Here is a 70,090-nt window from a genome sequence, read left to right on the forward strand (position 1 = left end):
TCCAGGGCTGAAATTATCCATTCTAGTGAAAGTATAAAGAGTGTAAAAGCACTGTGGAGCACTTCCTGTATTACCACATGACATCACAAGGTGGAACTGAGTGTTTTCTGTTTGAGAGAAGAACTCAGTCTAAATATGCAGTGTTTGTGTGTTAAACATGTGTGAATGAAACAAAACACAACTCCAGGTCCATTTTTGATGAGGAAACATTATAACAGAGGTCAGGAAATGGTGTAATATGGGCCCTTTAAAGCAAATATCACTTAATATACATATTAGTACATTTGAACTCCTCATTTGCAATAGATATATGTTGTATGTATGCAATAAATTATGTAATTAAAGATGCAAAATGTAACTTTTCTGGAGGAGAGCCTGTCACCTGTTTGGAGTTATTTCTTTGCTTGGGATGTTTCACAGTATGGCATTTGTTCAATTACAGGTGCTCTTGAAAACATGCGTACTTACTGTTACTCGGCTCACCTCTCCACAGATCTGACTTTTAACTGGGCCTGGTGGTGTAACTTGCTTGTTTCCATGGAGACAGATAAGTTGTCATATTGTGGAACATTCTAGGCAAAGCAATAACGTCAACCATTGAGATGAAGTTGGTGGTGGACCCTCCATCTGAAAAATATTGCACCTTTAAATGAAACAATAATGTGAAAAAACAGCTTTTTTTTTTCAAATTAAGTTTTATACTTATAGTTAATTATAACAAAAGTAAGTGTAAGATTTTTTCCTAAAACATTTAAGTAATGTGTAAACTGCAGTTCTTTAAACACATATGATACATTGATTGAAAGAGTCACATAGCCACACATCTTGAGTTTTGTCTTGACCAAAATGTATCCTTTAAAATACATATTGCTGAAATATGTAACAGAAACACATCTTCTATCCCATTGAATTACAGAAAAGAAATTGTTCAGGCAACCTTTCTCTATGGAGTTATAATATACATGCAGACTTCAGCCTTTGAAACCTTTAGATCCACTGTTTCACTCAGCTTCCCCAAACCCTGCACTGTTCACTCTATGGAAAAGTAGGTTGGCAGTCGCTCTGTCAGAAGAGAACAACACTCTATAGACTGTCTGAATATCTCACTAATATAAGATTTCATGATTATAAAAACTGTCCGCACCAGATCTGAAATGGGGAAAAAAAAGCTTTTGGTTACTTTGCTTCAGAAAAATGTGATAAATTTCAAGGACTTGCAAAACTGGATACATGGTGCCACAAATACTCATACTCTGGAGCCAAACATTTATACTCACACCTGCACCTGTTTTTAATGTTTTAAATTGACTTAGGTAAGTTATTATACAAATAAAGATATATAAATACTTAAATACATAAAAATATCCTCCAATACTGTTTACCCTCAAGATGTATGAATTATTGAAGCAGTTAACTCATCACTATTCTTGTCTTATACAGGTTGTCCATATAGTCTCTTTACAATTTTAAAATGTAGTTACAAAGGCAATTGATAAGATATATTAATTAGATTTGTGCTATTGTACTCAATGGTTATAAACGTTTTTAATCACATTGAATTTTCCTATTTCAGGCGTCCTGTTGAATAAACCCCTAAGAAATGGTTACTCCTCAAGTTTTATGGGGCTATGTTACAGATATCGTGCATCGAACAAAGATACGGGACATTACAGAACCAACGCAAAAAATAACAGATGTGATTGCAACCACTGATGAGGCTCTGCTATAGTGAACGTGGCAAGAAATCCAAAACCGTCTTGATGTGCTTCGTGCGACTAATGCTGCCCATATAAAGGAGTATTAAATGAGGTAAAAACTTGTGAAACCGCTGAGTACAATAGAACAAGTCTGACTAATATATCTTATCAATTGCTTTTGTAATAATTTGTTTAAATTGTAAAGAGATTTTATGAACACCCTGTATTTTCTTACATTGCGTAATCAAAGAGCCCTGGATAATTAGGAGGTTGGGACAAGGCGCAGCTGAAGTTTAAACCGGCAGTGCGACATGTGAGTGTACAGGCCCAGCTCTGAGAGGAGGCAGTGTGAAAGGCCCATTGTAGGACACACCTATCAGACTGAACCTGCGCTGACCCTGAGCGACTGGGTGTAAGATGACATCACTGCATGTACTGTTGTAGTGTTCCCGTGCTAATGTTGTGGCATAAGACAAACAGTTCAACAGTTTTATCATAGAATGACCCCGAGACTGTTCTTATCATTCGACCTCTACCTCAGGGATCTTGTGTACATTCTGCTTACATCACAGCAAACCAGTTTTCAAATATTTGGAAGACTCTCTGATGGCAAACATATAAACATGCTTTGCTCACGTGCTGAAGCCCACGGAGACACGGGGACAACACTACGGCTTTAGTCCTTTTATTCAGTTAATCGGTTGATGAAGACTTTGTTTTTTTTTTTATTAGGATTATAATGATTTATATGGACCGCAGCAGAAAGAGGAAGTAGGAGGTAGTAGGAAGTAGGAAGAAGGAGTAAGTTGGCTGGAGTTTTAGGAGTAACTGGACAGTTTAATCTACTTTTTTTTTTATTTCTCTGTGTGCAAGATCCTAAGAAAGCTTTTGCCAGAACTATGGGAGTTTTAGTCTACAACAAATCTAAGTACAAATCTAAGTACTTTAGATTTAGAGTCTAATTCTAACATAGTAGTACCATAGCAACTCATACTACTATTGCTACTGCTGTGTACACTACGCACAAGTAAGGTACTGTTCTCACGCCTATTGGGCCACTGCTCAGACTGTCCACAGGGTATTAATCCAACACACCTGGGGTTAGTTACAAAAGATGTGGAAACAGAGACTGGGAGGCAAATTCTAACTAGAACACTGTAGACAAAACAAGAGAAGTAGGTAGAGGAGCGAGAAATTGAACTCAAGTAGCAGCACAATTGTGTCAAAGTAACAATACACAGGTAGAAGTACAAAATAGTAAGCAAGTAAGACTAAAAAAAGTATTTGGGGGCATTAGTTTATGTAATTTGAAGGACAGTCAGTACTGCATGGACTTGTCATGTGTTAATTATACAGTTAGAATTTTGTGAGTAACTTAGGAGTAGTTTTATTGCAATAAGTTGACAATCTACTATAAAAAAGACTACAAGACAAAAAAGCCACTATTATAATCATTGCAGTTACTCCCACAAATACCACAGCCTATACGCTTTGCCTGTCTGTTCTGTGTCAGCTATGAAGGATAATGACACTGGTTGGATTCCTACCTGACTGAAATAGCTAAGTATGAGACACAAAACAAGATAATTACATAGGTAGAAAAGCCAAAAACTTTACTTCAAAATAATAGCATTCAGGTAGAAGTATAAAATAGTGGTCCAAGAAATGAACCAAGGGAGACTAAAAAAGTACAAAACTTTAAATAATGCACAAAATGTAATATTTGCAAAGGATTGACCAGAAAAAAACTAAATCATTTATGACAAAGTGGTGCCAGAAATGACCATTTAAAAAAATCTCTGCAAGATAAGAATGGATTTCAATGCTAACAACCTAATTCAGTTCTATGCATATTTATATTCCAATGAAAATATGATGTATATGTGTTGCTTTTTCAACTTCAGAATTGTTTTATGTGATTTTATTTGCACCTAATAAGTTTTGAATATGACTATTTTCTTTGTCCTTCTTTAGTGCGTTAATAGTATGTCTGTGTAATCCCTGAGTCGTCCAGGTATGATCTATTGTGAAAGGATAATTCGAATCTATCAACTGGACAAAAGGTTTTTTGAGTCTTCACTTAAGACTTTTTGTTCAGTTGACAGAATAGAATTTCATTTTACTATGCGCTAATAGTAGTGTACAGCTCTGTACTAATTATGTCCCATAGGAGCAGTGATAAGAGGCACTCCTGGTATAAGGTTATCCACAGAGAGGCAGTGCATTCTGAGCAAGTCACTGTGCCATGGAAAGATACTACAAATGCTCAGATAGGACAAAATAGGTGAAAGTATCCATTTCCCTAAATATTCCCAGGCAGCTAATCTGGGAAATCATCAAAAACTGCACCATTTATCACTGGATTTTCATATCTAGATCTTTGTACAAGGTCTACTGCATAACACCGCTTCCTTGTCTCCATAGAGCTTTATTTTTTATTTTTTGCTTCACTAAGAATGTTACGCAATATGGTGTTAAACTCTATGTCCATGGAGACTGTCATCTGGCCAAGTTACAGGTCAGATCTACGGACAGATCACAGTAGGCGTGGATGTTTCATAAAGTCTTTCCGAACCAAGAAAAAAAAACAAAAAAACAACAACACTTAAACACTTTACTAAATGGGTAAGAAATCCCACATTGCAGAACTTTCTAGACAAAGTAATAACACCTCAAAGGAGACAAGCAGGCAGCATAACCTGCAATCTTTAATCTCCACTGGAAAAGTTTCGCAGTGCACATTAATCCACTTTGCTTTTTGATTATGCGCACAACATTAGGTAATATTATCAGATAACAATAAAGATAAATATAATGTTATAAGTTCAGTGTGCCTGGTTATGAAGTCTGGTGGCTTGTTTTCTTTGTTGAATTAGTACTTTGAAATCACAAAGTCACAGGACCTGCAAACAACACCACACCACCACAAGCTTTTGCCACGTTCTTTTATTACATAACACTTCAATAATAATTTTCGAGAGGCAGAAGAGTGCTCGTTTAATTTAACATAAACACCAAATATATTCAAATCAATGTTCATACAGTCCTTGTTCAGTCTTTGTTCAGTTTGTTGTGCATAAACTTCATTGAGGTAACGGCAACAAGCAGGCAGGAAATTGCAAGAACCGGGAAAGACACACATGCCCACCAAATTTGACTTTCTCCAAAAATGTCAACTATGTTCTCTCTATTTCTGGCATATTCCTGGAAGAACGCCTCCAGCTGGGAAAGGGTGGTAAGTGACAGCAATACATGAAAAATCTGGTGTCCGTGACCAAAGATATCAAATTTTCCAGGAAAGAAGCATTCAGGAATCGGACAGGAGAAGAAGAGAGCAGAGCAGAGGAAAAACAATATTTGAAGGGCGTGCATGTTTAGGGATGGTTCTTCTTCCCATGATACAGTCAGCAGGCGATGTACCACTGGGCTAATTCCCAAAAAGTACGCAAGGCTAGACGGGATTATCTGGCAAATTTTACGTTGAAGCGGATATGGTTTGCGATATCTGGACTTTGCCAGGCAGCACCCAAGACTGGACATCAACCCCAAAAACGCAGTCCCGTGGAGAAAGTATTGTCCAAAGATGCTAGCTCTCCATCCAGGTGCAGAAGTATAGAAGTAGTGTCCTAGAGCGCAGCCATATTGGTAAACTGCAACTCCAACATAGTCCATAAAGAATACATAGTAATGTGCATGTTCGGAGTGCGATTGAAACAGGTGTGCCACCGAGCTACAGAAGTAACAAATCAGGGCGGAGACTATGAACAGGCAAAGAGGTAGCACTGAAATGTCCAAGTGGTAACCTAGGTTCCCAAAATGGCTCCACCAGCGAAGTAGCAAAAGGGGTGCAGCTAGCAGGTGACTCCACACATTGAGGCTTTCGTTGTGCTTTTGGAAGAGGCTGAGGAGGTAGCAGTACCAGTTTTGGTGGATGGGGCGGTACCCGGTGAGGATGTAAGGTTCACGAAAAAGGGAGGGGACCTGGGATGCGCTCACCGTGGGCTTAGGAGAGGGTAAGGAGGAGGGAAGGCGTTGAACAAGGTTTGGGATGCGGCCGAATTGTTTGACACTGACGGTTATCGTGGTCAGGCGCTGTAGCACGAAGCCCGACATGATGCAGAAGAGCCACAGGAGCACGGCAACCTACGAAGGAGACAAGAGACACAGTTGTTATAGTGTTGTCACGATACTGATACTTGATTTTTGATTCAAATTTGATTTCAAGACGAAGGAAAAAAGCTTGATACTCACTATTTTTTGACAATAGAATACATTTTTCAACACAAAATCATAGTAGGATCTTTAATATTACTGAGGTCTTATGATAGTTATAAAGGTCCAGTGTTGTCCTATTTATGTCATTTTTATTCGCCCTTGTTCAAATGAGTATCTGGTTTGGATATCTGCACATCAATACTTTGCCATAAATGCTTTCTAGTATCAGCGGAAACTTATTAATAGTATAATAATAGTAGTGGTAGTTGCGGCTTTTTCTTCTCAATATAATTACATTGAGTAACATTTGATTCATAACTGTTTTATTGTCTTCCACTGACCAGCCCATCCTTGGAGCAGTGTTCGCCTTAAGCACACACCCAGTTAATGTTAAACTCTGTCTGACAACCTTTCATTCTCCAACTGTTACTACATTTAATATGACGTTTTACTCAGGTAGTGCAAAATTATCCACAATATTGCCACACACCTCTGGATCAGCTGGTTTCTGTTGTAATTTCTGCAGAAAGAGAGTAGTTATTCTTCAGTTTGAGTATCATTTGGCTAATCTACTACAAAAAAGACTACAAGATAAAAAAAAGCCACTATTATAATTATTACTGTTACTCCTACAAGTACCACAGCCTATACACTTTGCATGTCTATTCTGCGTCACCTATTAATTATAATAACATGGTTTGGATTGCGACCTAAATGGAAATGTACAAGACAAGTTAACTACATAATCTTACACGTATATACATGAACCATGCATTCCTCTCCAGACAAGCCATCCACGCTAGACGCACATGTCGAGAGAATGTGGTCAGACTTGTACAAAACAAAACACGCGTCTCTCTCCATGGATGCTACCTTCGGGCGTGTTGACAACCAGATATGTAGAGAGTTGCACCCAAAAACTGTACGCATTATGTAACTTTTCTGGTTTCCCGCACCTGCTTGTCTCATGCAGATGGTATTTCTGTGCCTGGAATGTTCCATGTTATGGAATTAAGCTTGTCTATTTTGTAATTGTTCAATTATAGATTTTATTCCTCACAATAACATTGAAAAAGATGTATTATTTTTGTGAGTGGAGTCACCTCTCCACATATCTTACCTGGAATTTGGCAAGGTTGGATTACCTGTTTGCCTTCATAGTGATAGACAAGTTTAATGCCATACTGTGGAATATTCCAGAAAAGGTAAATGGTGCACCTTAATAGGCCACGCTGTAAGTATATTTCTTTATCTAAATGAGATTACTCAAGAGGAAATGATCAATGTAATGATTCCAGTACTGGATATTGTTTGGAGTGTGTAAATGTGCAAAATCTACAATTCTCGCAATTCAGACTTACTTCAAAATAATATTATTCAAGTGGAAGTAAAATGTACAAGTGTGATGAAAATATAACAAGTTGTTCCACTATGTGTGTGTGTAACTGAGGAATTAGTGTCTGTGTTGACAACCATAGGAAGCACATGGAGTTATGGGCCACCCTCCAAGGGATCACTGCCCAAGAGGGTGCGTCTGTTAAGCCCGAGACACTGCCTCACATCCTCCAGTTTTGGATGTTGTTTTAGAGCACAGTTTGAAACCCAAATGCCAAACCCTTATTGCACAATGGTTACAGCTAGAATCAAAGTTTGAACAGTAAACATAGACTCAGCTCAAGTTGAAATATTAAGCATGAATACAAGTTTAAAAATAACTTCAATCAAAACATCTATAGTTAGATACAAAGGATGTGTGCTTTAGGAAAAAACACGGGAAACTAACACTCAGCTCTATGATGTGATTTATGTCATACTATAATTGCTATAACAAACCTACTCATTTAAGTCCATTTCATTAATTCAAATAGCTTAAATGACTAGTCCCAACATGAGACTAGACTGCAATCTAGCCTTCACAACATATTTTAAAAGAACTTGTTTTTCTGAGTAAAATTATGCCTATATTACTTTACATGCCATAGCATTTACATTTTATGAGTAGACAGGCTATATATCAATTTAACTTGAGCCTAAACAAAACATGTGATAAAAATGCATGCTATAAACAACGTAACAGGCAGCAAAAAAGCTAGATTTGTGTTGTTCAAAATAATTAGGCTGTCAGATACAAAATGCACTGTTCCTTTAAGAATATAACTGAACTTGGTAGCACTGTGTTTTTATTAGTAGCCTACATGCAGGATTTACATGAAGCGTTGCTCTAATTAGGCTAAAACTAACACAAATGAGTCCTTAGTTTAGTAATTCATCCAGTTCCAAGTGTTACCGCTTCAATCCTGATTTCTCACCTGTTTACGTAGGCTGTGGCCCCTGAGGAACAGATCTTCTCAGAGAGAGGAAGTCCAGTGGTGCTCGGAGGATTGCGGTGAAATCCCACACGTTTCACTTGGGCCGCTTTATATTTGGAAGAAGAAAAAAGGGAGAGGAGAGCGGTCACATCCTTGCACCGGGGCTACCTGCAGAACTGGAAGTAAGTGGGCGTGTTCAGGTGCTTGGACACCCCCCCAAAACGCTGTCATTATAATCTCATGTAGAGGTTTCTGTGTATTTAAAAGGTAGTTTCTTGGCATGTCTATGTAAGCTTCTTGAAATAAAAATAAGTAGCCTACAGCATACAGAAAAATAATATATTAACCACACTTTCAATAATATATTAACCAAACTTTTAAACGAAAGCCTAGAAATCCACTCATAGGTTCATTGACTTTGTCTCCATCTGCTGTCCTGTTTAGGTAATGCAATAGTAGGGACATTTTTCCCCCCCCCTAATTGTTAGCCTGTCACTTTTACAATACATACAATACATGCTAGACTATCACTTTTAACAATTATGATGCAAAATCAAGTGGGAAAAACATTTTATACAAAAATGAACTGCATTGTGTGTATCCTAGAAAAGCTTACACATGTTATTTATATGGAGTTGGGGAAATTGAGGCCATTCACACGCACAATCAAGTTTAACCGGGAAATTTAGCATTTTCAAGAGACCCAAGGTAAAAATCTGCTGTAAAAGTGCACGTCTCTTCCATTGTGACGCAGGCCCTGTATTCTTACTGAAGACTTATCCTCATAGTCCGTTTAATTGCATACACGATCAATACACTGACAGACAGCCAAGTGCATGTAAAATAGTTGCAAAATTAGTTGTAAATAAGGTCTCATATGTTCTGTTTTTGACCTAATTTCGTTTTTGATAGACGGAGAATGAGAGAAGGAAGATAAAGAAAAGAAGAGGAGCTTCTTCCTCCTGTGGCATTTTCGCGGCATTTTCTCCAGGAGGCGGGTTCAACCGGCCCTTCTCGCCCTCCTATTGGCCAAAAACACAATTACGCACATGCTTAGCGAAACAACACGTGCCCTGCTCAACCAATCCTGAGTTACGTTTTAGCGCGAGCGGGCACGTCGTGGCGCGAAATCTCTTCAGTTTTCTGTAGAGGCTGAAGTAGGGCAGACAGCGGCTCAGATATTTGTCATTTTATGATCTTTTGGGATAAAAATTCCAATTACAAAAACAATGGCCACTGACGTACTGGACGACAGGGAGATGAGGGAGGCCCAGCGGGACTATTTGGACTTTCTGGATGATGAAGTAAGACTTTAAAATTACTTCAAAATCTCGGAATAAAGGAAGCCACGCGGTTCACAATATATATGAGTTATGTGTGGCTTACCTGACACTTGTTTTCGGTTGTTGCATTGTAATTTTGATCCAGAATCTGTAAAATATTAACCGTACTGAGTTAGAGGATTATAAGGATGTTTTACTAATGTATTACACTTAGGCTTATGCATATTGTTGCTCTTTCTAATCTGCAGCAAGACCAGGGCATCTACCAAAGCAAAGTACGGGACATGATCAGTGAGAACAAATCTCGACTGATTGTCAACGTGAACGACTTGAGGAGACGAAACGAGGCCAGAGCAGCGAAGTAAGTGCATTTTACTGAAGAAATAACATGTCTGACTGTGTGGACCAATGAGAAGCCATGTTGAGTCCCCGTGAGTTTGTCAGACTTGTTTGATTGCAAATCCCATACTATTCATCGTTCTGTTGAGCTTTAGCCTCTAATGTCCATATTCTTGAAAAAATATTAATTCAGATATCATTAATTGGACAACGTGAATGGAAACTTGTTGTTTTGCTATAACCTGTTGCAGTATATAGCCATTATATCTGCCCAGTGCACAGTAGTTGTACAGTAGAAGAATGTGGTATTGGTTTGTTTAAAGCTTATAGAAAAAAGATTATTTAAGAACTAGGGTAAATGTAAATTAAATTACAATTTTTAAGAAACCCAAAATGGTGACTAAAATGGGGGAAAAAAGCCAATTTTGATATCAACACTGAACAAACATATATAAATATATTCCCATGTACAATCTACTTAATTTAATTAACAACTCTAAGAAGTATAAACTAAAATGTACTTGTACCTCTTTGCTTGTTTTTAGGCTGATGAACAATGCATTTGAGGAGTTGTTGGCGTTCCAGCGCTCTCTGAAGGACCTGGTGGCTTCGGTTGATGCTACTTATGCCAAACAGCACGAGGAGTTCTTCGTGGGGCTGGAGGGCAGCTTTGGTGCCAAACACGTGAGCCCCCGCACTCTCACGTCCCGCCTGCTGGGGAGCATGGTGTGTGTGGAGGGCATCATTACCAAATGTGAGTGCTGCAGGTATCCAGGGGTTTCAGAATAAGGAAAAATGTATACCGTTGCCATGGTGATTAAAGGTTTCAAACCAAAATCTATATTTTTGAATGGGGGAAAAAAGTCCTCAAAATGTTTCATATAAAAGAAATATTACTGCCCCCCAGCAGACAGTGCAGGGCAATATTCTCATTGAAATTACATTTAATTTATCTAATAAGACTGGACTTTTCAGTGATGTTGTGATTAGATGATATTATATGGTTTCTTATAATTGAGGGAACATTGCTAAAGTGTTATGGTGCAACATAAAACTATGAACAATAATAATAGTAAATATAAGCTATTCTAAAATTTTAAAAAATGAGGGCATGCATTAAATATAAGGTAGATAAAAATGAAAATGACTAAGTATATATAAAATGTACAGTTTAAAACTAAATCTTACACCATTGAATGGGGAAAGTGTCTTAAAAATGTTGCATATATACACAACTCATTCTGCTCTTGCTTTAGTGGTATTCTTTATTGACTTGAGGTTTCATTTTAGGTTCTCTGGTGCGTCCCAAAGTGGTGCGCAGTGTCCATTACTGTCCTGCCACCAAGAAGACTCTGGAGCGCAAATACACAGACCTCACTTCACTGGATGCCTTCCCATCCAGCGCCGTCTACCCCACGAAGGTAAGAAACATACAATAGAATTGTACCACTACTGTGTTTGCCCCCTGTTAGTCAAGATTTGGGCTAATTTTAGTTGTCAAAATAATGGAAAGTAAATGTCATCAGTGGAGCCCAACTGGAATCTTAATTTAAGAAAAGTTGTTTAATGGCACAATGGAGGCTGGTCAGTTATGGCTCATCTAATGACCATTAAGTAACAATATATCGTAGGCTAGGATATAGCTAAATTATTTAATTTAAACTATAAAATTACTTTTAACCAAGTTTGTTAATTCTCCATAGGATGAGGAGAACAATCCTCTGGAGACAGAGTTTGGCCTCTCCATCTACAAAGACCACCAGACCATCACGGTTCAGGAGATGCCAGAGAAGGCACCTGCCGGACAGCTGCCCCGCTCCGTGGACATTATCCTGGACAATGACCTGGTGGACCTGGTCAAACCTGGGGACCGTGTGCAGGTGGTGGGCACCTACCGCTGTCTTCCTGGCAAGAAGGGGGGCTTCACCACAGGGACATTTAGGTGAGGTTATGGGGTGTAGTTTTAACTTGTTCAGTCTTATTTAGTAATTATAATAGTAATTGAATGTAACTTTATTTTATCAACAAGGTAGTGAAAAATATGATTTTGGCGTTATGACCATTTGTGGAAAAAAGAGAAATGGGTAGAATGGTTTTAAACAATTAACCAATTTATTCAATTTATTAATTGTTGTCAAAAATGGTACAAGGGTAACAAAACATGTGTAAATCCACTCTTTCCTCAGGACCATCATGATCGCGTGTCACGTCAAACAGATGAGTAAAGAGGTCTCTCCGACCTTCTCTGCCGACGATGTGGCCAAGATCAGGAAGTTCAGTCAGGCACGCTCCATTGTAAGTAAAAATATAAATGTTTCATTTATTTTATTCAGCCATAAAACAAATGAAACCTTTCCAATAACAGCAAAAAGACTGTTAAAAATGGGCATGTAATAATAAGACAAACAGGAAAAAAACAATCAATGAAATGGTCAGCCCTGACTCTGGCTGAATAGTGTCCATATGTTATGACAGTTAACCTTAATGTATAGATATCCTTCTGTGCACACATACCAACAATATCTTCATTAATGTTCCTCTATATCAATGTTTGTTTGGTTTTTTTGTTGTTTTTTTAATTCAACTGAACAATAGAACTACAGGCTTTTGTCGTTTATACAGACCTTTCTACAACCCAACACCAGGTCCAGGAAAACTGCAGAGTTTTTTTCTTCTGTTGTCATCAGTAATTAATGTAAAGCAATAACAGATGTTTTCTGGTATCAATATTTTTAGCAACATTCCAAGTTGTGCAAAGTTTTAGATCAACAAGGTCTTTAAATTTGAGGATTTTTGACATAATGGAGAATTCATTTGTGTGATTTCTATGACCGTGATTGAAAAATAACTTTGATTTGAACCAGATACAAGACGTTTGAATGACTAATGCAGGCATTACCACATACTTCAATGCAATGAGAAATATGGAACAAGTAATGTGTATAACAAATGTAAGGAGGTCCATTCTAAAATGCTCTTCCAAATCTTTTTTTTTTTTTTTTTTTAAACACCATGTAACCAGAATAGTTCTATCTTGTAATCCTACTCTGCTAAATACAATTATTTCACCTGATCTAATGTAACTGCACACCTCTAGAAGCCAATCTCTTTTGTTGCTGTGCTAGAACCCGTTTGACCAGCTGGCACACTCCCTGGCCCCCAGTATCCACGGACACGAGTATATAAAGAAGGCCATCCTGTGCATGCTGCTGGGAGGAGTGGAAAAGGTCCTGGAGAATGGGTCCCGCCTCAGAGGAGACATCAACGTCCTGCTCATTGGTACAAAAACTGACTTAAGACTGAACCAACTGCTGCTTTAGGAAAGTCAGGATTGTATTAATACTGATGATGAATAATCAAATACAGGTTCTTTCAGTCCTTGTTATAAGTTATAACGGTAATTCAGATTAATTAGCAAATATTTAAAGGGAAAAAAATGTAAATGTTTTTAATGTAATGCATATTATAGCATTGCTAACTTATTTTTAATAGTTGTCAGATCATCTTGAGTGGGTTGGGTTGAGTGAAGCACATTTTGGCTGCTGGTGCTCACTATGTCAGAAGACCTATTGTGCTTGTCTGCTCTATAGCTATAATCTGTGACACCCGTGGATCATGATGTTCTAATTTGCACATTTAAATTGTAATCGTCTAAAACAATTTGATAAAAGAAAGACGTCCACTGATTTTCACGTTAGAAAACTGTGGGGCCTAACGGGATCTGACGTCGCCATAAACTCTGTCATGGATAGCTATGGATCACATTAATGTGCAGTTTTTCTTGTTGCTCTAAAAAGACTACGCAATGCTGCCGATTCCTGTGGGTATTACAGGTTTAAGAAAATAAAATTGAAGAACTTGGGAAATGGAAAGCAATGGGTGGATGCCAGTGGTTGTGAAAACGTGGGTTGATCAGCAATATGACGTCTTGAAAATAAGATCAAAAATTGCTCAAACATGCATAAATCACTCCAAATACAACTTTGGGTGATTCAGTGGCGAGGGGAAATACCTATAACATGGTTAAAAGCTCAGAAAATCGATTTGTACAAAATGCCCTTTCAGTACATGTTTATTGTTGTATGGTGACCTTGAATGTCAAGAAAGGTGCCTAAAAGATGTAATGTATGAGTTGAAGATTCAAATCAGTTTTTTAGTCTTTAGATGATAAATGGATATCCATCTGTTTATCATCTAAATTGAAATGATATTTTTTCTTTCCAGGGGATCCATCAGTGGCCAAGTCCCAGCTGCTCCGGTATGTGCTGCACACAGCCCCCAGAGCCATCCCCACGACTGGCCGAGGCTCGTCTGGAGTGGGTCTGACCGCTGCAGTCACGACCGACCAGGAGACGGGTAATAGTATTTATGATTGTCCACATTGCGAAACAGGTGTCGGGCATAACAATTAGCTGTTCTAACTTTAGCAATAAAAACATGCTTTTATATTAGTCTATTTGGAATAATCTCCAAAGAGATAAGTTTTATTCCAAAGTGTGGTTTTAAGTTGAAATTTCCATGGAATCGAACAGGTGACATGCCACCCAACAAATCTGCCCTCCCCTTTTTTCATAGGCGAGCGGCGTCTGGAGGCAGGAGCCATGGTTCTGGCTGACCGTGGAGTTGTGTGCATCGATGAGTTTGACAAAATGTCCGATATGGACCGCACAGCCATCCATGAGGTGATGGAACAGGGCAGGGTCACCATCGCCAAAGCTGGGATCCACGCAAGACTCAATGCCCGCTGCTCTGTGCTGGCTGCTGCTAACCCAGTCTACGGCAGAGTAAGAAAGATTGCAAGATTTATACATATTTTAGATGTTCACTGTAGGGAGTAGTAACGCCTGAGGAAAAATGGCAAAATATTGGTAAATGTCGACAAAGTGTTTTAAAAAGTTATTTATTTAATTTGTACAATTACACAATGCTAAAGATTTTTCAAATAGATTCTATCTTGTATGTTGAATTCTGTGGTCCTTAAAGAACCTGTCCACACATCCTCTGATGTTGAACCACGATGGAGAATCAACGGTCTAGGATGGTCACTGGCAGTTCTCAGCCACTAAAGCCAAGAAATATAACTGTAGGATGGAGGATAACTGTAGCTATATTATTCAGTGCTCTCTATGTAAGACAAATGGTACCATCTTGGTATGTTATTTTTACTACAGAATTATCACAAAAATATCCATTCTCAATAGTGCAGCCCTAACACAGTATTATAGAGAATTTAAAATTGTGTTCATGTATGCAGTATGATCAATACAAGACTCCCATGGAGAACATCGGGCTGCAGGACTCACTACTGTCCCGTTTCGACCTGCTCTTCATCATGTTGGACCAGATGGACCCTGAGCAGGACCGTGAGATCTCAGACCACGTCCTGAGAATGCACCGCTACAGGGACCCCCGCGAGCAAGAGGGTGCAGGTATAAGACCTCGCAATTTATTCAAGGGGCTCTACCCCCCCCCCCCAAAAGTAAAGTTTGTTTTGCCTCAGTACTTATTATTTTATTACAGTATTGTCAAAGCAGTTCTATGGGTCATAATGAGGCCGCCTTGGGCTATCTGCATCTAATTACAGATGTTTTTCACTTCAGCAAACAAGGATGTAAAACTGATGCACTATTGGCATGCTAGTTGAGAAGTTGTGAAACATTTTTATGTTTGTAGTGTTAACCCTTTCCTCATTACATCTTCTTATTCACTGCAACAAACGGTTTAAACTAGTTCGTTCAATGTCGTAAGATCTTGGGCAAGATATTTCTACCGTCATGGCCTTTATTCGCCTACATTTTATGTATAACATCTTTGTTTTCTGTGTGCAGCCATGACTCTGGGCGGGACAGTGGACGTCCTGGCCACAGATGACCCTGATGCAGCGGCACAGGAGCAGGAGGAGCTTCAAGTTTATGAGAAACACAACAACCTGCTGCACGGAGCCAAGAAAAAGAAGTGAGTGCTTCATCCCAGTTTGTGGTTGTAAAATACTAATCTAAACTAATCAAGGAATAAAAATAATTGCCTAGATTAGGCTTTACTAAATAAAAGCTGGTTTTGTTCTCATCTTTTAATTTAGCAAGTAATACTGTGATCGGTATTGTAATATTAAACAATGTGTTTGACCTTGCTGTCATTATTGTTGCTCCACCTGTAGCTTTAGTTGATCTATAAAATATACATGTGTCATACAACAAACCCAGATCTAAACTTGCATGAACCAGACTAAACCAGATCTGTTTGTTTTCTCAGGGAGAAGATCGTGAGTAAGGAGTTCATGAGGAAGTACATCTGCATCGCTAAAGCCGTGACTCCAGTGCTGACGGAGGAAGCGGCCAATCACATTGCAGAGGAGTACTCTCGTCTCAGATCACAGGACCAGCTGGGCACTGACATCGCCAGGGTGAGGGGACTAGGCACAAAATGAAGTAACACTTGTAACACAATAGAAGTTGACACCATAAGTGCATTGTACCAAGTGATGATTAATGTGCAGTGTGTAAATAGACTAGCCAGTCTACAGATTGGGACCACAGGTAAGTGGTCGACAAGTGGGTGATTATATTTTTGTTTTGTAGACTAGTGAAAGGATTATTTCTATTGAATTTTTTATGTAAAATCTCAATAGATTTTTAGCCAAATAAAGCTTGAAATCTGATGAAGGCTTCTAGATAGAATATTTTCAAATGAAGTCTATTAATGGGAATAATCTGACAAGATTTATTTGTTGACATTGGAATTTAATAATGCTGTTAATAATGCTAATCCTGTCCCAATTATTCTGTTTAATCTTTGTAGCACTACTTCAGATTGTTAACAATTATAAACGGCTTCTACCACAGACCTCCCCAGTGACGGCTCGTACCCTGGAGACTCTGATCCGATTGTCCACGGCTCACGCCAAAGCCCGAATGAGCAAAGCCATCGAGCTAGAGGATGCCGAGGTGGCTGTGGAGCTTGTACAGTACGCTTACTTCAAAAAGGTATGTACAACTGATTAGAAAAGTAATGAAATATACAACATGATGTTAGCAGAGTTTTTATTTCCTTAAATTGGTCTATATGTCCACATACTTCACATGTTTCTATAACATCAACCTCCTCAACTAAGATATAGGGATGAACTAAGCAGATCTACGATATAGAGATGCTACAGCCTACAACAACATCTTTCATTGACCTGACAAATACCACATATTTATTGTAGAATGCTTCAAGTTAATATTTTTGGTGTCGTTCATGCACAATGGCAACTCGAGGTTCTTTCCCTTTAAAAAAAATTAAAGGAAAAAAATACATTTGAAAACCACATGTTATTAATTATGTGCAAAATTTAAGTTTTGTAAAAATACAGTCCCCCCTCAAAGGCTAAGTATCATGGTCTATATACTTCATGCAGCTCATTGGTGCGCCACTACAACATTGTATTCACCTTATTCCTGAAGTTGCCATGGGCGGTGCCGTTGTCATTTGGGTTGTATAATTTTGCATGGGGCTGATGGCAAATAAGTTCTATAGGGACTGCAAAGCAGTTTTAAAGCCTCCCAGAGAATCGGCGCAGCGTTGACTTGGTGGTGCACATTCAACATTTTACACAAATGAACATACTTTATATCATATTTTAGCAGCAAAAATTTTCCCAAATGTTCCATGGAAATGAATAAGATTCGTGCTTAACGGAAAGTACCACATTTACTACACAAGTAGACAGGGCAGAATAAGGTCCATAAAAAGAATAGACTGAAATGGGATTTTGTCTTGCTGCAGGTTCTGGAGAAAGAAAAGAAGCGTTCAAGAAAAGAGCATGACTCTGGTTCAGAGGAAGAAGAGGAGATGGGCACTCAGAGCTCACAGAGGACACAGAGGAAGAGGTAATAGTTGTTAATACTCATTTTATGATTTGAAGCTACAGATGCTAAAATGAATGGCATCTGGTGAAATTGGAGGAATGACAATTTTTGACACTTCCACTTCTGTCCTGCAGGGTGCGCCGTGGCTCTCAAGGCAGTGAGCCCTACAGCCCCTATGACTTCACTGAAGACCAGGATGTCCCTGAGAGTACTTATTACCCCTAATGGATATTTTATTAATTTAGCAATTATCATTTTTTTTGCTTTTGAAATTTGACTGCATGAAAGAAGTTGGATTTTGTGAGACAGAATATATTTGGTTTGCTAGTTTTGTCTTTCTGATAGTCTTTTTATGTCATGAACAGTTGCATAGGATTTCCTCTTTATTTTGCTTTTATTATTCAAAACATTATCATTATTCTGCTATTTTGTAGTTCAAGCACGGAGTCCTAAACCACCCAAAGCCAAAGAGCAGCAGGAGGAGCCCATGGATGCTACTGCAGAGGGAAAGGAACTATCAGCAGACAGGTATGCTACTTTGAATTCAAGTCTCCAGTTTAAAAAAAAAAAAAAACAGACTTCAGGTCATACCTGTAAGGTTAAAAAGATTTAATAAAAACCTGTAAAATAAGTTTCCTCCTTTCTACCATGAAATTTCACTGAAGAGACAGGGTCTCATTTTGAGATTTTACATTACGTCTGTACTGGAGCAAGACAATTTTTGCTCAAGTACATGGAGAAAATTTGGATACAATCACTAAATCATTGTTTGGGTCTTTCAACTTCTTTAGGCTGAAGGAGTTCAAGTCGTCGCTGTTTGCCGTGTTCCAGTCTGCTCACGCTCAGTCCATAAACATGAAGGAGCTGAAGACTGACGTAAACAAAGGGCGGGAGAAGCACTTTAGTGACGCTGAGATCCGTACCGCCCTCACACGTATGCAGGACGACAACCAGATCATGATGGCGGATGACATTGTCTTCCTCATCTAGAACTCTTGAATACAAAAATCAAGGTCAACTTGCAAATCTACCACTGCTTTTAGTCTCACCCACAGAGGATGGAGGTATTAAAGCTGTATTGTCACATCTTCATAGTGGAATGATATACAGTATGGTTTTAATCTTGTCTAACATGCGTTTGTTCAATTGCTGTTTTGCTGAAAATTGTCTTTAAAAGCATGCATTCTTGGAATGTGGTGGCCTCTTCACAAACCTGACCTGTAACTCGGCCTGGAGACGTCTTCTTCTTTTCTCTGGAGATCAATGCCATCCTGTGGAGCATTCTAGGCAAAGCAATAACTTCTCCATGGAGACTAGCAGGTGACAGGCCACCACCAGAAAATTTACATGGTGCACTCTTAGGGCAGGTTTCCATAAGAAGTAGGTAAGATGCTGGACTTTGGCCAACCCCCACATTTCCAAGTGATTTAACATTCGATTTGATTTGAGAACAGATGTTTGACAAAACTGGTATTGGATTAAATATAAAATATTCTAATTACAATTTCACAGCATTGTGCCACAATAATTAAAATTGTCCCTAAAAGGAAAATGTATTCTATTAATTTGCCCCAGTCTTTCAGTAATACTGAGACGACCTCTATACGGTAGGCTATAGCAGTGCATCACTTGAGTCGCCGTCTAGAAATTCAACATTCCTGCACAGGTGTCTGTCTGACATTTTGCCACTGACCTGCACAAAATTTCTTCCCCTCTCCTTTGTGGGTTGAACAAAAACATAGAAGCTGTTGTGTCTTTTGAAAAATCAGATTTGGCCTTTTTAATTTTTTTTCCCCTGAAGCTAAGTACCTTTCATATGCACCGAGAGCACACAAATGACTCCCAACTTAAAGTAATTCAAAAAAGGTGAGCAATTTCATAAAGTCTGTAATAATGATATGACAGTACTGGGTCTGGATTTGTACATAAACATGTTTTGAATTGTTTTGTGTTTAAAAAAAATAAATGCTTTGTTATTTGTACTTAAGCGTTTGGCCAATGTCTCAGGCAGATTTTTTACATGAAGTTAAGGCAGATGTTGAGAAGGATTTGTTATTCCAAGGAAATGCAAATCATCTGAGTTATAAAACGTGTCAGAAGTTTGCAATTAAGCATTTCTAAACATTTAACACTTATTTGAACTATAAACCTTATCTTCTCTCCTTCTCCCAGACTCTAAAGCAATGTGGCTATGGTGGAACACAGGCCACTAGAAGCATTCAAAAATCTGCCATTTCAGTTCAGTGGGAAGGAAAATGCACATTGAAGTGCATTTAAAATTACAATGGGAAAAAAAAAGAATTATTATAAAATTATACTTGGACTAAAAGCACATACCTCCAGCTATACCCTCAAGAAATTAGTAGAATTTGTTGGTTCTGAGTGTACCCCAATTGTTTTAAAATTGACTGTACTCAATATTGAATTACTTGGCCCCCTGGTGTAAATGTTAGCGAAGACCAAACATCAACCAGATGTGGAGAGGATGTTTACAACTAACGCTGCCATCTAGAGGTCAAAAGTGCAGCAGAGCATGTAATTGCGTGTGAAGATGGTGGTGTTTCATTCAATATCAAAGACAACTATTTTCATTTCGTAAATGTAAAAAGCACTGTATTTAATGACTCTTCTGAAGGCAGACACAAATGCTCATTATTTTAAACTAGGCCAATGCAATGAAATGTGCCGTGAGTGGCTTTCTTTTTCTAAACCACAACATTATGAAGTGGAAAAAGCAAGTGAAATGGAATGTAATGTGATTTCACTTGAGAAATTTGCTTTGGCCTCAGAATGTCATGAAATTCAAGATAGTTTTAGCAAATAAAAACACTTGGATACATATGAGCGATGTCAGAGCACTATAATTTATAAATGCATTTTAGGTTACATCAGTTATACACACTTGGTTATCGTTTTAGTTTTGTTATAGTTAAATATTTTCAGAAACGCTGACCCCACATGTTTTTTAATATACTTTACCACAGATGGTGCAGTTTTTCACAATAAAATACAAATTTGAGAGTGTAGAACTATTTTCCACTTTTAAAAAATGAATGGAAACTTGCAACCCTAGAAATTTTTATTGCATATAGAAAAATATATAGGCTATATATAATAATACAATGCACCTGTGCTAATTGCTAATCATGTTGATCATTAAAATGTGTTGTGGTTTACTTCGCTTTCCCTGCAGTCGCCTCCATTTCAGAATTATGAACTTCTAGCATAAACATAAACATGAGCATAAACCTTGAGCATTGTTCCACCTACAGCTTCCATCAGTGTAACAGTAAACTCTAACCCAGTGATGGGGCCGCGATCTCAGACTTTCAATACACCCACACCTGAGTCATTTCCTGAATTTGCTCATCTGTTTTTATTTGACTGTCTTTTCAGAGATGATAGTTTAGGCAAAAATGTCAAGCCTGCATTATAATTTTCTAATGGCTTCTGTTTGTCTGATTTATATGTAATAGGCATGCTTTAGGTTAAAACAAAGCATTATTTAGTTCAGCTGTATTTCTATTATGCCACTAATATACTGTGTTATTTACTGATAAATAGTATGAATGGGCTATATTTAAACTATATAAAAAATAAGTAAAATAATCCAAAAATAATAGGAAGGTAAAATGTGTATAGCATGTACATTTTAAAAGTAAATTCTGTGTTTTTTGTTGTTGTTTTTTGTGGATTTGAAAGAATGTGACTAATTCCACTGGTTTAACTGGGTGGAGTTGTCTTTTCCAATCATGTTCGTTTGATGAGCTTTAATGAAGTGTTGATAAGATTAATGTCTGTGGTGTCTACAGCTGCGGGAGAGGGAGCGGGCCAGAATCAACCTAAAAAAAAAGTCTTGAATTCTTTAATTTAAAGTACATAGCGAGTGGTTAATTTCTAAGACTTAAGAGTTGCCATCCTTTGTACTGTTGGTTTCTATGGTCATATTTGATTGTGTAAAAAAATCTCTGTAAAGTTGAGATTTCTTGAGAATCCTGATGTCAGGGGAGATTTTGTTTGCAGGTTCCCGACTTGAATGTGTACGTTTTGAAAGGTGATTCCCACATATTGATTCCCACCCGCTTCTGTCAATTACTGTCGTTTATCTCAATACAAGATCAGTGTGGTTTGATTATACCGGTATGTTCTGTGCTTTACAGTGAAAAGGCTCCAGATCTTATCATAGACTAAACAGTTGATGTTTAGTTACACAGGGCCATGTCAGCACCCTCCTGACCCACATTCATCCAAGGGTGACATAGGGTAAATAGACCTGTGATTCAGCACTTAACTCAGACATGACAGCGGCGAAACGTCTAGACCTACACACTGATATTTTGTGTAATTCTGCACATAGCCTAGAACCCAGATTTTGGCTGGATCAATTGAACATTTCATTTATTTGTATTATAAGCGTACTTACAAAATAATAATTTAAAAAAGTGTTTCATGTTTTTGTCCACAACTCGTTTAGTTCCACTTATCCTGGCTCATTGGTGTAATAGTCATCGCTATAGCCCTATAGTTTTGTTAATTTGTGTAATAATTATTTTGTAATTCTTATTTTAATTTGTTAAATAATATAGGTCAATTAGGATTACCAAAATTATTCCTATTTACTAAATGCCAGAATAATAAGAAAAGGATTTTCTTTTAGACAATTTTTCATTACTTTCTTCAAAGTCAGAAGTTTACATTTCATTAGTATTTGGTACCATTTGGTACCAAATACTAAAGAATGACTTGGGTCAAACATTTTGGATATCCTTCCACATGCTTCTCACAATAGTTTGCAGGAATTTTGATCCATTCCTTCTGACAGAACTGGTGTAACAGCCGAGTTTGTAGGCCACCTTACTCGCACGTGCCTTTTCAGGTCTGCCCGTACATATTTAATAGGATTGAGATCAGGGCTTTGTGACGGCCCCTCCAAAACACTAACTTCGTTATCCTTAAGTCACTTTGTAACCAGTTTGGCTGTATGCTTTTGGCCATTGTCCATCTGGACGACACATTTGTGCCCAAGCTTTAACTTCCTGATGTCTTGAGATGTTGTTTCAATATTTACACATAATGTTCTTTCCTCATGATGACATTTTGTGAAGTGCACAGTCCCCTGCAGCAAAACGACACCACAACATGATGCTGCCACCCCCGTATTTCACAGTTGGGATTGTGTTCTCAGGCTTGCAAGCTTCCCCCTTTTTCCTCCAAATGTAGCGATGCTCATTATGACCAAACAGCTCAATTTTAGTTTTGTCAGACCACAAGGAATTTCTCTAAAAATGAAGGTCTTTGTACCTGTGTTCATTTACAAACTGTAATTTGGCTTTTTTATGTTTCTTGGGGAGTGATGGCTTCTTTCTGGCAGAGTGGCGTTTCAGCCAGTGTCGGCACAGGCTCATTTCACTGTGGATAATGACCCACTGTTGACACTAATGACACCAGCTTCAGCAGCATCTTCACAAGGTCTTTTGCTTTTGTTCTTGGGTTGATCTGCACATTTCAGACCAAATCACGTTCATCTCTGGACAGAACCCATCTCATTCCTGAGCGGTGTGATGCTGGACATTCCCATGGTGTTCATACTTGTGTATAATTGTTTGAGCAGATGAATGTGGCACCTTTAGGGATCTGAAAGTTGCACCCAATGATGTACCAGACTTGTTTAAGTCCATAATTCTCTTTCTAGTATTTTGGCTAATTTCCTTTGAAATGATGATGTCACACACAGCAGTTTGTTTTCAGGTGTGCCTTCAAATTCATCCACAGGTGTGTCTCTAATTAACTCAAATGTTGTAAATAAACCTGTCAGAAGCTTCCACAGAGATGACATCATTTGGTTTTCCCCAAATTGCTTAAAAGAAGAGTAATCCTACCATATGTAAACATCTGACTGAAAAAATCTTTCTCATTATTCTGGCATTTAGCAAACAGAAGTAATTTTGGTAATCCTAATTGACCTAAAACAGGAAAAGTTTAATCAGATGGACACAATGATTCATCTGTGGGAGCTGGAATCACACTGCCAACCTGTGGTTAGTGGATCTGACCGCTAAACTAATGATGTTTTTATGTTCAGAGCGGGATTAGGACTACCACCCTTCAGTGGACACTTTACCAACTGAGCTACTGTGGCCTAACTGATACTTTACACAGTGCAGAGTATACAGTACCACTTAAGTGCTCCTATACCACATTTGGCATGATAAGATGGTGTCAACCACATTTCCAGAGCTGAATGTGTCAAATATTGTTCACTTTACTATTTTGTTTATTGACAATGCAAAATAAAACATATCAAAAGGTAATGTGAACAGGAAGTGGAAAAAAACCCACAACAAGCAACAGTATGTTATCTTTTTTTCCTTCTTTTTTTAAAGCTTGAAAAGCATTGAGCTTGTGTCAAATGAGAGACAGAACACACCCTCCCCATGCAGCGTATAAACCATGAGCACAGCCAGAGCAGAGGAGCAGAGGGAGTCACAATCAGAGAGACAACATGGTTTTGGTGAGTAGACAACTTCTTAAACAGTGATGCCAACATGCACACTATTTTTATGTAAGGAGTGACTTTGGTCCATTAGAATCCTCTACACATTGCAATAGAGAATAGACGTATTATGTGGGGCTCTGCAGGTGAATTATGTCCTCAAAATGTAAAACTAAAGTCTTATCAAACCTTACTTCATAGAGGGATGTTAATAGTATGCACGAACCTTTTGTGTGCTATGTACTATAAATGAAATGTGTTAAAAGTGAAAATGCAGAATGTAAAACTTCTCATGTTAAAAATTTGACTTATTTAGTTGAATATTTACTTTTAACCTTTTCTTCTTTCAACACTTTTGTTTATTTATTCAATTAGGGCTGCAACTAACAATGACTTTAGTTATTAATTACTCGAGTTGCTTATTACTATTTTACATTTTGGACCTTTTTTGTATATTTTTTTTACTGTATGACATAATAAGCTCTGAAGGCATATAATAAAAATCACAAAATGTTCTTTTATTCCCATTTTGATTTAAAACACATGCCTAAAGACCTTTAATACCAAGGAATCCACCATTAGAGTCGTTAAAGTTCAAGTAATTATTAACAATCATTAAACCAGTATTTTTCGTATTGTATTGTAGTATTACTTTGATCATTAACCTACATTTCTCTCCCCTGTTGTGTGTCTGCGTAGTTATTCAGGGCTGTATTGCTGCTGGCTCTGCTCGCTGCTCTTCACTGCACAAAATCTCAGAGCATCAAGACCAAAGTTAACAGACGAGGAAAAGGTCGCACCGTGAAGCTGATCCTGGACCCCTCCCTCTCCTCACATCTCTTCTCAGACCCCCCAGTGTCCTCCAGCAACACGGCCAACCTGTCAGTGTCTCCATGGGTCTACAGGTAGGACCCTTTGTGTATCCCACCCTCTACTGCAGGGTTTCAGATGCAGTGGTGGGAGGAAACAAAGTAAAAGTAGTAAAAACTGTACTTATTAAGTTATTTTATTTTATTTATTTTTTTCGTATCTTTACTTTCCTTAAGTAAATTTTACAATGGATACTTTTAACTTTTACTTCACTACATTTGAGAGCATCTGTAACAGGATTGAAAAATAAAAAGTACTTTTCATATGATTTGAGGGTTACCATGTACATAGTACCGTAACTTCTTGACTAAAGTTTTTGAGTTTAAGTTTGGCTTTGAGCAAACAAAAATAAATGCACAAAATTCAAACAAAAAATTTATAAATGAATTTGTATACTTGTACTTTTAGAGTAAGATGACATCACATCATTCTATATTAAATACAGATGGGGGCAGCTTAAATTCATATTGTTGAAATGCAGATTTTTGAGGGTTTTGTTGTGATACAGGGAGTTCTTGGATCTAGTCAAAAATAGAAATGATCAGGTTCAACATTTGTGCATTTACCTTTTGAATAATTCATGACAAAGTACGAGTAAGCAAAGTAAGCAATAAGAAAATTTGGCTATTGAGCCAAATTTCTACAATATGAGTGTCAGGATCTCAAGATTTTAGCCAATTTTGTGGAACAAAAAACAAAGTATCGGATTATAAACAAGATTAGAAAAGGACAACACTGGGTCAAAACCAACAGGTGTAAACCACATGGGCGAGGAGTAATCAAGGTCTGTAGTCGTTATGAATTATCATCACTACAACAGTTCTGTTTAGCTGTGCAAACGACTGAAAGGTTTTTATTCTGCAATCTTCTCCTTTAATGGTAATTTTATGATGACAAAAGAAACATGGACTGATGTACTTTTATTAGACATAGTAAAGTGACAGGAAAGTATTTGAGAAGTGGCAGGAAATTTTTTTGTAAAATAATGGGAAAGTTCTTAAACTGAGCAAGACAGTGTTTAAAGAGTGCGAGAGAGTTTTTAAAGGGTGCAAACGAGTGGGTGAGAGAGTTGCAGATTGGGTGATTATTTATGTTTTGATTTGTGTGATTTTAATGTCTTTTTTATTCTGTAAAGCACTTTGAATTACCTTGTGTACGAATTGTGCTATACAAATAAACTTGCCTTGCCACTAACAGCTGCAGGTCCACCCAGGACAGGAACGGCAAGTTTATTTGTACAGCACAATTAGTACAGAAAGAACAGTAATTAAAGTGCTTTACAGAATAAGAAAAACATTAACATCACAATACAAACAAATGAAAACATAAATAATTATCATAAAATTAATATTAAAAGAGAAGAGTGCAGAAAAAAAAAACCTTTCAGTCATATGCACAGCTAAACAAAACTGTTTTGAGCCTGGATTCAAACATTGTCAAAGTAGAGGCCTGTCTCACATCTTCAGGACGACTGTTCTAGGTTTTCGCTGCATTAAACTGAAATGCTGATTCCCCATGTTTAGTCCTGACTCTGTGCACCAGCAGGAGGCCGGTCCCTGAAGTCCTCAGAGGTTAATATGGTTCATATGGCACTAACATGTCAGAGATGTATTTGGTGCTAAGACATGGAGAGACTTGTTCACAAGCAGAGCTGCTAAAGACACTGACACTGTCCTGCTCTCACTGTGTCAAGGCCCTGAAACTGGCCATGGCAACAGCTCTGTTAGACTTTGTATTTTATTTTTTATTCTGTAGAATGGTATGGCAAGTCTCCTGGATCTAAATGTTAGGGAATGATAATTGCCTTCCAGAGAAAAAGCCCAGATCACAGCTCTAGAATTATTCATGCAAGGCTCATAACTAACTGGCATGGTGTTTGACTATGACCTAAATAAACACTGATGCCATTACAACAAAAATGCCAGTAACAAATCTAACTTGTATCATTCCTTTATTTAGAGTTTTTAATCTTCGCTTTTATTTGCTTGTTTTACAATCTGTTGGCTAAGGATAAGGATAAATCAGATGCTATAAATGTCCTGTGGAGCCAGTCTGCAAATCCAGATGCATATTAGGCCACCATGACCACATCTTTAAACAGTAGTTCTCCCCAATGCCCTCTAGGAGGTGCTATAAGGCCCCCATAGGAAGTGACAGGTACTAACAGTCCTTTATTGCAGCTGTCATCAAGCTTTTAAGTGAATTTAATAATAATAATAATGATGATGATGATGATGATGATGATGATGATGATGATGATGATAATGACGACGACAACAACAACAACAACAATAATAATAATACATAACACTTGTATAGCACTTTTCATGACACTCAAAGACGCTTCACAAAATTTAAGGCAGACAAAACACAAATGAAAGAAATAGAGAAAAAAAAAGGAGATGCAGTTATTTGAACGTAGTCTTGAAGAGTCGGAGTCTTCAGGGCTTTTCTGAAGATGGTGAACATGGATGAGTCTCAGATGTGGTTGGGCAGGGACTTCCAGAGGGTGAGAGCAGCAGCAGAGAAGGCCCCGTAGACCTAACCCTTATCACTGTTTTATTCATTCCTACACCTTATCGTGCATTTTGACAACAGCAATTTAGCTTTTGCACTTTACCTCAGAAGAACCCTGTGTTTGTATCTACCTACTGAATTCACACTGGCAAATGTGAAAGTGGCTGCGGTTACATGCACATTCTAAACCTGATTATTATGCGATTTAAAAAAAAAGATAAGACAACAGCAAAATCATCAAGTTTCTTTCTGATCATAGTCCCTCAGATTACTCAGATCAGATTCAGTGGTTTGCAGGGCATTTAAATAATCTTAAATGTCTCAAAATCAGATGTTGGCGTGTGAACCTACCTATTGTATTGTCACTACTTGTATTTATTGTACTGGTTGTGTTTTTTACTGTTCTGAGCTACATCTATGATCTGATTTGCCCTGTAAGACAAATTCAGTTATCTGATTCTGATAGTTTGTCAGGTTGAGTTTTATCACTAACAGATCAAATTCTCGTCAATCAACTTTTTTTATTGACCTACTGTTTGAACTGTTTCTGTAGTTCAAATCAACAACTTTTACAGGCGACTACTGTTGTACTTTTGAGATATCCCTGAATGGGCAAAAGTCCTCAAAATATCACATATTAAACAAGACGTGTTGGACAATCAATCAATCAATCAACGTTTATTTATAGAGCACTTTACAACACTCAAGGTGACCAAAGTGCTTTCCAGTAAAATCAAATTAAAACAAGTTAAAATCATACTAAAACAGTAAAATAGGAGAATAAAATAGAATAAAGTACATTAATATAACAAATTATAAATAATGATAATGTATCACAACATACTAAGTGTTGAAAGCCAGTCTGAATAAATATGTTTTAAGCCTGGATTTAAAAAGACCAAAGTCAGTAATGGTGCGCATATCAGGAGGCAATTTGTTCCAGAGTTTGGGCCCAGCCACAGAGACGCCCGATCACCCCAGTGTTTGTATTTAGTTTTCAGAACTTCCAAAAGGAGTTGATTAGATGACCTCAAGGCCCGGTTTGGATTTTGGACCACAAACAGTTCAGCCAGATAGGGCGGGGCGAGGCCATTAAGAACTTTAAAAACAAAAAGTAACATTTTTAAATCAAAAAGAAAAATCTAAAATCTAAAAGAAACAGGAAGCCAATGGAGCGAATAAAGGACTGGGGTGATGTGTTGGCGTCTGGATGTGTTGGTTAAAAATCTTGCTGCAGCATTCTGCACAAGTTGGAGGCGCCCCAAGGACGACTGAGAGACACCAACATAAAGTGAGTTACAATAATCTATTCTAGAGCTAATAAAAGCATGAATCGTTTTCTCAAGATCATTGCGATTTAAAAATGGCTTAACTTTTGTTAAAAGACGCAGTTGAAAAAAGCTTGCTCTGACCACACTGTCAATTTGTTTATCAAATTTAAAAGTGTTGTCAAGAATGACCCCGAGATTTTTAGCAGTTGGTCTGAGCCTTGAGGTCAGTGAGCCAAGATTTAAGGGGGCAGAATCACCAAACAAAATATATTCTGTTTTTTCTTCATTTAAGTGCAGAAAATTTTGTCCTAACCACAACTTGATATCTGCATTACAAGACTCTACGAAGTATGAATGGAACAAAATATTATCTCTTTTTCCATTTATTTCCATTCAAATCCTCTATTGTAAATATCTTTTGCATTGCATGTCACTCCTCATAGCTTTACTCAATTTCTGCAAACTACATTTACATTTCTACATTTATTCTGGGTGTTTGTGTTGTGCAGAGAGGATTGTGACCCATCCCGGGTGCCTCAGTGTCTGTACGAAGCAAAATGCCTGACCGCTGGCTGTGTGAACCCCGAGACCGGCCAAGAGGACCTGTCTCTGGAGGCCAAACCCATCCTGTACCAGATCGTGGTCCTGCACAGGTACTGGGCCACCATTATATAGGTCAAAAATGTCACAAAATCACATGTTTTTAACCATATTAGAATGAAAACCAGACCTTTTAAAATTGATATAAAAAACCCAACTATTTAAAGCCTTAATAAAGCATGACAAAAGCCTTAAAGGGCCCATATTACGCTGTTTTCTGATCTATGTTATAATGTTATTTCATCATCACAAACAGACCTGGAGTTGTGTTTTGCTTCATTCACATGTTTAACACATAAACCCTGCATATTTCGGCTGAGTTCTTCTCTCAAACTGGAAACACTGTGTTCCACCTTGCGATTTCTCTATGAACTAAAGGAAAAATGTAGCTGTTAACTTGAAAACTACCACTTCATGACATCACAAGGTGGAACTGACCATTCTGAGCTTTGGAGATATAGACAAACTAATAAGAAAGGATTACTCGAACATATGTGAATGAAACAAAACACAACTGCAGGTACATTTTTGAGGAGGTAACAGCATTATAACATGTCTTAAACCTTACAAGAGTCAATTTCGTGTAATATAGAAGCTTTAAACTTTTTGTTCATTATGGTTAATAAGAATGATTCAGCCTTAGTTAACTGTGTTCAATATGAATCAATTCTTTCGTCTGTTTTATTTTGGCTCATTAAGGCATAGTTATTTTAGTATAAAACTATTGTACTAAGGCATTTTCAGTCAGAGAATAAATCAAAATACCTTTACCAATACCATGACCCTCTCTCTACTGTATAAACATCAATGATCATTAATGTTCATTACAGAAAATGAGATTTTGACCTAGACCTGTCACGATAATTAGGATATATGAAAGCTGGAACAATATATTTTGGGGCTCAATATTTATCGTGTGTACTGTTTCTTTACAGTGTAGTTATTATTTATGTAACATGAAAAGATTTGAGCTGTAGAGAGTTGAGTAAACGAATATGTCTTTTAATGATGCTGTATATTTAAACATGATCTTACTGGGATTATCCTGCTTTATTGTTATTGTGTGAGTGGCATAAAGTAGTTTCAATATGATCGTTCATCGCAGTATCTATCTGTGGCAATATACCGTGCTTCATAATGTGTTATAGTGACAGGCCTATTGTTACTACAGTAGTTACAGTTATTATTTTGTTCACATAATGGTAACTCTAAAACAAAAAAGAAAATGAGTAACACAACTTAAAAGTGCAGTTTAGACATTATTGCTTGGATTTTAGTATCATTTTTCTCACATTGTACAAATTGCAATGCAAATTTTTGCTTTTTATTCCTGATGTATTCCCCTCACTTCACTTTCAGAGTCCAGCGCAAAAAGAAAGTGGCTCGAGGCAGGACGTCCCCACAGGATTTCGACAGGGACAAGAAGAGGTACGACTTCAGACTGAGCACGAAGGTGGTGACTGTGGGCTGCACGTGCATGAGGCCCATCGTGCACACGCAGAACTGATCAGGCCTGGGACAAGACAACGGTGCCGCCCTTGTGGACAGAGTCTTTAATGCTTTTGCACTTTTAGCGTTATTATTAGACTATTTATAAAAGCAGAGCATTTTACATATAATATAACTTTAGGTTCTATTTGGATGCTAAATACTGTGACTTTTTTTAATTTATCATTTAATTTTGTAATGGAATTTCAAAATATCTTTGGTCCAGTTTGGCTTTGTACAGGGACCTTTCTTCATATCAGTTGTTACTGTATTTTATTTCATCAACAACAATACCAGACCAAAAGCTAAAGCCTGTTTTTCATGTTGTAACAATGTGTTTAGCATAAGGAAGTGAAATGCTGCCCTCTACAGGTTGCATCAAAATTTTGGATTTAAAGGATGTGAAATATGCCATTTAGATTTGTTCTCAAAATGTATTAAAAAAAAAAAGATTTAACTAATTTCTCTACCTGACCTTTAACTTGGTCAATCAGGATACTCGGATATTGTAATGTCGTAAAGTGCGTTGTCAGAGATGAGCTTCTGAAATGCATCTCGACTACAGCAAAAACAATAAAGATTATTATAGAGTTGTGTTTAAGTAATAAACAGAGAATCGTGAGACTTGAATCAAGTTGCTTTTACTGACCATGCCAAAACAATTACAGTCAATCGCCTTTAGACAAACAGCAGATACAGACAGAGCGTTATATTAAACCCACAAAAATCCTCCATACACGGCTCCTAAAGTCAGTATGACTCAGCCAACCTTTCACTATTAGAAATCATACAATCACAGTCACATGCCAAAGCAGAGGAGCTGTCCCAGTTTCACCGTCCAGGTTATAGGCGCCATTTTGAGTACTTTTTACCGATCAAATGATGTAATATTCTAGTTCGTTGCTATAACTAGGATGCTAATTTTCCATCACTCCTAAAAGCCCCATGGATATTCTGAACGTTCAGGATTTTGTGTCTGCCTTCAGTGTTTGCATATGTGCTTATGACTTGTGCTTAGTGACAAAAAGAGTGCAAACCGTGCCCTAAAATCCTAAACATGCCACTATTTGACACCTACACTTACGGTCTAAAGTCCTTCAGAGCCAGGCTACCCCGGAAACAACAGAATGAAGCAGTACATTTGTGCAAAAAAACCCCAAAAAACTCCATAAGCTTTCTTGCATTTTCTTGTGTCGTTAACTGATTAATAAAACACAAAATACAATTCGTCAAGATACAACAAAACAAAAGAAACAGTGCAAGAGTGCGAGAGTTTAAAGTTCACATAAATTATATAAGGATCAGATAGATACAAAGAAATTAGTGCTTGTGAAACTAAAGACTAAAGTTTGCTAAAGGTACAGGATGTAACTTTTCTCGTGAAGCCTCCTCGTCTCCATTGAGATGTATTTGCTTAACCTGGAATGTTCCACAGTACGACATTAAAAAGCGGTGCACCCCGGCCAAATTACGGTTCATATCTGTTCAGAGAAGACCCAGCTCACAGTGAGAATACGTGCTTTTCAAGGTATTTTTTGAGCAATAAAAACTGAGCAAAGACAACAACTTGTTTAATGCCAAACTGTCGATCTCCATGGAGACAGGCAGGTGTCAGATGCCAAGTTACATAGAGCACCTTTAACAGACTCAAAGTAGTTAATGATGATTCATAAAATGCGTTTACAAGTCAGACTTCCTGTGTAATATGAGTCAAACTGTAGGAAGAGATGCACATGATCGTCTCTATGGTTTTAAGTTTCAATACGTTTCAATACTAACAAGGCCAATTGTCCATTGCATTATATGACTCTTGACTCTATGACTTTGTTTTATTGTCATTTCAATTGTGAAGAAATTTCACAATGATTTGACACAAACTGATTGAGGCAAGTAAGTATGATAAAAATAATTTGATGGATTCAGAAGTTTTTTTTGTCAATGCCACTAAGGGAATTCTGTTTTTTTTGTTTTGTTTTTATGTTTTTTTAAATTAAATCCTCAGTGGATTTTTTGTTGGAAAATAAAATCATTATCAACCTTACACTTTTGTTCTGAACACATCTGATCACTGGCAAACACGAACTGTCTAAAATATTAACATTCATTGTGATTTCTTTTACAATTTTAGTACAATTTTTTCCAGCATTTTTTCCCTTGCCAAACAAAAGCATGAAAGAGCACCCTCCCTCATCCTTTAAAAACACACATTTTTGGCGTAGTTTTGTACAGCTTACTCATTAACATACATCAAATATCAAAAATTCTTGATTTTTTTTGTTGTTTTTTTTTTGTCATGACTGTTTTGGATTTTCTTTTTGAATGAATCCCCGGGCCCTCCCCTTTTGTTTCGCTCCTGTCGTCTGTCTCTCTCTCCTCAGGTCTACCGACAGGCCTCCTCTTTCAGCTCCTTGTTCTTCCTCACTTCCTCTGCGTGTTTGTCCTGCCAAGAACACACACAACATGCTGCGCGTTAGCATTTTAGAATTGATTAACATTTATGAGAGAGAAGATGCTGATTACAACCTCAAATGAGATATTATTATGGGAAAATGAAAGTTCAAAGGGCAGTGGTCTTTGCAAACCTCCCTTAGCATCACTTTGTTTTGTTAGTGTATGTACCTTCTCCTGCAGCCTCTCCAACATGGCCGCCAGCAGAGCCTCGCGGTTCTCCTTGTTGGCCTCCATCTTCTGCTCTAGCTTCTCCTTGGCGTGCTTGATGAAGTTGTTGTTCTCCTCGAAGGCCTTCTGGATCACCTCACGCTCGTGCTCCCTCTTTTCTGCCAAATGTTTCCTCAGCTCCGCCTCTTGGATCTACAGAGGGATTGCAGGTTCAAACTCATGTTAATGGAGAAATATTATGCTAATTCTGGACTTTATGGACAATTTTGCAATAAAATTTAACATTTAAAGGTACATTTAAAGGTACTTAAAGGTACACTATGGACCTTTTCATATGGGGGATCTGCCACTTGCTTGTCTCCATGGAAATATTATTGTTGGAATTAAACTTGCAATATTAAATTATATGTGATATACATACTCCCAACTGGAAAAAGTTTATAAAATTACACTTGAAAAATAATCAACATTTTAATTATTTCGTCCATCAGTCAATCACATCTCCTCCAAACTGTAATGGTAAATTGTAGCCACAAGCGTCTTGGGGTAGTGTGGCTGTAAATCTGCGCTTTCACCCCCTCTGACAGTGAGCGTAGTTCGTATCTATTTGCCAATGTCCTTTGATAAAACTTATGAATTTAACAACAGACCTAAAAAAATATCTGGAACAAATCTTTGAATACCACTACTTTGACTGAATATATAATGTAATATACATAGTGCAGCATAGAGGTGAATTAAAGGTGCATTATGTAAGTTTTCTTGCTCTTCTCCATAGCAATGTAGTTGCTTTGCCTAGAATATTCTACAGTTTTGCAAGCCGATGACGCCCCCAGACCAAGTTAAAGGTCATGTCAGATCTATTTAAGCAATAAAAACACTTTTAATATGAATTAATGGAAGATTACTATGTTTAATGTCATACAGTGGGGCATTTCCGATGAAGCTAAAACATCTCCACGGAGACACGCAAATCACCAGTGGCATAGTGCATCTTTAAGCAGATCTGTATAATTTCCTATGTTTTGAATGATCCCTGATTGTTTTAAAAGCCATTAGAATCAGATTGGAGGTTGTTTTTAGCTGAGTGCTGATTGACGGACACACTCCTCTCTGTTCTGTGCTCCAGTGAATACAACCTTTGTGCGCTCTCATCTCCCTTTCATCTCGCCTGCTCCCTTGTCTCCTATCTCCTGTGTCCTACCTCCTTTCCTCTTTCCTCTCCTCTCTTTTTTCCTCTCATCTCTCCTATCCTCTTTCTCTGATCTCTCTTCAGATCCTCGCAGCTCCTGATAAATCACCGTGGCTACAAAGGCTGCTGTTGGTCCTTGACAAAGCCCTAATGAACCACACGTAGCACAGTTTGTCTTTGCACCTGGTTCACATTACAACGGAAACACAACTTGGAGTCTTTTCAATGTGTTGCACTTCAGCCAATAGCAAGAGATTTTTATTGCCACAAAATTAGCCACAAAAATTTGCACTATATTTCAGTTCTATAGCTGTGAGAGTTTCATTTTCCTTTTTTTTTGACAACATATATAGGACTTTTTACCTTTCAAAAGATAGAATATTCTGTTTTAAATTGTTAATTGCTATGCCAACAGTCCTAATGTTTCATCATTCTGAAACCCATGGGAAAATTTGATTGTACAACTAGATTCCCAATAATTGTTAATTAATAATTGTTCATTTCCACAGCAACAGTCCTAATTTCATACTTCTTAAACCCCTGGATAGTTAAATGATATACTGGTGGTGTCTTTTAGAGCTTATATAGTTCTTAGTTCCCTGTGTAAGTTGCGTACCCTCCTTCTCTCCTCAGCAGCCTCCAGTTTCTTCTGAATTTCCTCAAGGGAGGGGTCTCTGCGCTGGGGCATGGAGGTGTTGAGTTCGGGGGCCCCGTCGAAGGAGGGGGGCTTCAGGATCACCTCAAAGGCCTGTCCTGACGCGCGCTTGTTCAGCTCGATCACCTCCACATCTTTGATACTGCACCAGCCGAGGTCCACCGCATCTGAGCACAGGTAAACACAGACATTATTTCAATTACCACGATAAAAACACAGCACTCACACTCAGAACATTTCACTATATACTCTAAAAACATGCTTTGACTCCTCACCATGAGTAACCCTTCCTGTATTTTAAACAGTATTTGTTTATGTAAACCTACAAATGCATGTATTCACCACTGTTCTTCCACATGACTTACCCTCTGCTTTGTATGTGTTCTTCTCGATCTGTGGGTTGAAGCAGGAGCAGAACAGAGACACCAGGGGGAGCTCTTTCACCTTCTCTTTGTAGGCTGAGAACACACATACACAGGTCACACTCTGTAACCTCAAACTAAACCAGGAGACAGCACAAACGCACAGGACACAGGGCCAATGGGACACAGAGTTCTGAGATCTTAACAGCGGTGTGAGTTTATTTTGTCATGTTGGGGCTGGACAAACAAGGACTATAGAGAATAAATATAAACAAGGATGGGAAAACAATGACAGGGTAGGCTATATGGTGAAGATGATGTTCCCAGGTCTGACCCTATAGCGTTTTTTTCCTGGTTTATTCCACTTTAATAGTTAGATTTAAGCCTGAAAGTGGGATTAAGAGTTGGTAGAGACATTCAATAGATTTTCAGAACTGGCAATGAGTCACACATATACTGTAAAACCAAATTATTTTAAGTCAGCTTCCCATAAAATCCAGTTAAGATCTCATCTGACATTAATTTTGAAATAAACTCATTGCTCATCACCAAAATGAATCACTCAAAATTGGATTGGATACAGCCGAAATGAATAGGAATCTGGTTTCGGTATGGTTCAGGTTTGTATTATTTGTGCAGCCGAGTAGAAAAGAACCGGCGTTTACTGTACCTGCCAGCGTCATCTTGTCACTGTGTCAGGGGTCGCTGCAGGAACTCACCTTCACTCTGTCGAAAAACACAGGAATCTCATTAAGCACCATAAGAAACAGCACATTTAAAAGGTCACACACTGCAGAGACAGCACAGGTCTAAGCAATTATATACCCCCTGCTACTACAGTTTATACCACTGCTACTATATTGGTAGTACTCCTAGATCCACAGTATACGTCTGTACACGAAAGGCTGACACAATATTGCAATACATACAGTCACATTTAATATTACAGTGAAAGTGATGTTTGTTCTCCAGTTCATTATTGGTTCATTATTGGTTCAACTCTCACTCAAAGGTGCACTGTGTAACATTTCTGGTTGGGGGTCTGCTGCCATGGAGATATTATTGTTTGACCTGGTTATGGCATTAAAACTATCTATCCTGCATTTAATTCAAATTCAATTACTTACATTTTTATACCTCAAAAAATGCATTACCGCTGTGAACAGGGTCACCTCTCCACAGATCTAACCTGTAACTTGTAAGGTGGCAGACCCTCCACCAGAAAAGCCACATATTGTCGTTGACTGAGTGCGCTACATGACCTACTACTTTTGCAAGGCAGGGCATCTGGCTTTCACGTTTCACTAGTAGTAAACTTTGGATGTGTGAAGTAGCAGTTTTTCAGTTCACTTTTTCATCGTAATTGACAGTGGAACCTTTGCCGTGCTGCAATGAGGACGGCGTCAGGAGTAAATCTGAGAAGAGCAGAGGAGGTATAAATAACAGAAGGACACTCAGAAAGAAGAGAACCCAGGACTCACAATGTACTGCAGTAAACTGAGAGATTCAACCACGGAGAGATTTATGTCAGAAATCAAGTGTGCAGTGTTCATCTAATGCATATTCAGCAGGATTTCAGAAGCAGAAACAAGTGTAAAAGAGGGAGAGAAAAGGAGACAAAGGGAGCGAGAGACAGAGGGAGGGGGAGGGAGAGAGAACGAGAGTGGGAGAGCAGACAAAGGGGGGGGAGAAATGGAAAAAGAGAGAGGAAGAGAGAGAAAGGGAGGGAGAGAAGACAAAGGGGGGAGATGAAGAGAAAAAGAGAGGGAGAGATAGGCAGAGAGAGAGAGGAAGAGAGAGAAAGAGGGAGGGAGAGCAGACAAAGGGGAGAGAGAGGAGAGAAAGAGAGAAGGAGAGGGAGAGAGAGGGAGAGAGAGAGGAGTAGAGCAGTAGAGCGAGAGAGGTAGAACGTGGGGTGTGGGAGAGAGAAGGAGAGTGAGGGAGGGGGGGATAGAAAGAATGGGAGAAAGAGGGAGTGGAAGAGAGAGAGAGAGAGAGAGAGAGAGAGAGAGAGAGAGAGAGAGAGAGAGAGAGAGAGAGAGAGAGAGAGAGAGAGAGAGAGAGAGAGAGAGAGAGAGAGAGAGAGACAGAGAGAGAGAGAGACAGAGAGACAGAGAGACAGAGAGACAGAGAGACAGAGAGACAGAGAGACAGAGAGACAGAGAGACAGAGAGACAGAGAGACAGAGAAGGAGACAGAGAAGGAGACAGAGAAGGAGACAGAGAAGGAGACAGAGAAGGAGACAGAGAAGGAGACAGAGAAGGAGACAGAGAGAAAGAGAGAGAGCGAGAGAGAGAGATAAGCACATGCAAATGGCCGGAGCAGACACCACCTGTTCTCACTCCACACGTCTGTCAGACTGCTCTCATCCAGCCATAGATGAATGATTTTTTTTTTTTTTATCAGTACTTTTATCGTATTACTGTTGTATTCCAAAATATTTTACAGGGTTTTAGACCTGCTGTTTTTGTTCCATTTGGTTTCAGTCAACCTGTGAGGAACAAGGACCATTCTCCTGATCTGAGCATTGACCCTGCATAGTCAAAAACACTTGTGTATCTCATTTAATATAGTAAATTTTGAGAATTAAACAGGAATGATTAAAAACTAGGGTGACATTGGCCTTATTTGAGCAACTTGGTTTTTTTTTGAGTCCCTACATAGACATGAGAAAGCAAATCAGGCTTAATTTTATTGAGTTTCACAATAAAGTCATCTCATACTATGTAACCCCAACAGACAAGGACCATGTTTGGCCTGTGGTTAATAATACTGAATTTAGATGCTGTTACAGATTCACAAAACCTGTTTATTGACTCGTTTTAAAAAAAATATAATTAAATAAATGTAATATCATGATTTGGAGTAGTACCACAAACTACCACAAACACAAACTCATTCAGAAAAAAACAAAACAAAACACAAAACGCAAAATTCTCCCAGCATCGGCAACAGCTTTCTTCCAAATTGCGGTGTTGCCTGCCTTATAACTTCTTAATAAACACATTTAATTAGGTTTGCCAGCATGAGGATCGTGTTCACAGCTGCCTTTTCCCTTTGGCCCTGAACGCTCCGAAACCCTCTGCCTGCTTGGGATCAGTATCACAGCATTAGCAGGAGGTTTAACTGCATTAAGAGTTTCACTGGAACTGAAACTCCGATTTCCTGCAGCTCGACTGGCTCCTGAAGTGGTCCTAATGTAATCAACACCAAAGCAGCGGACGACCCAAATGAAACAGCCACCTCCTCCGTATTTATGGGAGATTTTAATGACGATGTTAGCTCGTGTAGCGCTACTGCTAGTGTCACTTTGTTAAAGCTCGGTGCTTTTTAATGCTGTTGCCAGGAAACACTGTGTCACCGTGTCCTGACTAGTGGTCTGTGTGAAAATGTGATGGCCCTCTATAGCCTGTTTTTTTAGGTATTGTTTGATTTCTTTGTAAGTTTTTTGTTCAGTCCTAGGATTGCAGCTGCAGAACCACCCTACATGTTCTTTATGATAGACTTTTGGAGGGTCCTTCTCCTGCATTGGGCCCTGGGTAAACAAGTTGTATTGGAAAACAGTGTCTCTTTGCAAAAACATGTCTTTGATCTATTAATTCTCAAATACATACAGGACAATACGGACTACACTCATCCCACACGCCATACAACTTTACAAAAACTCACCCTTACGCATCTACGTGTCTAGAATAAAAATAAAAAAGCCTCCAACATTATATCCTTTGTTTCGGACCATAAAGATGCAACTTACAATGCACTATGGGATTGACTTTGGTTGCCAAGTCACACCCAAGCATCTCTCCCTGCACCACACTCCTCCTCAAAAACATACCTGGAGTTGTGTTTTGTTTCACTCACATATGTTTAACACAAACCCATACGTATTATACCCATACTTAACGTGTTTTTAAACTCGACACACACTTTCATTTCAATCATTTAGATAATTCCAGTCCTGCAGTTGTCAATCTCTACCAAACAAAAGGTGAAATGTAGCTGTTAACTTGAAAACGACTGCTGCACGACATCACAATAATAACAGATTAGCGTGTGAATGAAGCAAAACACGACTTCACGTATGTTTTTGAAGAAGTTACAACATTCTAACATGGTTTCAAGCTCACAAGAGTCAATTTTGTGATAATCAGCTCCACCTAAACCACTTTTTATGCCACATTATACACTGAGTGGGCGTTAAAATCATTTCATTCTCTCTGTCTTTATTCCAAGGTCTAAAATGTTTGCAACCTGCTCTCTTATTTGCATGTCGTCTATAGGAGTGTTTGCCTGCATTGTGTGTGCAGTACCGAGGAGAGTGACATTGACAGTGTGCTAACGAGGCAGCTCCAAATGCGACACACATACTCATTATTCACCTGACCACTGACTCTCTGCTCCTCGGAGACCCCCAAGGACACGAGAGCTCCTGCAAGGCCATACTAATGAAATACAATGTGATTTAAAGGCTACATGCATAAATAAGGGCTTGTCTATTGAGATAACTATGTTCCCACTTTGCTTAGATGTTCCACAATATGGCATAATGCCTGTCTATCACCACGGAGACAAACATCACCACCAGGCCAAGTTACCGGTCTGATCTGCGGAGAGGAAACCCTGCTCACAATAAGAAATCATGCTTTCTACGTACTTTTTAGCAATAGAGATAACTATGGATGACTATGTTCTGGCTTTGCGTAGATGTTCCACAATATGGCGTCAATGCTATATATCACCATGGAGACAAACAACACCACCAGGCCAAGTTACTGGTCTGATCCGTGGAGAGGAAAGATTGCTCACTATAAAAACAAAAATAAAATCATGATTTCTACGTATTTTTTAACTATAAAAATAAGTGCAAAATAGATAAGCAAAGCAAAACAGTTTCCATGGAGACAAGCAAGTGGCAGACCTCACAACAGAAAAGTTACATAGTGCACCTTTAAGCTAGCTATTATGATTGTCTGAGTTGTTACTGGTAATGGAAGCTGGGAACTTGAAAATCATCACATTGCAGTTATATTAACCTACATTACATTAGCTTAAATCTGTGGAGTGCAAAATATACAAAATAATATCTGACTAGCGGTTTAAACCCTTGTTGGACAATGCTGTGTTACTGTAAATAAAATAAACTGCTATGTTTTTAAGTGATGCTAAACATGATGCAATAATCCAGTTATCAGTTTGGATGAATATAAATCAATGCTCTGGATACACAGTTTTCATAGCTGTTAGCATGTTTCTGCACTGACTGTCGGAGCCACCCAGGCACAGATCAATGCCAGCGTCCTGCAGCACTCGGGAGGAGAGAGAGAGAAAGAGAGAGTGTGGAGTGAGAGAGGGGGAGGAGGGGGGTAGCGGCGCCTCTCTATGGGAACATTAGGGTCGTTTTAAGGGGAAACTGCATGTGCTGCTGATGCTGAGCTGGAGTCAGGACTTTACTGTCTGATGATGGTATTCATAGAGAAAGTCCCATGTGATCACTGTCCTCTATTTGTCAGATATTAGCCTCAACACAGTGGTATCAGTTTAGGTGTGGTGAGGTGGTTAAATTGCCATGATCCAAGCTAGGCAACACACAGTTAATGCTGGTATACTAATAAAAATGCTAAACTATGTGAAGTGTGAAATCAGCTATACAGAGAAGACTATGAATGCCCAGAGATTATAAACTGAGTTGGAACCTGTGTACATCATCAGTTCAAATAAACAGCGTATTGTTAGAAACACCATTCTAGATGAACTGCACTGAATTGGCGCATGGTTAAATTGCACATGAAGCAAAACTATGTAATATATGTAAATAAGTTCAAACTCAACTGGGTCAGCACAGACTGGGTTGGGTTCAAATTCCCAAATCAGTGCAAAAATAGTAAAGCAGTTCAAGTGTCATGAGACCAGCATGACAATACACCTTATATTTGATTGTAATAGTGTTTGTGTATGTTTCTGTCTTCATATCAGAGATGCCACTGTCCAATATGTCCACTTAAAATGATTACGCTTTAGTTTATACTTTAGTGAAGTTGGTTGTCGTACACAGGTGATATTGAAGTAACACATGGTGATAAGTTCATTTAGGTAAATTTAGAGAAAAAATATTACACAGCAGATGCTACATATTTATTTGAACTTTAAAGGTTCCCAAGACAGGCCAGCTAACTCTGCACAGTGACAACAAGCGCAGTCTTCAAAGCCTACATTTTACCAATAACAAAATGCATAAAAACATAAAAACATGTTAAGAAGGAGTTGATTAGTTATTACTCAAGAATAGCCAGATATATAGACAAAATATTATAGAGCGTTTCGAAGACTCATTGCTTAGTAGTGCAGGTGCCCATAGACATGAGTTCAAACATATCAGACTGTTCTTATATTATTTTTTCCCTGTTATGTCACAGCAGCACACACTTCACCAGCACATGAGCTATATAATTCAGTGCACACATGGACAATCAATAATAGATTACACATTTGTGGGTACACCCCGTTCTCTCGTGCTATGCTCCTCTCTCTCACCTTTCCGCACCTAAGACTCTTAACATAGAGTTACATAACCAAAGCTAGCCCTGCACGCTAATATCATATGGTCATATATTTACATCTATATGTAGGTACTTAGACGTGTACTCACCCCCTCTGGCTCTCTGCGTCTGCTGCTGAGGATGGAGCTGGAGGCGGCAGTCGCTACGGTAACCCTCGTCTGGATGCTCGGATACAGGCGCCGGGCAACAGCATCAGCAACAACCAGAGACACGGCGTGCATGACATCACCAAGGAGGCAGCTGATTGGACAGAGGGAGTGCCAGCCTGTGGGGTGAGTGGCCAATTAGAGGGGGGAGGGAGGAAAAGGGGCGGGTCCAGCGGTCTTTGTGTGATGCGGCAGGGTGGGGGCCCGTCTGGGGAAGTGCCGCTGTGCATGGGGTGGTTAGGAGTGGTTAAGAAATAGAAATAAGTTTGGATATGAAGTTTGCACCTGTATTTTAATATTGTTGTCAAATATTATGATGAGGTAAAAGTGGTAGTCAGCTATTGTGTAGAGAGTTTAAAATGTGTGTGTGATCATTATAACCTGAACAATCAAGTAAGCTAAAGTATCCATGGGTTTGATGAAACATTAGCAGCGTAACCATAGTGATTAACAATTCAAAACTAAATATTATATCTTTTGAAGGGGGAAAAGTCCTCAAAATGGCTCCTTTAACCAGGAAGCTGTAACTGCTGCTTTCAGAACACAGGTTCGAGAGTAAGATCAACGATAGCAAAATGGTGCACTACTTTTGACAACATCACGCAAAAATATCCAGATTTATGTTACTGAAAAACTTACTCACACTGCCATTTGTGAAATATCCTGGGATCATGTTGGATTCTTGTAAAACATATAGATCTGTCATATTGGCTTTATATTGTCCTTTCTTTCTCTCTTTCATTCTGTCTTTCCTCCTCTCTCTCTCTCTCTACAGGGGGCCCGCTGAGAATCACAGGGACATTTAATAATTCAAACTCACACAGTGACAACAAGAAGCAGGGTCTTTATACAGGCAGCTCGTAACACTGAGAATGAGGGGAATGCAGGTTTTTGGATCTCATTTTAATAACCTTGTACATGTTTGATTTGATTTAGTAGACAATGATACCTGCACACCTCTTAAAACCATTGCAAGATTGGAATATATCTTTAGATTTCAGTAAACAAGTGCAGTCTATGTTAACATTACATTTACAAGCAATCCTAAGCAATGGGAGCCCTGCAGACTTCCAACAAATGCATCCTTAAGTACTTCTCCATGCTCACAGGTAGTTTATGTGCAAATCATGATAAAACATAACTGAGGTGCACTTATGATGAAAAAGACAAAAATACAAAACCCCGAAAGTTCAGTTATTATTACAAAATGTGTGCTATACCCCATCTTGGAAAATTGCACTCGGAGCACAGATCTTAAATTGTACTTTATTTGAATGATAAAGGCTTTTCTGGAATATATTAAAGTGAAATATTCTTTTTAACTGTGATATGATTTTGTTTTCTTTCCTCATGTTTAATTCATCTGCTCCCAGTGCTCCCTCTTTCTCTCCCCAGAGTAGCTCCTTCTCCGCTCTTCTGTTCAGTCTTTTCTCCCAAATTCCATCATTTCCCTCTTTGTTCTCCTGAACCAGCTCACTGTTTAAAGCGCGTTCTCTGCAGGGCTGGTGCTTGCTTTTTGGGGGCCCTAAGCACAATAACTTAAGAGGGGACCCTACACTGCCAAAATGCTTAGAAATATCATCCCTTCAGTCCATGCCCATGCACACATTTTACAAGCAACTAAATGATGGCTTGCGGTTTGAATCCTGCTCTCAACATGAACATCATTGGTTGTGTGGTCAGATGCACCCTGTGGGTCAGATTCCAGAGCTCGCAGATGAATGCTGTTGTTGTGTCCTTGGGCAAGACACTTAACCCACTTTGCCCCCAGTGTCTGCGTACACTGGTTTATGAATATGTGTGAGGATGGGTGAGTGTTTCCTGATGTAAAGTGCTTTGAGTGCCTAGAAGTTGGAAAAGCTCTGTATAAAAATGTGACCACTACTTAAAACAATACAAAAAAGACAATTATTTGAATCACCAAAATAAACTGACTTGTACTTATATTTCAGTATTGCCATCTCAAACTAAAGACATTTACCTGACTACATGAAATATGTTAAAATTATTTAGAATTACATGAATTAGAATGATGCTTTTAGGCCTCCCTTGTGGTGGGTGGAGCCATATATATGCTAATTAATGGTACATGCTCTGCAGGGTTGGTGCATTGGTATCAAAGGGGTTGAATGAGTTGTCAGGGTATTAATTTAGCAGTAAGTTACTAAGCCTGAATCATTCTTAATAAACTATTTGTTCATTATAATTTAAACCTTTTCTTATTGCTTTATTAAGGATAATTAAGGTGAAAAAGTAGGTTGCCCATTGCTAGCCGTTAGAAAAGAACAACACTGTATGAAATGTATGCATAAGGAACTTCATACTTCATAGACTGCCAGAATATCTCACTTGCTTGTTAATCATTGATACGGGAACATGTAATACCAGATCACATGACTGTATAAGTCCAAGGATTGGCCACACCAGAGCTGAGATGGGAAAAAAGGCTTGCCTCACAAAAAGGGAATGTATATCAAGGACAAGCAAAACAGGATACTTTGGTGCCACAAATGCAATTTAATAATCTGGTAACAAACTTTTATACTTTCATTAATTCTCTTTAATGTTTTAAATGGACTTGTATAATTATTTGTTTTGTTTTTTGTTGCATTTTGAACAGCCATGAAAAAGAGTCTAATTCCTCTCACTGGAACTCCCTGCATAAATAAAGATAAATAAATAAAAATACGGTGTCTATTAAAAAGTATTAGCTATTTTTTCCCAATAGTGTTCATAAAAAATATAAGAAAATTATATAAGTAAACATCAAGTGCTTCTCTCCTCTCTTCTCTCTCCTCCTTGTGCGTGGTGATCTCATTTCCAGGATGTGTGCTGCGTTCAGTGTCACATGCATTTCCCGTCAGTGTTGTGGAAGGGCTGCCGGTGATGTAGGGGGAGAGGGAGGCGGAGGCAGAGAAGGAAGAAGAGAGGGAGAGGGGGTAGTCTAGGGAGGGGGGCAGGGACACACCCCAATGCGACCTCGTGTGTGTGGGACAAAGTGCGGTGACATCATGGGACGTGCGTGAGAGCTCAAAGCAGGCTGAAGAGACAGAATACAAACGCTGGTCAGTTTATTAGGTACACCTGACTGATATTTGAGTTACAAATGGGAAACTGCACATCCGATATGGCAGATTTTTCAACACAAAATGTATGTAATGGCAACTAAAAACAAATATTTATACAGTATATTGCAAGTACTTTACTACAACTGTGCCTTCTGCATTTTGATACAATCACATCTGTTTATTATAACAGCACTGCAGTTCATCAGTTTTTAATATTTGCAAAAGACTTAGAACTATGAATACTGGTACTTAGAATTCTTCAACTATATATTTATTACACGGCACACTTATGTTATGTCATTAATATCATTATAAACTCCTATTACCCCTTACCTACAAAATTATTTAGTTTGGATCAAAAATAATCACATGGAAAAAAAAGGTGTAGCCGCATAAACTATAAACATCTGCCTGCAGGTGTACCTAACAAAATGGCCGTCCTACAGATTTTACCCTCATCTTTAGCCTGTGTTACCTGGTTCATTCCTGGTTGTGCAGTGATAAATGCCACAGTCACATCACTTGTATTGGTTTGTGGGAGGGGCGATTGAAACTCTGAGACTTCCATAAATCAATGAGTGCAGGCAGCGACAGCAGAAATTGTGCCACTGCTGCTGCTGCATTCACAATTAAAGGGTACAGGGGTAACTGTTGAAGTGGTCTTTTTAAGCAGCATCGGTGTCAATATAAGTCTGGTCTTTGTCTTTCCTTTCTAGTCCCACTACTTTGTACTTCTTTTAGTAATTTTTTTGCTACCCACCTTTCTATATATGACACATGACTAACCTTAAAATACCAGTAGTCCACATTGCAGCGCAGTGTTTTCCTGCAAGATGACATTATTACGCACAGGCACTTAAGAGGCCACACCCTCTCAGCAGTGCCTCGTGGCTTATAAAAACATAAACAGTAGCCGCCTGCACTCTCTCATCCCAGTCTGACATCACCACCACCACCACCACCACCACCTCTACCACCCCCCTTCCCTCCTTCCTGCCCACTCTCCCCCTTCCAATGAGATCACTGCATTTAAACAAGGCTTACTCACTCCACCACAGTGCATAAGAATGTGTGGGGAGGAGAGATGGGGGGGCAAAAGTGGATGACTCCGTGGGGTAGTGTCCATCGGAAGGGGAATTGGATTAGCAGTGAATACCCCGGGAGCTGATGTGATTGGTTCTGACTGGCGGACACTGATACGGGCAGAGGGCTGGTGTCAGGAGAGAGCAAAGTGAATGTAGTCAATGTGAGTGAGATTTATGATGAGGTTGGTCTAACACAGAAGCTCAGCGCTGTACTCGGTGATGTACTGATAAACGAATAGCAAGGGCAATTCTGCATCTTGTATGTATTTTTTTATGAGCAGTTATAGCAAGATTGTTTGGCCCAGTTATGAGTAGACAGTTGCTACGTGGTTCAATCACTGAGAAGAATGTATTGTCTTTATTTCCTTAGACAACACTCTTCCCGATTCATACATACGGGAGGTGGATAATTGAAGAGTTCACATAGAAACACATTGGCAGCCATTTCCCCTAGTCTGAAGAAGTCTATCAAATGAATGGCCCCCTGTAGCGCTAATAAATGGCTCAGACAACCAAACTATTCAGAAATGTTAAATGCAACTTTTTTGAACGGATTTAAAAGCCTATAAAAAAAGAAAAAAAAAGTGCGTTCACTCTTGCGTTTTAAGTGGATTCAACCTTAGTTAATGTTAAATGAAGTCAGATGAGTCAACAAGATCCAAATGAGCTTTTAACACTCCATTAGCTGCACATTAGAGGACTTCCTAAAGCACTATTTACTTCATGGAGATGAGACTAATCAAAGTTGTATGTAGAGATACTTCAGATCAACATAACAGCATTTTTATTAGTGCAGGATAATTTTTCCATATTATGATAACTTGACTAGTACAATATATGTCATATTGCGGTGCTGCTAATTAACTATTTCAACATGCCTCACTCCCCACAGTTACCAGCAGAAGGCGGCAGACACTTCATCCAAGAGTTCAAATTGGTAATTATCCATCCATCTATTTTCTTCCGCTTATCCGGGGCCCCATCGCAGGGGCAGCTGTCTAAGCAGGGACTCTCAGACTTCCCTCACCCCAGACACGTCCTCCAGCAAGGTGTTCCCAGGCCAGCCGAGAGACATAGTCCCTCCAGTGTGTCCTGGGTCTTCCATGGGACCTCCTCCCAGTGGTACATGCCCAGAGCATCTTCCTTGGGAGGAGTCCAGGAGGCATCCTGAGCAGATGCCCAAGCCACCTCAGCTGTCTCCCCTCGATGTGTAGGAGCAGTGGCTCTACCCTGCGGAGGAAACCTATTTCGGCCACTTGTATCCGTGATCTTGTCCTTTCGGTCATTACCAAGAGCTCATGACCATAGGTGAGAGTGGGAATGTAGATTGACCAGTAAATCCAGAGCTTTGCCTTTCGACTCACCTTTTTTACCACAACAGACCGATACAGCGACCGCATCACTGCAGACACTGCACAGATCCAACTGTCAATCGCACGCCCCATCCTTCCCTCACCCATGAACAAGACCCGAGATACTTGAACTCCTCTATTTGAGGCAAGGACTCACCACCCACCCGGAGAGGGCAAGCCACCTTTTTCCAGGTAATTATTTTGATGTATTAATTACCATTGAAAATATGCCATATATATATATATATATATATATATATATATATATATATATATATATATATATATATATATATATATATATATATATATATATATATATATATATATATATATATATATATACATACATACATACATACACTATAGAACTATTGGACTATTCAAGTTAAAAATGCACTTTGAAACTGTTATACAACTGTTATTGCTCTGCTGATGTTTAGTGCCATACTGTGGAACATTTTGATGTCTCCACTGAGACAAGCAGGTGGCAGACCCTCCATGAGAAAAGTTGCACCTTTAACAATAGCAAAACCTACTATTCAACCACAACAACCAGGTGCGCAATTGTCGGCATGGTTACAATCCCTATGTGGATATTATATGAATGTTTCCTAAAGTTTTCCATAAAATCCAAGCTGCAAATGGCCCCAAACGCATGAACTTTATATTGAGTGGCTGCTAAACATGGATCATTTTACTCTCATTCCTCTAAGCTCTCATTCTGATGTGAAATTAGTTGAATTTCCACTGGATTTTATTTTTCCCCAAGAGTTCTCCCATAAACACTAAATGCTCCTGTGTGCGTCAATGGCTACAATCAGATATTATACATAAAACTACAGCTATTAAAACTGCAGTTATGGCACAGCTGTAACTCTGAAGTAACAATCAACAGCAGTGGGTCAGGTTCATTGGAAAGTCCTGGTTTAAAGCTAAATTAAAGCCAAACTTGTATTTTTACCTTATAAACTGAGTGGGGGGTGTGTTTAGACTTCTAACCATGTAAGCAATCAAGAGTTTTTGAATCTTTTCTTGTTCTTATTGAACTTATTCTGGAAGTTGCCATGTGCGTCACCATCATCATTCGGGTTGTATTATTTTGCTGCCCAGCATATAAGTTCTATATGGACTACAGAGATGTTTTAAAGCTTCCCAGAAAATCAGTGAATTGTTGACTTGTTGGTCACATGAACATAGACTGTTTTACACAAATCAACCTACTTTAAATTTTAAAATGGCAAAACCTTTCTCAAATTCTCCACTGAAATGAATGGGACACACCTATTCTTTACAGTTTCTGTTTGTAGGTTAGGTCTAATGAAGTACACTAAGTATGAACTGTGCCTGAGTCAACATAATTATTCAAGCGCCTTATGGGTGCTCTCACACCTATTAGCATGCTGGCTAACCATATTGTTTTCTTTGTCTTGGTTTGAGTCTAAGGTGCAGTTATCATAAAGTGGTACCAAAGTTTCTCATCAATGGTGTAATACAATGTATTAACCCAGTGAAAAGAGCTTGGAAAATGAAACAATATCTCTTACCCATGTTTGAAATGTTAAAATTAATGTTTGCATTTATTGTAGTTTTAGTGATCTCCCATTTTTAGTGGACATTACAGTAGGAGCACTGTTTTGACAATGCAACAGGACCCCTCACAGCGCCCTCTTGTGTCCAGTCACTGGCTCTACATGCTACAGTACATCCCCACTGTAAACTCCTCAAACATCAATTCTAACAGTTTCCATATGAACCGTTGTTGTCTAACCCGTTGTTTAACCTCTAGACATCTCCATCATGTACATTCATTCAAAGCAGACGTTTACAGTGGTGCCTCCACAGATCTGGGGTCAAAGTTCAAAGATCGCAGCAGAGATGGGACAGTGTGACAGTTATGGGTCTCCTGTGTGATCCGTATGATGTAGGGTCATACTCCTTAAAGACAATTGTGGTTTATGAGGCTCACTGGAAAAATCATAAATATTAGTCAGATTCACTTAAGAAATGACTCACTGCTGCACTGGGAATTCTTTACTCAGCTATTTACATTTCAAAACACTAAGATTATCATATGTTAATAAGCCATGGACAAACAACTAGCAAAATAATAAGTTGAAATCAGAATTAATTTTTAAAGCAGATTTTACTTGTTCCAATGAATTATGATTTAACATGCTCAGCTAGTTTGACCTATTCAAGGCATCCCATTGTTCACTCTATTGAAACTAGACGAGAATTACAATTTAATTCACAAAATAAATATCATAGTTCTGAAGGGGGTATGGTAACAAGCTTAGTTTAATTTATTTATCTATTTATTTATTTTTATTTATACAGGGAAAGCCAAATGAGAGCACTTAGACTCTCTTTTTTTTATAAGCGCCCTGTTCAAAATACAGAAAAAATACAAACAAAAACCCCGTCAATTTAACACATTCAAAAAATAGGTGCATGTGTGAGTATAAAATTTTGTTTATATACAGATTATTTAAGTGCATTTGTGGTACCAAATTATCCAATTTTGCATGTCTTTGAAATATATTCCGTTCTGGTGAAGCCAAACTGCCAAAAGCCCTTCATGCCCAATCATGTGATCTTGTATTAACTGTTCTTGTATCAATGTTTAGCAAGTGACATATTCAGGCAGTCCATGAAGTAGTCAATTATAAATACATTTCTTACAGTGTTGTTCTCTTCTAACAGATAGTGAGTCAAAGAGTGTATTTAATCAAGTCAAATACATACATTTTTGGTACTTATATTGTTGTATTATTATGTTTATTTGTTTAGTAATAAACGTAGTTACTGGCAATGGTTTAAAAAGTCCCATAATGCTTTTACTCTTCCTTTGAATCAATAGCATATGTGAGTTTACCGTACATCTGCAGGAAGATAGTGTTGCCACCACATGTACTGTAGTCACTGCTGCATCACCATCTGATGACAGGAAACTGCACGACCCCCTCTACTGGTCAGATATGAGAACAGCAGACATCATAAAGATACTGTAAATATTTAAAATGAAATATAACAAATCTGCATTGTCAGTTGTAAGTGGTCTATATTTTTCCAAAGGCTGGCAATGTCATGTAGAGGTCAAAGGGGATTATAATAAAATATATTAAAATCATAAAAGCAGTCATCATTATTAAAAATAAATACATAATTAAAACAAATAAAACAACTACTGCTGCTTATTGCAACAAATAACTGATCCTCCTCCAAGTATGAATGTTAGCGTGTATAACCTCATGATTGTTTTGGTCTGAGCACCTGGTGTCCCCAAGGTTTTAAAGGTGAAGAAATGAGTTTATTGTAAAAAACCTGGACTATTTGATCTAAATCCAGTGTCTGTGCAGCTTGTGCGTGCTGACTCGATGTTGGCCGACACACTCTTGCACGATCAGAACTTCATATGGACCCCATACCAAGACCGTCCATAAATCACACCATTGACCTCGATATGAAACAGACCACATCCGTTAAATACAGACCCTTTCCAAGTCTAAGGAAATGCAGCGAATCAAATGCATTTTTACCATTCCACAACCAGCGTTGCAAAACATTGTTGGACCGCATTGTGTTGAAATACAGTGATGGACATGTGAACAGTCCACCAATGCGTTCATCGTTCAGGCTTTTTACATTATTGCTAAGTGCAGCTAATAAAAAGTCTGGTATTTTTAGTATAAAACAAATAACAAAACCTTTAATCTATGTAATGAAATGGGTCTCGTTTAGAGCTTTTCCAGGCACTCCTAATTGCTGTACAATTAGATGCAATAATCATTTACTCTGCAGTCACACAGTAAAGTAGCCACAGCTAACCTAGGTCCAGGGGAGTGGACGGGGGAATAAAGGGGTCTATTGTCCCAGGCCCCAGCGTCTTAGGGGCCCAGAATTGGACTCTCTTCCTATTAATTTATATTAGAGGGGGGCCCATGTGAGGTTTCTTACCTCTGGTCTGCAAATGCCTGTCAATGGGCCTGGTTGGGTCAGACTTTGGTCATGTGACTGCCAACGTGCTCACATACTCTCTGACCACTATGGGCAGAGTGGGTAGGCGAGTAGCATATGGGACTAAAACTGCCAGCAAACCCTAAAATACATTAAAGGGGCACAATGTATTTTTTTTTTGGAGCAGGGTCCACCACTTGCTTGTGCCCATAGAAATGTATTGCTTTGCCTGGAATGTTTCACAGAATGGCATTAAATGTTGCATTTAAATACAGGTGTTTTTATCACTCCAAGGTATCTTGAAAAACATGCGAAAAACGGAGGACGATTCTAGGAAGAACAAAAACGTAAATTAGTGCACCTTTAATGAGTAACAAAATCTTATAATTGAATGAATGAACTGTATGCACTGAGAGGAACAAGCCCCTTTAACATGCTAAAGATTATTCATGCATTTCAATTATTTATTTTCCATTGATTTCAGAACTGTCCATCTTTAACGTGGGTTTTTTGTTCCCACAGTGGAGTCTTGTTATCACTGGTCTGACGGGGGTCATTGAAGCACAAGGTCGTCCTGGGACAAAGAGACACACAGGGAGACTACAGGAACAATAGACCACACGCCTTCACTCCCACAGCCCACTTCCTCCAGAGGGAAGCTTAAACGTTACCGCAGCAACCTGTCAAACTGACCCAGGTTTGAGATGAGCATGTAAGATTAGAAAACATTGATTACCTTAAGTCTGCTACACACTACAGGATTTTTTAGGCTTAAAAGTTTTTTTTAAAATATGTGACAAAAAGGGCAGACCACAGAATGAAGAGATCAGATGAGATTTTAAATCTCCAAGTGCAAAGACTGCAGCAGAATATGGCAGCAAAGAGACCGCACACCACAAGCTAAAAGCTGTGAGCAAACAGCTAGTCCACAATCAGCGGCTGTTTCCTGTCCACAGGAAAGCGGCTCACTTTGAGACTATAAAGGGTTCAAAATATCAGAGCACTGTATTTCTAGTTTAGATGCAAGTCTAAACTAAATTATTATTATCTGTGATTTTTAAAAATTGTTCATTGAAATAGGGACATATACAACAAACATAGATTAAAAATTCAGTAATCTGATTCGAGTATCACAGTGTTTATAGCCTGGGCTAATTGGCAGCACCAGTCCCCTGGTGCCGTGGTGATGTTTTGTGGTTACGATATGAAAGAGCAGCTCAGAGTTGCACAGACACCACACACATGAGGAGCACAGTGGATTCAAAATCACATACGAGGATCCAAAGTCAGGTCATACTCCCCTGAAGTCAGGGGGAAGCTAATTACAGCCTAATTGGGCAAATTACTCTGTAGTGTGTGGCGGCTTTAGTCTGACAATTTAAAAGCATTTAAGAAACTGCTTGTTCAATATAAAGTGTAATGTTGATAAAAAAGATTACAGGTCAGATCAGTGGAGAGGTGTCTCTGCTCTCTTTTTATGTTTTTGAACAATAAACTCACTTGTAATGAAACAAATGCTACATATTTGTTATTGTTGCTACAATAAAGTGTTTGTTTAATAATGGTGAATTACAGGCAGCCTATTTGCCTGTAATTTACCCTTAATTGACCCTTCTTGGTTTACAGTGTAGGCTACATATATAGAGCAAAGCACACAATGTCCAGGTGTGTAATCTAACCGCACTCAAAGGGACCAAGACAATTAAGGACACAATGGGAAATCCCATACCCACATCCTCCAAAATTTAAAGACCCCCTCTCCTCCACCTGCCGACTACATGCCCCCCGCCCCGTCCCGCTAACACAACAAAGGCATATTTAAAGCCGCCATAATTAGAGACAGCCCAGGTGGTGCATGTGCCACTGAACAAACACAGATGGGGAGGGGCTCCACTTTTAGATACTGATTGTGTTTAAAACATGGCCTTAAAAGTTGGGCCCACTTTTTTATTGAAAAATTCCACAACTTTTAATCTCGTGAGTTCATTTGTGACAAAAGAGGAAGCAATATATGTAATTTTCAGATTAATGGCATATTTTCAGATGGGGGCAGGAACGTTTTTGTCCTGTAGTTTTACCGTCTTAAAAATGTGAAAAACAGAACTTATTAATAATCAATAATTAAACTGAAATAATGAATGCCTATTTAATTTTTCACTCATGCATTTTAAGATCTTTCAGAAGCGGAGTTTTGCCATCATAGTAATGCTAATAACAACTAGCATGCTAACCAAGAACTTGACTCCTATAATAAAACATTTTAGAATTATACAAAGACTCGCCACAGATACATCTAAAACTCAAATACATGACGTGTTTCAGTACTACAGCGTTGTGATCACGTCATCTGAAACCCATCAATGCGTCCTTGAATGTGAAAGTGAACACAGACTATTAGCCATAGACAAGGAACAAAGAATAACTGCAGGTCCCCCCCCCCCCTGACATTTGACCTCTGCGGTGATAGGTGGAGCTCGATCTCCATGGTGTCGTCTCAGTTTTGACTAATGGCTCTTTTTTTTTGGGGGGGGGGGGGGGGGGCTCTGTCAAGGCTCATTGGAAAAAATGCACCCTCCATTAGCAGCTACTGTTAACCCCATACGAGGAGCAGCAGTGGAGGCATGTGTGGACCCGGGTCTTTCCACTCACGCTGCGGACTTCAGAGAGGAGCCCAGCCGATGTTTAGGTACTTGTGCTAAAGAGCCTGCAGTGAGCCATGGGGCCTATCTCAACATATCAATCATTTCTAACTGGATTTGATACAGATGTTTAATTGTCCCCAGTGGAATTTTTAAGTTGAATATATTTGAAGAAGTAAGAAGAAGTTGAGCAACCAGCTATGCAACGGTTAATGCATGAAGTCCATCGCAATCATTTTATTTCTCTCTTTCTATTTCTCAGAGGGTCTCACGATTGCTCTGTATAGTATAGTATAGTTGACCACGCACACCCATACACACCACATATACTCATCAATTTCATAGTCAGTGTTCACTCTTTTTTGCATTATTTTCTAGTTGATATATTATAAGCTATTCTCACATAAAAAAAAAAAAAAAAGATCATAATTATGGTTGCTTTGTAGTCTAGTTCTGTTTTGGAAATAGCAAAAATTATAACATATAGCCAGTGGTAAGTGGTAGATGATGTACTCAAATTTGTTGCCTAAGTAAAAGTACATATAATGGAGCAAAAAAAATGTCTCAAATAAAAGTAAAAGTATCACATGAAAAAGTCTACTAAGTAAAACTAATGTAGGACCTGTTGAAAAATGTACTTAAAGAGAAAAAAGTAAGTATTTCACGCACATTTTGAGATCTAATAAAGCTTCAAATGTAGTGATTGAACAGAAACAATTGAATTCATATTTTTTTCGTAGCTCTTATTATTTGCATATTTTTCTTTGCTCAGTCTACTAACGTGTTAAACCTAAACCCCTCAGCCTTTTCAGCAAGTCTCAGACAATAATGAAAATACTTTTACTTTTCAGTCCTGTTCAAAAAGGTAGTGAAGTAGAAAGTACAAATACCTGCTCTCAAAAACAGCAAAGTAAAACGTATCCATTTTAAAATCTATAGTAAAGTATAGACACCTAAAAATGTTTATTGAAGTACAGTACTTTGCTACTTCTACATCATTACGTTCCACCATTGTATACAGCTTCCTTGTTTCATAGTTAACGAAACATTTGATACTTGCAAGTGTCACTGCATCCGGCGCACTTTAACTCATCACTTTCATTCTCAAAAGGTTCATTTAAACGCCAACCTTCAGATCCATGGACAAAACACTAACAACTCAGCTACTGTCCCCCATTTAAAGGTGAATACTTCTAATCTACTCACATGTACATAACTGGTTCTCATAGCTAAGCGGACTTGTCCCAAATCTACTAGATAAACAAGTGCCTGTTTTGATCTCATACAAAAATAACCTGCTTTAGACCAGGCCCGGGAGCTTTCGAGATTCAGAGAAGTGCAAACATAATACGCTTCCATTAAGTTGAATTATTTTAGACGTCTTTTTAGCAGAGGTTGCATGCCCCTTTTGCACCCCTGTAGACCTAGGCACGCTGAAGACAGACAGATGAACTAAACCCATCCCAGTCTCCTGTTTCTTTCGTCTCATTTTCCCTCGAATGTTGTTGTTCTCCGCAGTGGGCCAACAGGGAATGCTGGGAATCTGGGCACCTTCCGAGATTTTCCGAGCTCAAATGCACCACCTTACAGAAGCCTATGAGAGAGCCATGACTCTGGATATAATCAAGTTTCCATTAATTAAAGCGCTGTGTGAAAAATATATGTACTTTATTTTGAGCCAGAATAAACAGTGGAGCACACACATGTATTCTGTTACAGTAAGTGATTACAATGTGTTTTCTCTTAATCAAAAGTCTGCAGCTGGTGGCTACAGATCTGAAGCTCCATGGTTTTCTCAACACAATCACATGTGGATAAAAAAAGAAACACAATCTCTTGACGTAGACAGTAGCTCATTTATACTTTAGAATAAAATACAAATATATAAACTATCTGGGTCACAGTCACAGGTAGTTGTTTGCACATGGTTCTCATCCAGCAACATCTTGGGATAAAACTGTCTGTTCCTGGCAGTTGTATCCTTATGGTTCTTATCCAACAAAATGTTATTTATGCAGGAAATATTGTTCAGTCTGAATTGCTTTCATCACAAATAGCTGCTATTTGCAATATATGTCAAAAGAAATAGAATTAAAAAATAAAAATAAATAAAATTAAAAATAAATAAAAATACAAAATAAATAAATAAATAAAAATACAAAATAAATAAATAAATATACCTACACTGCCACTCAAAAGTTTGGACACACCCTCTCATTCAGTTTTTTCAATCAGTTTTTTTCTTTATTTTTACTACTTTCTACATTTTGTATGCACACAATACATCAAATATATGAAGTAAGATGGATAATGTAGCAATGAAAAAGTACACTTTTTATATATGTATAAAATGTAGGAAGTAGTAAAACTAAAGAAAAAAACATTTAATGAGATGGTGTGTCCAAGTTTTTATACTTTCAGTCAGTGTTTTTCTTTTTATTTTTTACTACTTTCTATGTTGTATACATATGGAAGACATTAAATATATGAAGTAAGATGTATGGAATTATGTAGCAAAGAGTTATTTATCTTTTTTCTTTACTACATAATTCCATAGGCCTGTATCTTACTTCATATATTTGATGTCTTCTGTATGTATCTAAAATGTAGAAAGTAGTAAAAAAAAAACTACTTTGAATGAATGAGATGACGTGGCCAAATGTTTGACTGGTAGTGTACACTCTTTCTTTCTTTTTTCTTGTAATACCTTGACTTGTTTTGGATGTTTTGTGACAGTGCTAACCTCTTGAGATGTAATTTTTATGCCTGTATTTCAGCTCAGTGAAAAATGTTCAGAAGTACGTATATATATATATATATATAAGCTTCCTTCATTTACCAGGTGCAACTCAATTTACAATCATGATTTATTTGAGCAAATTACTCTCACAGTCATTAAATCCATTCGAACTCTGGCTGTTTCTGTCAGGAATTTAAAATCATTTCATCAACTGTGGACTAAAACCTTAAGAAAAATGAAGTGACTTAGTGAGTTATACTACTAACATTTGCTCATCTGCTACCTCAACATAAACATAAAGACATCATTTTTCCATTTTTAGCCAAGATTTAATTTGGCTTTGGCTCATTATCCTTCATATACCCTCCAGATAAAGCAATCCTCTCACTATATCCGTCATGATCGCTGTAGACGCCCGTTCTTTCCGTTTGTAAAGCGGCGTTCAGACCCTCAGAGCTGCTTTTACCAAACGCTGATGGAACATGTGAGGAATTTGTTGAATCTTGAGATCACAGAGTGGCCCTTAAAGCAGCAGTGGTGATGAATGGGCCCTGATTCTGGGAGGTGTTGGACGATCAAAGGTGTGGTGAGCCCTGGCCCTGGTTTACGAGTGTGCCAGACAGACGACCAGCTCATGCATGTATGCAGCGGACAGGTTTGTGAATGGAAGTTCTAAACCAGGACTTTGAACCAGAATTAGGTCAGAAATGGACTTAAAGGGCCCGTATTACACTATTTTCTGATCTATGTTGTAATGTTGTTTGCTCATCACAAACAGACCTGGAGTTGTGTTTTGTTTCACACATTTTGTTTAGGCTGAGTTCTTCCCTCAAACTGAAAACACTCTGTTCCACCTTGTGATGTCATGTGTTAATACAGGAAGTGCTAAACTCCATACACCTTCACTAGAATCATTTGGATGATTTCAGCCCTGGAATTGCCAATCTTTAGTAAACTAAAGGTAAAAGATAGCTGATAACTTCAAAACTAACACTACATGACATCACAAGGTGGAACGGAGCATTTAGAGCTTTGGAGATGTAGACAGACTAGACTAACAATAAAGGATCCAATCCAATCCAACTTAATTTATAAAGCACTTTAAAAACAACACAGTCAACCAAAGCGCTGTACACAGGTTAAAACACAAAAAACATGAGATGGAATAACATTAAAAACAGAACATGATAAATGTCAAGTCTTTACACTGAGTTAAAAGCCAAGCTGAAAAAATTAGTTTTTTAAGAAGAGATTTAAAAACAGGAAGTGAATCGGCCATTCTAACATTCAGTGGAAGTGCATTCCAGAGTTTAGGCGCAGCCACCGAAAAAGCCCGATCACCCCTGTGTTTCCTTTTTGGCCTGGGGACCACAAGGAGAACCTGACCTGCAGACCTGAGAGAGCGGGAGGGCGTGTAGGGCACCAGCAGCTCAGACAGATACTGTGGGGCCAGGCCATGCAGACAATTGAAAACAAATAAAAGAATTTTAAAATCAACAACAACAAATGTAGAGATTTCAGAATGGGAGTTATGTGGTGAAATTTCCGAGAACCAGTTAAAAGACGAGCAGCAGCGTTCTGGACGAGCTGAAGACGGGAAAGCAGGGTTTTATTGAGACCTGAATATAAGGCGTTGCAATAATCTAGCCGTGTCGAGATAAAAGCATGGATTAAAATTTCAAAATTGTGTTGAGATAAAAATGACTTTACTTTGGCAAGTTGCCTCAGTTGAAAAAAACTGGTCTTAACAACTGCCTAAATTTGAGCATCAAGTTTCAAGCTAGAGTCAAGCTTAACACCCAGGTTTGTGACAACAGGATTTATTGCCTTGGTCAAGGAGCCCAACTCAGTGGAAATAACAGCAGTTGAATCACTGGGATTAAGCAACACAACTTCAGTTTTATTCTCATTAAAATGGAGATTACTCAAACATGAATGAATGAAACAAAACGCAACTCCAGGTATGTTTTTAAGGAGGTAAAACATTATAACAAGGATTAAAAGAGTCAATTTTGTGCAATATAGGACCTTTAAAGATGCACTTTTCTAGTTGGGGGCCTGTCACCTATTTGTTTTCATTTCTATGTTAATGCTTTGCCTGGAATGTTCCACAAAAACAAAACTACATAACAGCAAATTGAAAACATGCATTCTTATGGTGAGTAGACCTGCCTCTCCACAGACCTGCTCGTCTCCATCAAGATAGATACATTTAATGGAACGGTCAAGGCAAAAAAACAACATTTCCATGGAGATCATAGGTAACGAACCCTCCATCAGAAAAGTTTCATAGTGCACCTTTAGCTCTATAAGTGTAAACTAGGACTACCTTATCTGCATTGCGCTAGGTTCATCACTACTAGTTTCATTTTAAAGTCTGAAGGTAGAGTTTTTTATGGCACACACTTAAAGCCAGGTATAAAACCAACTATCAAGACCAAACCAGAAGTAAAGCAAAACAAGAACTACAAGAACTATATCAGAACCAAACCAGGACCAGTACTAAGTCAGAAAAGATGAACTTAATCCAGATATCTTTGAACATTGTGTATGAACTGTGTGGTTAAACGGCTGGAGTTTGTAAAAGGCATTGGCGCACACTGGCTACACAAGTCGCTTTCAATCACACAAGAAAGTCAAGATTGTAAATTGTAAATCAAGCCATTGTTTTTACTATCCTTTAAACCAAAGCTAAACAAGGACTGAACCAGGACTTTACCAGGTCTAAACCATGTCTAAACACGCACGAGAAGCATGGGCGTCATGATGGACCTTAGTGTTTAAAAAAATCCACCCCACCCCCACACTCAAGCGTAGAATTCACTTTTCCACAATACACATGTGCGGAGGTCACGTGAATGTCCAGAACGAATGCAGACTGCGCCGCTTCTTCCAACATGAACGCCTCTCCAAAAGGTTTGTGTTACTGCTTTGATGGATCAAGGTTTACCCCATCCTCGTAAATTTCACTCAGTGCCGTAAAACTTTTCAAAAACACTTGGACTAAATATGAATGATCTGGGGATTTAGGTTGGACAGTGCGTGGACCTTTGAACTTGAGGAGATAGAGAGTCTTTTGATTTCTTGCTAATGCTATACACAGTTGGATGGACTTTAAAAGAATGCAGTTTTTGGATGGTGCCTGTGGGATTTTCTTTTTATAAGCCAAGAGTGACTGTAAATAAGTAATTATTAATTCTATTGACTCGTGTGATTAATATAAATTGTGTACTTTGACATGCTTTTTGAACCTGTGTATGGGCTACGTTACATCCTCCATGTTTCTATAAACATGGACAGTTTTCAAAAGAATAGTGTCTTGGTTAAAATCTTATTGGTATATGGAATTTTGCGTAGAGATTTGACCAAATACCAAAATTAAATGGACGGAGGCAGGGATTTATCACATTGTAGTGACTGGGATCTGTATACACATTCTGGTGATGGGATGAGAGCCGTTCAAAAGACCCTTTTATTCATTTAGAAGGCAATGTGAGAACTCATTTTATCTACAAACTAATCAAAGAAAGAAATTACCAACACTAAGATTTGTTTAAAATGATTCAAACTCAGAGTGTGTTTAACCACTGAAATTATGCATAATCAAAATAAAATGTTCCTCTACAATAATGCAAATAATTTTAAAAAAAACCTATTATTATGATGCCATATGTTTTTGTGCAGAAACTCTCAGTTGCGTTGCTTACTCTGCGTCTGTGCTAATTTTTGTGCTGCTTCAATATTCAATCAGTGTAAAAATGCATACAAATTAAAAGGAAAAAGATTCTCTTTTTTTGTAAACGAAAGAAAAATTCAAATCTGTCAACTGTACGAAAAGTTGTTGGAGTGAAGAGTTTTCGCTGCTCATCCAAGCCGCTTCTTCAGGTCTCTGAATGAGCCTGGATGAGCTCATTCATTGTCCATTTGACAGATTTGAATTTTTCTTTCTTTCACTATGGATCATACCTGGATGACTGAGGGATTACACAGACAGTGAGTACTTTTAAAAAAATGAGATCCGGTTCCAACTGCTCACATTAAGGAACCATTCAAAGAGCCGAACATCGCATCACTGCCACATTCTCTTCATGAGGACCTTAAATGGGAACCAAAAATCAGGTCCCATGAGGTAAACAACATAATTTAAAGTAAAGATATGGGCTTATCTAAGGGTTTGAGTTAGGCCAGGTTAAGGTTAGGATTAGTCGCAAGGAAATGAATTTAAGCCAATGCCTTAAATGTCCCCTGAAAACAAATGTGTGCAACAGCCTTATAAGCCTGTTATTTCATGGTAGTTTCATGTCTTGATTGACCAGTAGTAAAATCCTCCTTCAAACCTGCATTGTTTATCTTGTGCAGGTCCCAGCTGCTGTTTCCCTGTGGTGTCATCCAAAACACAGGAAGGATGGAGTCGTCCTTTTCCTCCTCACAGCTCTTAAATCAGACACACTCAGAGCTACGGGGGGCAGAGAAGGACATAAAACAACCCTGTCCGTCACGCCTGAAAGACAGAGCAGGGAGGCGGGTCAGCGTGAACCCCACAAACCGCTGCAACCACAAAGGACACGCAGACCCCCTGAACTAATCCAGGAGGCACGTGCAAGACAAGGGTAACTTATGTTCATATGTTCCAAAAGTTCATTCTCTGAAACCTAAAACCCCATCGTATAACTTTATAGCCTAACTAAAATAAAAACAGGTTGTTGTTTTGCTGTTGTTTTCGGAGGTTTTGTTGCACTGAAAAATTGAAAAATATTCGTCCTTAGCGGGCTTGCGTATAAAACAAACTTGACTCTAACTTGGGCCTGAAGGAGGGTCTTCACCTGCTTGTCTCCATGGAAATGTGGTTCCTTTTGCTGTAATATTCCACACTGTGATATGAAACTTATCTCTACACCTCCTTTTGTTCTAATTAACAAGGAAAACAAAATATTATATGCATTGAATAGGGAACAAATCCTTAAAATGTTGCATAAAACAGGACCATGTTACAATGTTATCTCATCAAAAACATACCTGGAGTTGTGTTTTGTTTCATTCACACATTTGAGTAATCTTTTATTACTAGTCTATCTACATCTCCAGAGCTCAAAATGCTCTGTTCCACCTTGTGATGTCATTAAGTAGTTTTCAAGTTTACCTTTTGTTCAGTAGAGATTGGCAATTCCAGGGCTGAAATCAACCAAATGATTCTAGAGAAGTTTTTTGGAGTTTAAAAACACTTCCTGGAGCACTTCCTCACAAGACAGAACAAAACACAACTCCAGGTATGAGTTTGATGAGGAAACAACATTATAACAGATCAGAAAAAAGCATAATATGGGCCCTTTAACTTACTTCAACTATGAATCATTTATTACATGCATAACTTCAACAAAACCTGCAGACGCTTTCCAGCCTGTGCACAATAGCTGCTCAGATAAACATTCCCATCTGCTTCTATTAAAATGCCTGGAGTATTGTTGGCGAGTGGTGGAGAATCTGTCTGGTTCAAATCACAAAAACACGCTGCTACCACTTTCCTGCTGCACTCTTATCATGTCTGCCCTGAGCAACTGGTTTCACTGCAGGTTATTTCACATGACCTCCTCATTTTAACAAGAGACTAAACACTCTACTCTACTAAAAATAAAGATTATTACTATTATTATATATGGTGAAAAATTAGACATAGTTATAATAATGATATATTATAATTATTTTAACTCTGATTTGAATGAAACTTGAACTTTTTCGGGGTTTTTTTTTATTCATGGAGCTTGCGGCTTGTCTCACTAAATATAAATGAATCAAAAGTGAGTCTAGCGGCTGCTCTGTTTCTCATCTCATCAATCATTTGCAATTCAGCTAAAAAATGTAATGGGTTTCAGAATGATGAAAATTTTGACCATTTCCGTAGCGATTAACAATTTAATCTCTTCTGAATAATAAAAGATCCTCAAAATGGCACCTATAACACGACGCATGAATACTTAAACTTCTAACTCTAAATTCTTCCTATGGAAATGTCCAAATAGAAATAAAAAGGAAAATTATCTACAGGACAGCAGAATCCAGAATGTTTAAGGTCGTGAAGCGTGAGGGCTAACCACTCTGCCGCTGTGCCTCTAATGTAGTATCTCCAATCTATTAACTCAACCATCAGCCATTTTCACCGTTTCATCTCACCATCAAAAGAAACATAACCTGACCACAGATCTTCAGTAGTAATAATGTGCAGTGTATGATCAGAATGAAATATCACCACAAACTTTACCCAAACACTGTAACAGAATCTGATTAAGCGCCAGATTGGGTGACCACAGTACTCGATATACATAGGAAATATAAAACTGAATAATATTTCACATGGATTACTTTGGAGCAGTGCTGAGCAGCAGCTGTGAAATGGATCATACAGCAGGCTCTGGAGATTATAGACACCAAAGACCAAAGTACTGGGATGAAACCCATCTTTGTACTTCCAAGATGAATGGCCTCAGTGAAACCCTGACACATACTGGACTTAAATCTACTCGGATGAATTGTCAGCTACTGTGAGGGGTGCTCTGATTCAGGACCACCACTCCGAGGGGCTGCGTGGTGCTCAGTAGATTTATGCCTTTAAAGAATCTGGAGACATGATACAAAACTGTCACGTATATGGATATTGTAATTAAAGGCTCTGTAGTGTATTTTCCCCACGGTTTTGAGCAGATTCATCTTGCCCCAGAGCAGATGTTTTGTATAAGCTGCTCTCCGGGTCAAAATAAGTCTGCTGCGTGGTGTCAGCATCTGTACAATTATCAGGAAGTGCACGTTCACATGCTATTTGTGATAAGCTTTACTGTCATGGCCAAACTCCACTCTGGTCTTTTTGAGCTTTGAGAAGGGCGTATAAACTCTGAATAACTTGGATGTTTGGAAAAAGGTGTAAGCTAAGTGAGGAATAGTGTCGTCACGATGCAAACATTTCAAACTCGATTTTGATCAGAATCAGAAGACTTTTTATTGCCATTGTCAGTGAACACAGCTCACAAACTAGGAACTTGCTGATAATCTCTTTGCTGATAAAGTGCAACATAAAAACACTGAACAAGTACAAATAAAGGCATGCATAAAGTTAAAAAAGTTATGCTTAAAAATAAAATGAACTACTTAGAGGTAGATATATACAACAACATCATAAAAACAACAAAAACACTCTTTCTTTAGACAATAGACAGTGATTTTTAACATTAATTTGTAGTACTTTCTTTTAAATGGTGTGGCCTGATATCTGTGTAATCCCTCAGTCGTCCAGGTATGTTCCATAGTGGTCCATGTAGTCTTATATTTGACAACTCTAGTGAGGAATAACTTTGATTCCACAATATATTCTTTTGATTTTAGGAGAAAGACAAAATTATTAGTATTTTTGCAAGCATTTTGTAATATTTAGTTATTTCCGAAACCTGTGCCTGTACAACCCGCACGCAGCTGCATCTACAATTCCTGGTTTCTGGTATAACGTCTGTATATATATAATTTAAACTTTGGATTCTTCAGGTATCTTAATCCGATTGCCTCCACATACGACGATATTTAATGCCGTAAACTTGGGTGCTACCAGCTTTTGTTACCAAGGTTCGATGTCTATTATATTGACAGTAACAATAATTTAAAGACATAGTAACCTGACTATTTTCATATTGAAGTGTTGAGTCTTAGAAACTTACACTATAAGTCCACATCTGTTTTCAGCCCTGCACACACGCCAAGCACTATCTTCTCTCAAATGACTATAACCTCTGGTCTGTCATCTCTGGATCTCATCATGTCAAACGTGTGATAAAGACTATCTCCCCAGACACTAAATCAGAGCAGCTTTGAAGTCGCCATCTTTACTGTCTCAGTGATGCTCCATTATACTACATATTGTGCCTTCAATCAAGCTAATAAAAAGTCTGCAGGGTTAAGTAGCAAGTGCATGGATAAATCACTCTTCTGATGTCTGTAAAAACTAAATAAATTCAGCACCACTTCGTCATAGCTTCCCTTTTATCAGCCGTATTAATTAAAGTCATAGTATGTAACTTTTTGGAGGTGGTCAACTGCATGACTCCATGGAAACCATAGAAAGTTAAAACCATATTTTCACCATTCAGATAGATAAGTTTAACTTAGCAATATTGGAGCCAAATGAACAAGAGATGCAAGTTGCTTAAAACTGCCTTCCTATTTTTTGGGTGAAAAAGTTACGTACTAGTGCTTTAAGTAGTTAGCCTGAGCCATCTGTAACAAATTCCTTTTCCATTATGAATGAAGTCTCCCTGCCTGCTTTACTAAGGTTATTCAAAGTACGATTATTATAAAAGTCTTGCCAAATATTAAATAAATAAATGACATTATGTGGAGTTTCTGTTACAACAATAGAAGAACAGATAATCCTCTAACAGATAAATGCAGACAGTGATCACATCCATACTGGTTTTATGGTGGAATATTGCCACATGTTTTGGGTTTTTGTAAAAGTCCTTTATCGCACATGTTGATCAGGCTTTAGATCAGAACAGATACTGAGAGCATTTCATGTGTTTTGTGTCTCTTGTTCATAAATCTTTTACTGGAGGCGATGTTCAGCTCAATTCTCATCAGGTTTGCAAAAGCTGCTTCCCTAATTTAATAAAGCATACAATTATAGATCATTTCCTTGGTAACTGACTTAATTCAAAAATCATTTCAATATGCTCACATAAAAAAAAGACCACAAATAAATCTATTAGCTCATCTGGTTCAGATGTGCACTGCAGTTGACCAGTGTTCCTAACATCTGTTCTGAGCTTTAAATGACGGCACATATTCAGACAACCAACCATGACAAGACATGATGAATTTCAAATCTTAAAGCTGAACTTTATAACGTTTCTGGTGGAAAAGTCACAGTATGGATGAATGTATTTTCAAGTTCTCATGTTTTCGAGCACTAAAGAGCAAGCGTAATGAAATAAATGCAAGATAGATCAATTTAATTCCCTCCGGTGGAACATGCCAGTGAGTCAATAACATTTCCATGGAGATTGGTACATGGTAACATTTTTATACAGCGCTTTTCCACCTTCAAGGCACTCAAAACACTTTACATCAAGAAACCACTCCCCCATCCACATAAACACTCACACACCAGTGTTCACAGACACTAGGAGCGAGGTGGGTTAAGTGTTTTGCCTAAGGACACAATGACAGAATTCATCTATGGGAGCTGGAATCACACCGCCAACCTGTGAGTCAGTGGTTTATGTTGAGAGGAGCCTTCGAACCATCCACCTTAGGATCAGTGGACAAACACTCTACCAAGCTACTGTCACCCCCATAGGAGAAAAGGAGGTGGCGGCTTCCCCATCAGAAAAGCTACATAGTGTACCTTTGATCAGTCTTCTCGCTGTACAAGTAATTATTTTAAAGTTTGTCCTTTCCATTTCATTCTTTAAACGTTTTATTTCCTCAGTGTTTGTATAAATAAATACAGGCTCTATATAGTGGCCCATAATGCACTGAGCAGGAGTAGAATCACATGTGTGGAGATGAGAGGCCTGAGGCAGCTGTCAGTATGCAGTACCTTATACACTGTTTAGTCCGGCCCACCTGTATCTGATCATGGCCCACATGTGTTAAACGTCTGGACCTCATTTGAGAAGGATTCCTCTGGACTCTTTCTGCTTTTCACTAACAAAAGTGCTCTGGGTCACACGTGATCCAAATATATATGATTTCAAATATAGTATGAACAACCAATTTGTTTTAAGCAGTACTCAAATGGCATTGCTGTCATGTCTGAGCAGTGCTGCAATAGTTTCAAATAGTTCTATGACAGTGACCATAACTAAAGTGACTGCGCCGTAAAATGGTGTTAGGTCGCTGTTCTTCAAACTGTCACCATGGCGATCAGCGGAAGTGCTGAGTGATTATATTGCTCTGCAGGGAGCCAACCCGGGACTGGGGGATTTAATGGGCAGAGGTCTAAACCAGAGAGGGCAGTAGAACGAAAGCTCGGGTTTTACATGTTTATTAAGCTGAAACCAGTAAATATAAGCTTTTGTGTAAAATGGAAAAAGAGAAGAAACCCTTTAACTTAAACCGGCTTGTCTTTTGCCGATGTTCCACAATATGGCATTAAACTAATCTATTTTACATATTAATTTACAGGTGTTTTTGTTCAAAAATACATCAAAAAACATGAACTTAAAATGAGCGGAGTCACCTCTTCACACACTTGACCAATAATTAATGTGGTCTTGTTGCGTCACCTATGCTTTTATGTGGAGAAAGATATGTTTAATGCCATACTATGAAATATTCCAGGCAAAGCAGTTGGAATATTTTGCTCCAGAAAGGTTACCCAGTTCAGCTTTAAATGGGAAAGAGGCCGACTAAAGTAAATTTGACCATGTTTTAGGCTGATTGCTGATCCAGTTTATTTATATTGTAAAAGTTTTTAAATGTTTCTATTTATATATGTTTTTTTTTTTTTACATATAGCCTAATTTATAAACTCAATGGCGCCAGACCGTTGCCTTTAAAGATTGTAATATATGACTAAAATGATTCCACAAAACGTTTAAAGTCCTGTTGCCATAACTTTCTTTTCCTCCCTTCCCAATACCATCCCATAGACGAGAGTTTTTTTTCCTTTTTGTACATGTGCATTAAATCAACTTGAGTATTCATCCTTTTCCTGGGGGCTGTGTGCACACTGATCCCACAGCAGCAGGACCCCTCTCCTCCTCTCAGCGGGAGCAGCTCTATCAGGCCAAAGATCACAGTCTAATAGTGAGAATGTCCCATAGACTTGACTGAATGGAGGCTCCTAACGGTCACGTAAAGTTCCTAAGTTAAAGTTTAGCCAGTGTTGTCGGAGTGTGATCTATGTTAGCTTTTCTTCTCCAAACAGCAGGACCTCCTCGGAACATTTAACAGAGGAAAGTGATCGCGTAAGTCCCTCTATTTTGTTTGCACAGCGACCCAAGGCTAAGGCTGTATTGAAACCTTGCAAAAACTCAACCTCAGTTTCCCATGGAATATAAAATGCTTTTCATTGACCCTCTGTTTTCTCATCCTAGTTAGCTGTTAAAGCAAGAATCAATGTCAACTTTTATGTGTATTATATGAGTACAGGTGTGAGAAAAAACAAAAAATGGGTCAATAACAATAGTACTGCAGTTTTTGTGGTCCAATCAAATCAGCAAATTAAGGTTTTTGTCCCTGTAGGAAAATTTAACCGATCTTTAAATATCGCTGTTGCAACATGCCACAGTGCAATGCTGGGGATCTTTTAAAGAAGACCTATTGTGTTTGTGAGCATTTTAAATCACAATATTAATCTAAAACCGCTTAATAAAAGAAACCAATCCGCTGACTTCCATGTTAGAAAACTGCGGAGCCCAATGAAAGCTGACGTTGCCATAAACATCATCACAACAAAGTGTCGGCATTTCCTATAGATAGCTTCAGAACACTCTTGCAAGCAGCAGATTTTTTTTTTTCATTTGGACCAAAATTACTACACGATGCTGCAAAATCCTCCACGTATCACCAGTTAAGAAAATAAAATTGTACACAGCAGAGGGAGTATGCCTGTGCCAGTAAAAACGGGGAATGATCAGTAAAATGGTGTATTGAAAATAACAGATAAAAGATCGTTCAAACATGCATGAATCACTCCAAGCAAAACTTCGGGTGAGGGGAAACAACTACAACATGATTAAAAGCTCTAAAAAGTCGACTTTGGATAATAGGTCTGCTTTAACTATTGTGCATGTTTTATGTTGGTGGGAAAACTGGAACCTTGTTGGTGTGAGGCAAGAGTGTGACCCATTGTCATGCTAAAGCCTTGCTAAAGCATAAATATACATATTTTTAGTAGAGATCTCTGCCCAGGAATGCTTCCCCAGATCTTGATTTGAGTTTGGTGAATGCAGTACTAATATAGTGCATTCATGGAGCCATCATTTACCAAAAACAAGGAGGATGGGAAAAAAAAGATGCTTTTGTGAAGTGATTTTAGAAAGCCATGTCTCTCTTTTATAACAACCCCGTGGTTAACTGTATACACTGTTTCTCAAGCTTAATGGGCTGACTGATAGCCAATGCCTTAAATGTGTTTACTTTATACTCCAATTCAAAAAGGTCAATCCAGAAAATGTAATGATTATTGATTTAAAACAGATGACTCATGTCTGCATTCCAGCCTGAGACATGCAGCGGCTGTGATGGTTTGGCTCTGACATCTCGTTTAGACATTCCTACATGTCTCCTGTCTTCTCCTGTTGTCCAGATCAAACCTTAGCCCATGGCAGCTGTCCTCTTGAGGGTCCCTTTGGGCCTCTCCCACTATTCCCATCAGCAGGATACATGGAGTCGGACGTGTTTGGAGTCCGCAAAATGACAGACAATCTGATAGTAGCAGCTACACTCCATGACTGAGTGCTCTGGACTGTCGACGTGATCCATAAAAACAACATAAATACATAATTGAAAACCAATACTGTGGATTTAAATGTATGTTCTACAAAGTGGTGAATAAATCAGCTAAAACAGGTGAGTGTGTTTTCACCAGGACCATATCAAACAATCATCATTTCTATTATGAGTATCACTAGAAAAGTCAAAATGAGTTGTCTCAGTTGTCTTAACAAAGTTTCACTATGGAGCTTTCCTTGCCTCCATAGAGATGTTATAGCTTTGCCTGAAATGTTGCACAAAATGGCAATACAGGTGGCTTTATTGCTGAAAAATGCCTTGAAAACATGATTTTTTAGTGCATGT

The 70,090-nt window shown here is 38.4% G+C and overlaps 4 protein-coding genes across 4 annotated transcripts; 2 read left to right on the top strand and 2 right to left on the bottom strand.

Moving 5' to 3' along the window:
• Positions 1-4,632: 4,632 nt before the first annotated feature.
• On the bottom strand, positions 4,633-8,383 carry paqr8 (progestin and adipoQ receptor family member VIII). Its single transcript, XM_033990990.2, has 2 exons — positions 8,222-8,383; positions 4,633-5,840 (listed from the first exon to the last, which is right to left on the bottom strand). Exon 2 carries the CDS (start codon positions 5,808-5,810, stop codon positions 4,749-4,751), a length of 1,062 nt encoding a protein of 353 aa, XP_033846881.1. The 5' UTR covers positions 5,811-5,840; positions 8,222-8,383; the 3' UTR covers positions 4,633-4,748.
• A 959-nt stretch (positions 8,384-9,342) lies between these two features.
• Positions 9,343-19,678, top strand: mcm3 (minichromosome maintenance complex component 3). Its single transcript, XM_033991020.2, has 17 exons — positions 9,343-9,525; positions 9,753-9,865; positions 10,389-10,597; positions 11,134-11,264; positions 11,547-11,785; positions 12,030-12,138; positions 12,969-13,122; positions 14,068-14,199; positions 14,419-14,627; positions 15,098-15,272; positions 15,672-15,798; positions 16,096-16,246; positions 16,686-16,826; positions 17,611-17,714; positions 17,828-17,901; positions 18,128-18,221; positions 18,485-19,678. The coding sequence occupies exons 1-17, from the start codon at positions 9,451-9,453 to the stop codon at positions 18,681-18,683; spliced, it is 2,436 nt and encodes an 811-aa protein (XP_033846911.1). The 5' UTR covers positions 9,343-9,450; the 3' UTR covers positions 18,684-19,678.
• A 4,451-nt stretch (positions 19,679-24,129) lies between these two features.
• Positions 24,130-31,461, top strand: il17a/f3 (interleukin 17a/f3). Its single transcript, XM_033990637.2, has 4 exons — positions 24,130-24,204; positions 24,886-25,091; positions 29,354-29,497; positions 30,804-31,461. The coding sequence occupies exons 1-4, from the start codon at positions 24,196-24,198 to the stop codon at positions 30,949-30,951; spliced, it is 507 nt and encodes a 168-aa protein (XP_033846528.1). The 5' UTR covers positions 24,130-24,195; the 3' UTR covers positions 30,952-31,461.
• Positions 31,462-31,557: 96 nt separating this feature from the next.
• stmn4 (stathmin-like 4) lies at positions 31,558-42,494 on the bottom strand. Its single transcript, XM_033990932.2, has 6 exons — positions 42,407-42,494; positions 36,431-36,486; positions 35,764-35,856; positions 35,360-35,565; positions 33,552-33,743; positions 31,558-33,372 (listed from the first exon to the last, which is right to left on the bottom strand). Exons 2-6 carry the CDS (start codon positions 36,441-36,443, stop codon positions 33,313-33,315), a joined length of 564 nt encoding a protein of 187 aa, XP_033846823.1. The 5' UTR covers positions 36,444-36,486; positions 42,407-42,494; the 3' UTR covers positions 31,558-33,312.
• Positions 42,495-70,090: the final 27,596 nt, after the last annotated feature.

This window comes from Periophthalmus magnuspinnatus, chromosome 24 (assembly GCF_009829125.3).
Source record: "Periophthalmus magnuspinnatus isolate fPerMag1 chromosome 24, fPerMag1.2.pri, whole genome shotgun sequence".
NCBI classification, from domain to species: Eukaryota; Metazoa; Chordata; class Actinopteri; order Gobiiformes; family Gobiidae; genus Periophthalmus; species Periophthalmus magnuspinnatus.

Bases quoted from the DNA above. Each gene is read 5' to 3' on its own strand.
- stmn4 (XM_033990932.2), bottom strand. The intron at 33,744-35,359 runs GTACGCAACTTA...ATCCCTCTGTAG, and splicing joins CTGCTGAGGAGAGAAGGAGG to ATCCAAGAGGCGGAGCTGAG. The intron at 33,373-33,551 runs GTACATACACTA...TGTTCTTGGCAG, and splicing joins TGGAGAGGCTGCAGGAGAAG to GACAAACACGCAGAGGAAGT.
- paqr8 (XM_033990990.2), bottom strand. From the start codon at position 5,810: ATGTCGGGCTTCGTGCTACAGCGCCTGACCACGATAACCGTCAGTGTC.
- mcm3 (XM_033991020.2), top strand. From the start codon at position 9,451: ATGGCCACTGACGTACTGGACGACAGGGAGATGAGGGAGGCCCAGCGG. The intron at 14,628-15,097 runs GTAAGAAAGATT...TCATGTATGCAG, and splicing joins CTAACCCAGTCTACGGCAGA to TATGATCAATACAAGACTCC. The intron at 17,902-18,127 runs GTACTTATTACC...GCTATTTTGTAG, and splicing joins AGACCAGGATGTCCCTGAGA to TTCAAGCACGGAGTCCTAAA.
- il17a/f3 (XM_033990637.2), top strand. The intron at 25,092-29,353 runs GTAGGACCCTTT...TGTGTTGTGCAG, and splicing joins GTGTCTCCATGGGTCTACAG to AGAGGATTGTGACCCATCCC. The intron at 29,498-30,803 runs GTACTGGGCCAC...CTTCACTTTCAG, and splicing joins CAGATCGTGGTCCTGCACAG to AGTCCAGCGCAAAAAGAAAG.